Source organism: Coenobita brevimanus, chromosome 88, assembly GCF_032717465.1.
Source record: "Coenobita brevimanus isolate Jiangsu-jjx chromosome 88, ASM3271746v2, whole genome shotgun sequence".
Taxonomy (NCBI): domain Eukaryota; kingdom Metazoa; phylum Arthropoda; class Malacostraca; order Decapoda; family Coenobitidae; genus Coenobita; species Coenobita brevimanus.
The window spans coordinates 12,028,918-12,101,006 of NC_137041.1; the positions used below are offsets into that span (position 1 = coordinate 12,028,918).

Consider the following 72,089-nt stretch of genomic DNA (forward strand, 5'->3'; position numbering starts at 1 on the left):
TGTGTGTATATACATATGTGTATTTGAGTGTATTTGCATGTCTGTATGAGTGAAAGTGCATGTGTGTGTGTATGTGCATATGTGAAAATGTGAATGTGCATGTGTGTATATGTGTTTATGTGCATGTATGTATGCCAGTCCTATTATAAATCTAATCCTAAGCAGTGTCAAACAAATAAACAAACAACAAAACAAAAGCAACAACAAAATCCTAACAAAGCAACGACAATCACCCTAACTCAGCCAAACAAACAAACAAACAAACACATCTATCAGCTCTAAATTTATCTATCGTACCATAGGTGTGGAGAATCTTTAATTGCCTCAGCAATTACACAGGTGAGATAAACACAGGTAAAGAAAAACAGTAAATTGGATTTACTGAAGGACATTATCAACAAAAGATGATGGACGACAAAAATTCCTCTCTGGGTACACACACACACACACACACACACACACACACAGTCAGTAATGCTTATAACAAGACGTATCCTGTTTCTCCAGGAATTTGACATCCATGCCCAGGGAGATAAGGGTGTTTTTTGCCTCCCCGATGACGTGGTAGGGGGGGTGGGGGCTCCGGGTCAGAATCCTCACTCTTCCTGTTGAGATGAGGTTAGGTTAGGTCAGATTGAGTTGGTTTGGGTAGACTGAGTTTGATTTAGTTAAGTTTGGGTCTTACTTCTCTCCTGCCCTAACAACCCTTCTCTGCTCTCTCCTACCCTAGTCTACCTTAGCCTACCCTACCCTAGCCTACCCCTATCCTGCCTTACACTGACCTACTCATCCCTAGCTTTCCATCCCCTACCCTATCCTACCATATCCAATCTTCTCCTTCCCTATCCTTCCCTTACACACACATTTCCCTTCAAGCATTACCCTACCCTACCCTGCCATTTCTTCTTCTTTCCTCCCTTCCCTTACCGTTCTCTTCCCATTCCTTCCTCTCTCACATCCTCTCCCTATTTCCCCTTCTCTTCCCTCTCATAGCTTACTATACCCAACTCATTATACGCGTTTCACTCTAACTTGGCCCAGATTTTCGTCCTTCATCTGAATTCACATAGCTCCGTGACGGAAGACGCCAGTGCTATGACTAAACATCGTATGGCACTTCTTCATGACAAGCTTAGCCTTTAAGTGTAACTCCATTGCAACAACTCAGCATTCAAGACGGAGTGAAGTGAATATTAGTCACAGTAATCGAATAGCACCCACGTCAATAACTATAAAAAATAAACAATAAAGCAAGAAAAACGAATAAACTCACTAGTATGTCCGGTGAGATTGGGGACACAGGCATACAAGACTGTCCACGAGTCGTAATCGGTGGCTAGTACTTGATAGTGGTTCTCAGAGTCAGGCACTCCGGGAATGGTGTAAGTAAGGAAGTTGGGGGCAGAGTAGGGCCTCTTAGCAGTCACGTCTGCGGTACGGACTATGGGGCGGTTCAGGCTGGGAGGATGAGGGCTTGGAGTTATCTTTTTGCTTTACACGCACACGCACGCAAACACACACACACACACACACACACACACACACACACACACACACACACACACACACACACACACACACACACACACACACACACACACACACACACACACACACACACACACACACACACACATGAATAAAAAGGAGAAAGTATGGTTCATATATTATTTGGGAGGAATTATATCTTTGTTTTTCTTTCACACACACACACACACACACACACACACACACACACACACACACACACACACATTTACCTACTTACACACACCTACTTACAAAATGTCCCAAAAATCGAGCCTGATAGATATATTGCCCGTCTTGTAGTCCTTGATGTAATTGGCACTCCAGCACCGTCCCACCTCTTGGTACCCGACGAAATACCTCTCCTGCTCGAACCATCTCCCCAGGAACTGAAGAAGACGTAGGTAGGTAAGTACTGAAGAAAGCCAAAACGTAGGTAGGTACTGCCATCATCATCATCATCACTCACCCTCTCCCAGTCGAAGTCCTTGATAATGGGTGTTATAGGACAGTCGCCCCTGAAGTACACTTGCCCCTTCACTCCCATAATCATCATCATCACCATAATCATCATCGTCGTCGTCGTAGTCCCGCCCATCTTGACAAATCTGCACCTGGTGGGAGAAGAAACCAGGACCATGAAACCAATCTCAGAATACATCGCAATGAAAAAGACGTTACGAAGCCTCTTAGTCTTACGGTAATTCGGTCCGAAGGTTATAAAAAGGTAACACAGTGAAGGTTACACAGAGGAATTTGTCGACTTAGTGTGTGGTTACAGGTGGTTTGTATGTGTGTGTGTGTGTGTGTGTGTGTGCGCGTGAGAGACAGAGAGAGAGAGAGAGAGAGAGGGGGGAGGACTGGACCATATGTTCAGTAACGGAAAAATTTGCGTTACTTCTTTCCACGCTGCCTATCCACGTAACAATACCACACCTATCCATATCACACTCCACCCCATCCACATCCACCCCACTACCCCTACACCGAAACACCCATCCACATACACACCACCACCCTTACACAAACACACCCATCCACACCGCACTCAACCCCATCCACACCCACCCCTCCCCCACCATCAGCCCATCGGTGAAGGTGTGCTCAGGTGAATCATTAATTGGCTTCCAGAAAAAGGGTTGTAAATGTCAGGTAAAGTAGTAGTAGTAGCCGTAGTAGTAGTAGTAGTAGCAGAAATCGTAGTCGTAATCGTAGTAGTAGTAGTAGTAGTAGTAGCAGGAGTAGCATTAGTAGTGGTGGTAGTAGTAGTAGTAGTAATATGAGTGTTGAGGGACTTTCGTTTAACCGGCCAGTTAAACCATCCAGTCATATCAGTGCCCCCACGTGAAGGCCTCCCTCTCTAGCCTTGGGTGCGAGTATGATGATGATGATGATGATAACGAAGATGGCCATGATGATGATGATAATGATGATGACGATGATGATGATAATGGAAATAAGTTAGAACATAAGAATATAAGAAGAGAGGATAACCGCAGTAGGCCGGTTGGCCCATGCTAGGCAGCTCCTAGAAGAATAACTGAACTACTAGAATGAGATAAGGATAGCAAAGATGAAGGCTCTCCCCCGCCCTCCAAACCCTCCAGCCGAGACCGGCAGGAAAAAGTCAGAACACCAAGCCGTATAGAAAAACTGGCGTGGACATTTTACAGGAAAGTGTGAAAGGAGAATAGAGACTATCATAGTGTAACCTGAAAAGAAATTTTTTTTAAAGTAGTATTGGTTATAAGATTTTCTTTATTCTATATCCACCCCTTATTTGTCATATGCTTATCTAGCCTATGCTTGAAACTCTCAATGGAAGAGGCAGCAACTACTTTACTAGGTAGCTTATTCCATTCGTCTACTACTCTATTACCAAACCAATTTCTACCGATTTCCTTTTTGAAACGGAATTTTTCTAGTTTGAAACCATTATTTCTAGTTCTATCCTGTATGCTCACTTTAAGTACCTTGCTAATATCTCCCTTATTTATACCCTTCATCCACTTAAAGACCTCAATTAAGTCTCCCCTTACTCTACGCCTCTCTAGCGAATGCAGACTTAGTCTTTTCAATCTGTCTTCATATGACAGGTTCCGGACGTCATGTATCATTTTAGTCATTCTTCTCTGCACATTTTCTAACGAATTAATATCCATTCTATAGTAAGGACACCAAAATTGTACTCCGTAGTCTAAATGTGGCCTTACTAATGCTAGATAAAGTTTCAGTATTACTTTAGATGATCTATTGCTCACGCTTTTCGAAATAAATCCTAGGACCCTATTTGCTTTATTTCTCGCATTAATACACTGTTGCCTTGGTTTAAGGTCGTTACTAAACATAACTCCTAGATCTCTCTCGCATTCCGATTTGCTAATTTCTTTGTTATCTAAGCTGTATTTAGTATCTCCAATGGTCTTGCCTACGCTAAGTACTTTACATTTTTCAGCGTTAAATTCCATTTTCCAAGTTTTAGACCATTTGGACAATGTATCGAGGTCTTTTTGTAAGTTATGGCAATCGTCAGTCGAGTTAATGACACTGAGAGAGATGAGAAAGTGAATGAAAGAGAAGGGAAGTGGATGAAAGTGATTGAAAGTGAAGGAAAGTGAAAGAAAGTGAATTAAAATAAAGTGATATGGATGAAAGTGAAGGAAAGTGAAGGGAAGTGGATGAAAGTGAAGGAAAGTGAATGAAAGTGAAGGAAAGTGAATGAAAGTGAAGGAAAGTGAATGAAAGTGAATGAAAGTGAATGAAAGTCAATGAAAGTGAAGGAAAGTGAAAGAAAGTGAATTAAAATAAAGTGATATGGATGAAAGTGAAGGAAAGTGAATGAAAGTGAAGGAAAGTGAAGGAAAGTGAATGAAAGTGAAGGAAAGTGAAGGAAAGTGAAGGAAAGTGAAGGTAAGTGAATGAAAGTGAATGAAAGTGAATGAAAGTCAATGAAAGTGATGGAAAGTGAATGAAAATGAAGGAAAGTGGATGAAAGTGAGTAAGATGCTCCTGACGCGTATTCCAGAAGGCTTAAGGAGAGGGTGATATGCATGACAGTGATTATGACGATGAAAGTGTTGAATATAATGGTGATGAGGGGAAAGTGACGTTGCTATTGAATCGGTGACATCTGCTGGAATAAACAAGAACAACAACAATAACAACAACAACAACAACAACAACAAGAGAGAAACGTGGAAAAGGAACCTTGAGGAGTATATGGATGGAAGTCGTTGAGAGAGAGAGAGAGAGAGAGAGAGAGAGAGAGAGAGAGAGAGAGAGAGAGAGTTAGAGTTAGCCAATAAATACCTAATCTGACAAAATTTCGGGATCAGTGATTGGCTCTAGGTGGGATAATCAACTAGAAACGTACAGGTAATCCAGAAAAAACACCTGTCTCACCTGGACCACGTGTAATCAACGAACACCTCTCTCTCTCTCTCTCTCTCTCTCTCTCTCACACACACACACACACACACGCACCTTCTCATTATAACTGTCACCCACTGTTTCACTTTCCCTCGCCACATACACACACACACACACGCACACACTCCTTTCTCTCTCTCTCTCTCTCTCTCTCTCTCTCTCTCTCTCTCTCTCTCTCTCTCTCTCTCTCTCTCACGACACCCACCCAAGCATACAACATAAACGCCACGCTAAGCTACAGTAATTATCTCCTCTGTAAATCCTTTCGTTTTTTTTCTTACTTTTTCCTGCCGGCAATCTTTTTAACTCTACTTTTATCTGTAAATCTTATATATTTTTTTCTGAGTCGTTGGTGGTCACTTTTTATGGTTAATTCTATCGATTTATCCATATCAGTTTCCTCTATCTATCTGACTACCTATTTATCTATCAACAGTATATCTTTATCTATCTATCTATCTATGTATCTATATATTTATCTATTTATCTATCTATCTATCTATCTGCCTATCTATCTATCTATCTATCTATATATCTATATATCTATATCTATATCTATATATATATATATATATATATATATATATATATATATATATATATGAGTACTGAAAGTATAATCACCGCGCCTCTCCTCCATTCACTACAGCACCTTCTTCTGTGGGTCCCTAATACAGGTAAAGTACAGTACATACACCGCGTAGGGAACGGCACCCCCCTTGTATGTACACAGGACCACGCCAGGGTAAGACTGGGGATCTCCTCACGCCTAAATGCAGGGGAGGGTGAGGCCTGGCTATGATAGGTGATAGAACAAGCGATGATAGAAGGGCGATAAGCGATAGTACAAAAAAAAAATTATATTAGTAAAGTAAAGAGTTTTCCAGTTAGTAATAAAACAAATAACAGTAAATGCCAAGGTAAAGGCATAACTACAAGTAATAATCTGAAAGTGTACTACACAAACAGCCGGAGTTTACGTAGTAAAATGGATGAACTGAGAGCTTTAACCCGCCCCGTCCCGACGACGTATGGGTACGTCACCACGATTTGCATTTGCCAGTCCCGGCGACGTACCAGTACGTCGTGCAATTGCAAGGTACCTAATTTGCACAATTGTCAATTTTCGCACGTGATTTTTCGTATGTATACACGGGACACCTTCCTCTATTCCTGTACAAGATACCAAGCAGGGACAATGCCTTACACTGCATAACCTCCCCCCTCCCCCCCTCATGCCATTGTCTTGGCAAAGGACCTGTTACCAGTGACCTGGCTAGTAAAGTTATTCAGGGCCACAGTGATTCCCCAATCGATGACAATGTGGAGGACAATGTTTACATAGCATTAGAAGAAGAAACAGCCAGAAATAATGATCAGGTAGTGTGGCAAAAATAGGTCAGGTATGGTGATTAGTTAGTGAGTGAAACAATGCTTATAATGCCTTTATTACTGCTTGAAAACCAATATACTGTCATACTACATATACATTCGTACCAAGTAAATAAATAAATACCGTTTATGAGTGGATAAAATAGTTACCCTCCCATAGAACTCGTTTTCTTTGCTGCCAGCATGTTAGAAAACCCACTCAGGTAAGGAGGAACTCCTACCTGGATTGGGCACTTTAAACCTCAGGTGAGCGATTTCTCTATGAATTTTCGATGTTTCTCACCAAAAGCGAAGGTTTTAGCCAAAAAAAAAAAAATCGAAAATACCTCGGGACTGGGGGATGTCGGAGGTTTGGAAAACCTCGGGACGTGACGGGTTAATTTGTACAGAGAAAAATAGACATTGCCGTTATTAGTGAAACTTGGATGAATACAGACACTCGAGAATTTTTAGCAGAATATCAGATAAAAGGCTATAATATTTTTGTGTCAAACCGTCAGGGAAGAAAGGGGGGAGGGGTAGCTATTTATGTAAAGGATTCATTAAACTGTTACAATAAAGCAGACATTAAAGTAAATAGGGACACAGAAAGTGTCTGGGTTGAAATTAGTAACAATAGGGAGAAATTAGTCTTAGGAGCAATTTACAGATCTCCTAAATTAAGTAAAGCTGATAGTAAATACCTCTGGGAGGAAATTAGGAAAGCATCACAGTCCACCTTATTAATAATTGTAGGGGACCTTAATCTGCCAAGGATAGATTGGACAAATCAGACAGGAGATGCAGAGTCAGAGGAATTTCTAGAGATAGTACAGGATAATTTCCTTTATCAGTATATCAGGGAGCCCACCAGAGGTAATAATATAGTAGATTTGGTTTTAGCTACTAAAGAAAATATCATTAGTGATATAGAGGTTGGTGGACGACTTGGTAATAGCGATCATGAAGAAATTAAGTTCAAATTTATTTGGGATGACTGTTCCACTGAAAATACCTCCACCGTTCTTAATTTTCGTCAAGGAGATTTCGATGGCTTAAGAGCTTATTTTCGAACGGTATTCCACAGGGAGATTAGCTATTTCAAGGAATGCCAGGTCAGTGGGGATCCCCAGGTCATAGGTCAGGCGCAGGAAGCACGTGGGGATGTCCGTCAGGTGTCTGTGAGGGGGGAGGTGGTAGATAGGAATGAAGTCCAGGTGACGGAAATTAACTCAGCTCTAGTACCAAACAGACGTTCAACCAGTGAGAAGTATAACGAGTTAATAAATATAATACACGGAGGCCAAGATAGATATATTCCTTTAAAGCCGTTTAGAACGAATAATTCAGAACCAAGATGGTTAAACAACAGATTAAAATCTCTCATAGGCCAAAGGAAAGGAATATATAGAAAAATAAAACGTGGAGACGAACACTTTACGTAACCGTTACACGATTTTAAATAGAGAAGTAAAGAGGAAGATAAGAAAAGCAAAGAGAAGTTATGAAATTAAGGTTGCTAGTAAATCAAAAGAAAACCCCAAGGGTTTTTATCAAATGTACCGTACGAAAAATAAAGATAGGATTGGACCACTCAGAACAGAATCAGGTGACATTACCAGTGAAGATAAAGAAATGTGCTCCATCCTAAATAATTATTTCATATCAGTATTCACCAAGGAAAATCTAAGCCTGGTCCCTCAAGCAGCAAATATTGACGATGTGAATACGGAAAATATTCTTAGTAAAATAACCATTAGTAAGGAGGACGTATTGAAAGAAATTAATAAGTTAAAACCTCAAAAATCGCCAGGTCCGGACGATATATGTGCAAAAATTATAAAAGAAACCAAAGAAGAATTATGTCAGCCACTTTTAACGTTATTTAATGACTCTTTAAGTTCAGGAGAAGTTCCAGAGGCGTGGAAAACCGAAAACGTAGTGCCCATCTTTAAAAAGGGTGATAAATCAGCTGCGTCGAATTATCGTCCGATAAGTCTAACGTCAATAGTAGGAAAAATGTTAGAGTCAATTTTGGCAAATAAGATTAGAGAATGCTTAGAAAGATTTAATCTTATAAACGAAAGTCAGCACGGATTCAGGCAAGGACGATCCTGCCTCACAAATTTGTTGTCATTCTACTCGGAGGTCTATGAGGCAGTAGATAGCGATAAAAGTTACGATGTTATTTATCTGGACTTTAGTAAAGCTTTTGATAGGGTCCCACACGAAAGGTTAGTTAGAAAGGTTCGAGCACACGGTATAAACGGCGATATCTTAAAATGGATACAATCCTGGCTGAAAGGACGAAAGCAGAGAGTATTAATAAATGAAACTAAGTCGGACTGGGGATTGGTAACTAGCGTTGTACCACAGGGTTCAACGCTCGGTCCCTTATTATTTATCATATATATAAATGATCTAGACTTAGGAGTCAATAGCAGTATCAGCAAATTTGCCGACGATACAAAAATAGGGCGTATCATTAACTCGACTGACGATTGCCATAACCTACAAAAAGACCTCGATACATTGTCCAAATGGTCTAAAACTTGGCAAATGGAATTTAACGTTGAAAAATGTAAAGTACTTAACGTAGGCAAGACAATTGGAGATACTAAATAAAGCTTAGATAACAAAGAAATGAGCAAATCGGAATGCGAGAGAGATCTAGGAGTTATGATTAGTAACGACCTTAAACCAAGGCAACAGTGTATTAATGCGAGAAATAAATCAAATAGGGTCCTAGGATTTATTTCGAGAAGCGTGAGCAATAAATCATCTAGAGTAATACTGAAACTTTATCTAACATTAGTAAGGCCACATTTAAACTACGCAGTACAATTTTGATATCCTTACTATAGAATGGATATTAGTTCGTTAGAAAATGTACAGAGAAGAATGACTAAAATGATACATGACATCCGGAACCTGTCATATGAAGACAGACTGAAAAAACTAAGTCTGCATTCGCTAAAGGGCGTAGAGTAAGGGGAGACTTAATTGAGGTGTGTAAGTGGATGAATGGTATAAATAAGGGAGATATTAGCACGGTACTTAAAGTGAGCATACAGGATAGAACTAGAAATAATGGTTTCAAACTAGAAAAATTCCGTTTCAGAAAGGAAATCGGTAGAAATTGGTTTGGTAATAGAGTAGTAGACGAATGGAAGGTACTACCTAGTAGAGTAGTTGCTGCCTCTTCCATTGAGAGTTTCAAGCATAGGCTAGATAAGCATATGACAAATAAGGGGTGGATATAGAATAAAGAAAATCTTATAACCAATACTAATTAAAAAATTTTTCTTTTCAGGTTACACTATGATAGTCTCTATTCTCCTTTCACACTTTCCTGAAAAATGTCCACGCGAGTTTTTCTATACGGCGTGGTGTTCTTTCTGACTCTTTCCTACCGGCTTCGGCTGGAGGGTTTGGAGGGCGGGGGAGAGCCTTCTTCTTTGCTATCCTTATCTCATTCTAGTAGTTCAGTTACTATTCTAGGAGCTGCCTAGCATGGGCCAACCGGCCTACTGCAGTTATCCTCTCTTCTTATGTTCTTATGTTCTCACGAAGTGCCACCACGCGTAGGACCCTCGCCTTGCCATTATCGAAAGTGTAATATCTGAAGTGACATCATTTCACCTGTACGAAATAGCGCCACTCTCGCCGATTTCCCGCGCGGTAGTTTCGCTGATGTCGGTAAAGATGATATTGTTTCGGTATATGTAATACGTTTGTACAGAGGGAGCCACGGTGACGAGGTGGTGCAGTGTCTTGCTCGCGAACTGCATGCACAAACGGGAGCAACGGATCATTTAATATTCTACCTCTTCTTCTTCTCATCTTCCTATCTGTCTCTCTATAGCCAGATGCCTTAGTCCCGTAAGGGGTGGCCACAAATAAATCGCCTCCATGTAGCCCTGTCACCTGCCATTTCGCTGGCATCCCCCGAGCTTACACCCCTTCTCCCCCTTATACCTCTCCAATTCATCAGTCGATCTCATCCTCGGTCTCCCCCTCCCTCTTCCTGCTGGCTAATAGTCTTAGGCTGAGAGGCTTGGCATGTTTCTCTGACCAGAGATACGAAAGTTCGCCTCTGGACGCTGCTGTTCCGGGTATGTTTGCAGTTTGTTCGTTATTGTTTTGATGTTGTCAGCACCTGTTCCAGCACACGTGTGGACATGCCCTAATATCTCACTTCTGCTTCTCACTTTCTTTTGCTGGCTAATATTCTTAAGTTGAGAGAAACTTCTTATCATCTGTTATATATACTTAAGTTCACCTAATATTTCACCTCTCATATTTTCATCTTTTACCAACTGATAAATACCTACCTCTCTCTATCTATCTGTCCATCTATCTATCTATCTATTTATCTATTTATTTATCAATGTCACTCTGTCCTTCACCATCAGGCTGCACTCTCTCCAACTCACCCCGCCTTCCTCACTCCTTGTCTCCATCTCATCCTCTGTCTCCCCCTCCCCCTCCATCTCGAACATATTATATGAACTATAAAAATTTTTCTCTCTCTCTCTCTAGGCCAGTACCTTCACATGAAAATCCCTGAAGAGCGTGAAGAAGGGTGTGTTGTCGCTCTAATGAGGTCAGTCTGCTCAGACGTGCCAGAGACCTGTGGTAGTGTTGTGCTAGTGTGTTTTAGCGATCTGTGTTAGTGTGTTGTAGTGATCAGCGATAGTGCTGTGCTAGTAATCCGTGAAAGTGTTGTGCTAGAGTGTTGTGGTGACCCGTAGTGACCAGTGATAGTGCTGTGCTACCTTGTGTGAACTAGTGCGTAATGGCTTCCTCGGCAGAGAGCTGTGTCCCCACTGAAGGTATTGAAAAGGACTACCTTGAATTAAAGGAGGAAATTCTCGAACTGAAGCGGGAGATACAAATTCTCAGGCAGGAGAAGGCACAAATGAGGGAATTGTTGGAGGAGATGTTGGAGGAGAAAGAGAAACAGGCCGAGGGTTGGACACTAGTTAACAAGGGTGCAACGAAGTTCACTCTTAAGAAGCAAACGGAAGTTAAGACCACTAATGCCTTCGACGCACTACGGGACGAATGTGAAGGGAAGGCATAGAGGGAAGTAGAGGAGAAGGAAGGAGAGAGAACTTCCAGTACAGGTAAGTATAATCAGAACAAGAAAGGTAAGATAAATGTTGTTGTTGTTGGAGACTCCCAGGTGAGATATCTGAACAGGGCCATGTATACTCCACTTGCTAAACATGTTTGTCTTCCAGGGACCAGGGTGGCTAATGTGATAGAAAAAATATCAAATATCGTAAAGGATAGTGGTGACAAACCCACTGTGTGCCTCAGTGTAGGAGGCAATGATATTAGTAGCCGTAAGAGTGAGGTACTGTGGCAAAGGTACAAGTTGATGTTAGAAAAGGTTAGGGAGAGGGGAGGAACCCCTGTAGTGCTTGGTATTTTACCCAGGTGGCGGGTTAGAAGAGAGTGGTTGAGCAGGGCAATAGAGTTTAATTGCCGCCTTGAAAGGTATTGCAAAGATAATGCAATACCTTTCATAGACAGCTGGGACCGCTTTTATGGACGGAGTGCCTTGAATAGTTGGGATGGGACTCATCTTAGCAAGCAGGGAGTTACTGTTTTAGCTGGAATGATAGCTAGGGAGTTGAAGGGATTTTTTCGAGGTTGAGAAGTAGGCGTACAGGAAGTTGCAGCAACACTCAGAAATCATTATTACCATGTTTGGATAGATGCATCAATACCTGCAAAATTAAGAACAAAAGTTCAACCAATAGTGTAGATACATCCACTCAGGCACCTCAAATTGAGCAGGCGATGATAGATGATAGAACAAGCGTTGATAGAAGGGCGATAAGCGATACTACAAAAAATTGTTATATTAGTAAAGTAAAGAGTTTCCCAGTTAGTAATAAAATAAATAACAGTAAATGCCAAGATAAAGGCATAACTACTAGTAATAATGTGAAAGTGTACTACACAAACAGCCGGAGTTTACGTAATAAAATGGATGAACTGAGGGCTTTAATTTGTACAGAGAAAATAGACATTCCCGTTATTAGTGAAACTTGGATGAATACAGACACTCGAGAATTTTTAGCAGAATATCAGATAAAAGGCTATAATATTTTTGTGTCAAACCGTCAGGGAAGAAAGGGGGGAGGGGTAGCTATTTATGTAAAGGATTCATTAAACTGTTACAATAAAGCAGACATTAAAGTAAATAGGGACACAGAAAGTGTCTGGGTTGAAATTAGTAACAATAGGGAGAAATTAGTCTTAGGAGCAATTTACAGATCTCCTAAATTAAGTAGAGCTGATAGTAAGTACCTCTGGGAGGAAATTAGGAAAGCATCACAGTCCAGCTTCGTAATAATTGTAGGGGACCTTAATCTGCCAGTGATAGATTGGACAAATCAGACAGGACATGCAGAGTCAGAGGAATTTCTAGAGGTAGTACAGGATAATTTCCTTTATCAGTATATCAGGGAGCCCACCATAGGTAATAATATACTAGATTTGGTTTTAGTTGATAAAGAAAATACCATTAGCGATATAGAGGTTGGTGGACGACTTGGTAATAGTGATCATGAAGAAATTAAGTTCAAATTTATTTGGGATGTCTGTTCCACTGAAAATACCTCCACTGTTCCTAATTTTCATCTAGAAGATTTCGATGGCTTAAGAGCTTATTTTCGAACGGTATTCCACAGGGAGATTAGCTATTTGAGGGAATGCCAGGTCAGTGGGGAACCCCAGGTCATAGGTCAGGCGCAGGAAACACGGGGGGATGTCCGTCAGGTGCCTGTGAGGGGGGAGGTGGTAGATAGGAATGTAGTCCAGGTGAAGAAAATGAACTCAGCTCCAGTACCAAACAGACGTTCGACCAGTGAGAAGTATAACGAGTTAATAAATATAATACACGGAGGCCAAGATAGATATATCCCTTCAAAACCGTTTAGAACGAATAATTCAGAACCAAGATGGTTAAACAACAGATTAAAATCTCTTATAGGCCAAAGGAAAGGAATATACAGAAAAATAAAACATGGAGAGGAACACTTACGTAACCGTTACACGATTTTAAATAGAGAAGTAAAGAGGAAGATAAGAAAAGCAAAGAGAAATTATGAAATTAAGGTTGCTAGTGAATCAAAAGAAAACCCCAAGGGTTTTTATCAAATGTACCGTACGAAAAATAAAGATAGGATTGGACCACTCAGAACAGAATCAGGTGACATTACCAGTGAAGATAAAGAAATGTGCTCCATCCTAAATAATTATTTCATATCAGTATTCACCAAGGAAAATCTAAGCCTGGTCCCTCAAGCAGCAAATATTGACGATGAGAATAAGCAAAATATTCTTAGTAAAATAACCATTAGTAAGGAAGACGTATTGAAAGAAATTAATAAGTTAAAACCTCAAAAATGGCCAGGTCCGGACGATATAGATGCAAAAATTATAAAAGAAACAAAAGAAGAATTATGTCAGCCACTTTTAACGTTATTTAATGACTCTTTAAGTTCAGGGGAAGTTCCAGAGGCGTGGAAAACCGAGAACGTAGTGCCCATCTTAAAAAAGGGTGATAAATCAGCTGCGTCGAATTATCGTTCGATAAGTCTAACGTCAATAGTAGGAAAAATGTTAGAGTCAGTTTTGGCAAATAAGATTAGAGAACACTTAGAAACATTTAATCTTATAAACGAAAGTCAGCACGGATTCAGGCAAGGACGATCCTGCCTCACAAATTTATTGTCATTTTACTCGGAGGTCTATGAGGCAGTAGGTAGCGATAAAGGTTACGATGTTATTTAACTGGACTTTAGTAAAGCTTTTGATAGGGTCCCACACGAAAGGTTAGTTAGAAAGGTTCGAGCACACGGTATAAACGGCGATATCTTAAAATGGATAGAATCCTGGCTGAAAGGACGAAAGCAGAGAGTATTAATAAATGAAACTAAGTCGGACTGGGGATTAGTAACTAGCGGTGTACAACAGGGTTCAGTACTCGGTCCCTTATTATTTATCATATATATAAATGATCTAGACTTAGGAGTCAATAGCAGCATCAGCAAATTTGCCGACGATACAAAAATAGGGCGTATCATTAACTCGAGTGACGATTGCCATAACCTACAAAAATACCTCGATACATTGTCCAAATGGTCTAAAACTTGGCAAATGGAATTTAACGTTGAAAAATGTAAAGTACTTAACGTAGGCAAGACCATTGGAGATACTAAATACAGCTTAGATAACAAAGAAATGAGCAAATCGGAATGCGAGAGAGATCTAGGAGTTATGATTAGTAACGACCTTAAACCAAGGCAACAGTGTATTAATGCGAGAAATAAAGCAAATAGGGTCCTAGGATTTATTTCGAGAAGCGTGAGCAATAGATCATCTAAAGTAATACTGAAACTTTATCTAGCATTAGTAAGGCCACATTTAGACTACGCAGTACAATTTTGATGTCCTTACTATAGAATGGATATTAGTTCGTTAGAAAATGTACAGAGAAGAATGACTAAAATGATACATGACATCCGGAACCTGTCATATGAAGACAGACTGAAAAGACTAAGTCTGCATTCGCTAAAGAGGCGTAGAGTAAGGGGAGACTTAACTGAGGTGTGTAAGTGGATGAATGGTATAAATAAGGGAGATATTAGCAAGGTACTTAAAGTGAGCATACAGGATAGAACTAGAAATAATGGTTTCAAACTAGAAAAATTCCGTTTCAGAAAGGAAATCGGTAGAAATTGGTTTGGTAATAGAGTAGTAGACGAATGGAAGGTACTACCTAGTAGAGTAGTTGCTGCCTCTTCCATTGAGAGTTTCAAGCATAGGCTAGATAAGCATATGACAAATAAGGGGTGGATATAGAATAAAGAAAATCTTATAACCATTACTAATTAAAAAAATTTTCTTTTCAGGTTACACTATGATAGTCTCTATTCTCCTTTCACACTTTCGTGTAAAATGTCCACGCCAGTTTTTCTATACGGCGTGGTGTTCTTTCTGACTCTTTCCTGCCGGCTTCGGCTGGAGGGTTTGGAGGGCGAGGGAGAGCCTTCTTCTTTGCTATCCTTATCTCATTCTAGTAGTTCAGTTACTATTCTAGGAGCTGCCTAGCATGGGCCAACCGGCCTACTGCAGTTATCCTCTCTTCTTATGTTCTTATGTTCTCACGCAGTGCCACCACGCGTAAAACCCTCGCCTTGCCATTATCGAAAGTGTAATATCTGAAGTGACATCATTTCACCTGTACGAAATAGCGCCACTCTCGCCGATTTCCCGCGCGGTAGTTTCGCTGATGATGTCGGTAAAGATGATATTGTTTCGGTATATGTAATACGTTTGTACAGAGGGAGCCACGGTGACGAGGTGGTGCAGTGTCTTGCTCGCGAACTGCATGCACAAACGGGAGCAACGGATCATTTAATATTCTACCTCTTCTTCTTCTCATCTTCCTATCTGTCTCTCTATAGCCAGATGCCTTAGTCCCGTAAGGGGTGGCCACAAATAAATCGCCTCCATGTAGCCCTGTCACCTGCCATTTCGCTGGCATCCCCCGAGCTTACACCCCTTCTCTCCCTTATACCTCTCCAATTCATCAGTCGATCTCATCCTCGGTCTCCCCCTCCCTCTTCCTGCTGGCTAATAGTCTTAGGCTGAGAGAGGCTTGGCATGTTTCTCTGACCAGAGATACGAAAGTTCGCCTCTGGACGCTGCTGTTCCGGGTATGTTTGCAGTTTGTTCGTTATTGTTTTGATGTTGTCAGCACCTGTTCCAGCACACGTGTGGACATGCCCTAATATCTCACTTCTGCTTCTCACTTTCCTTTGCTGGCTAATATTCTTAAGTTGAGAGAAACTTCTTATCATCTGTTATATATACTTAAGTTCACCTAATATTTCACCTCTCATATTTTCCACTTTTACCCACCGATAAATACCTACCTCTCTCTATCTATCTGTCCATCTATCTATCTATCTATCTATCTATCTATTTATCAATGTCACTCTGTCCTTCACCATCAGGCTGCACTCTCTCCAACTCACCCCGCCTTCCTCACTCCTTGTCTCCATCTCATCCTCTGTCTCCCCCTCCCCCTCCATCTCGAACATATAATATGAACTATAAAAATTTCACTCTCTCTCTCTCTCTCTCTCTCTCTCTCTCTCTCTCTAGGCCAGTACGTTCAGATGAAAATCCCTGAAGAGCGTGAAGAAGGGTGTGTTGTCGGTCTAGTGAGGTCAGTCTGCTCAGACGTGCCAGAGACCTGTGGTAGTGTTGTGCTAGTGTGTTTTAGCGATCTGTGTTAGTGTGTTGTAGTGATCAGCGATAGTGCTGTGCTAGTAATCCGTGAAAGTGTTGTGCTAGAGTGTTGTGGTGACCCGTAGTGACCCGTGATAGTGCTGTGCTACCTTGTGTGAACTAGTGCGTAATGGCTTCCTCGGCAGAGAGCTGTGTCCCCACTGAAGGTATTGAAAAGGACTACCTTGAATTAAAGGAGGAGCTTCTCGAACTGAAGCGGGAGATACAAATTCTCAGGCAGGAGAAGGCACAAATGAGGGAATTGTTGGAGGAGATGTTGGAGGAGAAAGAGAAACAGGCCGAGGGTTGGACACTAGTTAACAAGGGTGCAACGAAGTTCACTCTTAAGAAGCAAACGGAAGTTAAGACCACTAATGCCTTCGACGCACTACGGGACGAATGTGAAGGGAAGGCATAGAGGGAAGTAGAGGAGAAGGAAGGAGAGAGAACTTCCAGTACAGGTAAGTATAATCAGAACAAGAAAGGTAAGATAAATGTTGTTGTTGTTGGAGACTCCCAGGTGAGATATCTGAACAGGGCCATGTATACTCCACTTGCTAAACATGTTTGTCTTCCAGGGACCAGGGTGGCTAATGTGATAGAAAAAATATCAAATATCGTAAAGGATAGTGGTGACAAACCCACTGTGTGCCTCAGTGTAGGAGGCAATGATATTAGTAGCCGTAAGAGTGAGGTACTGTGGCAAAGGTACAAGTTGATGTTAGAAAAGGTTAGGGAGAGGGGAGGAACCCCTGTAGTGCTTGGTATTTTACCCAGGTGGCGGGTTGGAAGAGAGTGGTTGAGCAGGGCAATAGAGTTTAATTGCCGCCTTGAAAGGTATTGCAAAGATAATGCAATACCTTTCATAGACAGCTGGGACCGGTTTTATGGACGGAGTGCCTTGTATAGTTGGGATGGGACTCATCTTAGCAAGCAGGGAGTTACTGTTTTAGCTGGAATGATAGATAGGGAGTTGAAGGGATTTTTTCGAGGTTGAGAAGTAGGTGTACAGGAAGTTGCAGCAACACTCAGAAATCATTATTACCATGTTTGGATAGATGCATCAATACCTGCAAAATTAAGAACAAAAGTTCAACCAATAGTGTAGATACATCCACTCAGGCACCTCAAATTGAGCAGGCGATGATAGATGATAGAACAAGCGTTGATAGAAGGGCGATAAGCGATACTACAAAAAATTGTTATATTAGTAAAGTAAAGAGTTTCCCAGTTAGTAATAAAATAAATAACAGTAAATGCCAAGATAAAGGCATAACTACTAGTAATAATGTGAAAGTGTACTACACAAACAGCCGGAGTTTACGTAATAAAATGGATGAACTGAGGGCTTTAATTTGTACAGAGAAAATAGACATTCCCGTTATTAGTGAAACTTGGATGAATACAGACACTCGAGAATTTTTAGCAGAATATCAGATAAAAGGCTATAATATTTTTGTGTCAAACCGTCAGGGAAGAAAGGGGGGAGGGGTAGCTATTTATGTAAAGGATTCATTAAACTGTTACAATAAAGCAGACATTAAAGTAAATAGGGACACAGAAAGTGTCTGGGTTGAAATTAGTAACAATAGGGAGAAATTAGTCTTAGGAGCAATTTACAGATCTCCTAAATTAAGTAGAGCTGATAGTAAGTACCTCTGGGAGGAAATTAGGAAAGCATCACAGTCCAGCTTCGTAATAATTGTAGGGGACCTTAATCTGCCAGGGATAGATTGGACAAATCAGACAGGACATGCAGAGTCAGAGGAATTTCTAGAGGTAGTACAGGATAATTTCCTTTATCAGTATATCACGGAGCCCACTAGAGGTAATAATATACTAGATTTGGTTTTAGTTGATAAAGAAAATACCATTAGCGATATAGAGGTTGGTGGACGACTTGGTAATAGTGATCATGAAGAAATTAAGTTCAAATTTATTTGGGATGTCTGTTCCACTGAAAATACCTCCACTGTTCCTAATTTTCGTCTAGAAGATTTCGATGGCTTAAGAGCTTATTTTCGAACGGTATTCCACAGGGAGATTAGCTATTTGAGGGAATGCCAGGTCAGTGGGGAACCCCAGGTCATAGGTCAGGCGCAGGAAACACGGGGGGATGTCCGTCAGGTGCCTGTGAGGGGGGAGGTGGTAGATAGGAATGTAGTCCAGGTGAAGGAAATGAACTCAACTCCAGTACCAAACAGACGTTCGACCAGTGAGAAGTATAACGAGTTAATAAATATAATACACGAAGGCCAAGATAGATATATCCCTTCAAAACCGTTTAGAACGAATAATTCAGAACCAAGATGGTTAAACAACAGATTAAAATCTCTCATAGGCCAAAGGAACGGAATATATAGAAAAATAAAACGTGGAGAGGAACACTTACGTAACCGTTATACGATTTTAAATAGAGAAGTAAAGAGGAAGATAAGAAAAGCAAAGAGAAATTATGAAATTAAGGTTGCTAGTGAATCAAAAGAAAACCCCAAGGGTTTTTATCAAATGTACCGTACGAAAAATAAAGATAGGATTGGACCACTCAGAACAGAATCAGGTGACATTACCAGTGAAGATAAAGAAATGTGCTCCATCCTAAATAATTATTTCATATCAGTATTCACCAAGGAAAATCTAAGCCTGGTCCCTCAAGCAGCAAATATTGACGATGAGAATAAGCAAAATATTCTTAGTAAAATAACCATTAGTAAGGAAGACGTATTGAAAGAAATTAATAAGTTAAAACCTCAAAAATGGCCAGGTCCGGACGATATATATGCAAATATTATAAAAGAAACCAAAGAAGAATTATGTCAGCCACTTTTAACGTTATTTAATGACTCTAAGTTCAGGAGAAGTTCCAGAGGCGTGGAAAACAGAGAATGTAGTGCCCATCTTTAAAAAGGGTGATAAATCAGCTGCGTCGAATTATCGTTCGATAAGTCTAACGTCAATAGTAGGAAAAATGTTAGAGTCAGTTTTGGCAAATAAGATTAGAGAACACTTAGAAACATTTAATCTTATAAACGAAAGTCAGCACGGATTCAGGCAAGGACGATCCTGCCTCACAAATTTATTGTCATTTTACTCGGAGGTCTATGAGGCAGTAGATAGCGATAAAGGTTACGATGTTATTTATCTGGACTTTAGTAAAGCTTTTAATAGGGTCCCACACGAAAGGTTAGTTAGAAAGGTTCGAGCACACGGTATAAACGGCGATATCTTAAAATGGATACAATCCTGGCTGAAAGGACGAAAGCAGAGAGTATTAATAAATGAAACTAAGTCGGACTGGGGATTAGTAACTAGCGGTGTACCACAGGGTTCAGTACTCGGTCCCTTATTATTTATCATATATATAAATGATCTAGACTTAGGAGTCAATAGCAGCATCAGCAAATTTGCCGACGATACAAAAATAGGGCGTATCATTAACTCGAGTGACGATTGCCATAACCTACAAAAATACCTCGATACATTGTCCAAATGGTCTAAAACTTGGCAAATGGAATTTAACGTTGAAAAATGTAAAGTACTTAACGTAGGCAAGACCATTGGAGATACTAAATACAGCTTAGATAAGAAAGAAATGAGCAAATCGGAATGCGAGAGAGATCTAGGAGTTATGATTAGTAACGACCTTAAACCAAGGCAACAGTGTATTAATGCGAGAAATAAAGCAAATAGGGTCCTAGGATTTATTTCGAGAAGCGTGAGCAATAGATCATCTAAAGTAATACTGAAACTTTATCTAGCATTAGTAAGGCCACATTTAGACTACGCAGTACAATTTTGATGTCCTTACTATAGAATGGATATTAGTTCGTTAGAAAATGTACAGAGAAGAATGACTAAAATGATACATGACATCCGGAACCTGTCATATGAAGACAGACTGAAAAGACTAAGTCTGCATTCGCTAAAGAGGCGTAGAGTAAGGGGAGACTTAACTGAGGTGTGTAAGTGGATGAATGGTATAAATAAGGGAGATATTAGCAAGGTACTTAAAGTGAGCATACAGGATAGAACTAGAAATAATGGTTTCAAACTAGAAAAATTCCGTTTCAGAAAGGAAATCGGTAGAAATTGGTTTGGTAATAGAGTAGTAGACGAATGGAAGGTACTACCTAGTAGAGTAGTTGCTGCCTCTTCCATTGAGAGTTTCAAGCATAGGCTAGATAAGCATATGACAAATAAGGGGTGGATATAGAATAAAGAAAATCTTATAACCATTACTAATTAAAAAAATTTTCTTTTCAGGTTACACTATGATAGTCTCTATTCTCCTTTCACACTTTCCTGTAAAATGTCCACGCGAGTTTTTCTATACGGCGTGGTGTTCTTTCTGACTCTTTCCTGCCGGCTTCGGCTGGAGGGTTTGGAGGGCGGGGGAGAGCCTTCTTCTTTGCTATCCTTATCTCATTCTAGTAGTTCAGTTACTATTCTAGGAGCTGCCTAGCATGGGCCAACCGGCCTACTGCAGTTATCCTCTCTTCTTATGTTCTTATGTTCTCACGCAGTGCCACCACGCGTAGGACCCTCGCCTTGCCATTATCGAAAGTGTAATATCTGAAGTGACATCATCTCACCTGTACGAAATAGCTCCACTCTCGCCGATTTCCCGCGCGGTAGTTTCGCTGATGTCGGTAAAGATGATATTGTTCCGGTATATGTAATACGTTTGTACAGAGGGAGCCACGGTGACGAGGTGGTGCAGTGTCTTGCTCGCGAACTGCATGCACAAACGGGAGCAACGGATCATTTAATATTCTACCTCTTCTTCTTCTCATCTTCCTATCTGTCTCTCTATAGCCAGACGCCTTAGTCCCGTAAGGGGTGGCCACAAATAAATCGCCTTCATGTAGCCCTGTCACCTGCCATTTCGCTGGCATCCCCCGAGCTTACACCCCTTCTCTCCCTTATACCTCTCCACTTCATCAGTCGATCTCATCCTCGGTCTCCCCCTCCCTCTTCCTCCTGGCTAATAGTCTTAGGCTGAGAGAGGCTTGGCATGTTTCTCTGACCAGAGATACGAAAGTTCGCCTCTGGACGCTGCTGTTCCGGGTATGTCTGCAGTTTGTTCGTTATTGTTTTGATGTTGTCAGCACCTGTTCCAGCACACGTGTGGACATGCCCTAATATCTCACTTCTGCTTCTCACTTTCCTTTGCTGGCTAATATTCTTAAGTTGAGAGAAACTTCTTATCATCTGTTATATATACTTAAGTTCACCTAATATTTCACCTCTCATATTTTCCACTTTTACCCACCGATAAATACCTACCTCTCTCTATCTATCTGTCCATCTATCTATCTATCTATCTATCTATCTATTTATCAATGTCACTCTGTCCTTCACCATCAGGCTGCACTCTCTCCAACTCACCCCGCCTTCCTCACTCCTTGTCTCCATCTCATCCTCTGTCTCCCCCTCCCCCTCCATCTCGAACATATAATATGAACTATAAAAATTTCACTCTCTCTCTCTCTCTCTCTCTCTCTCTCTCTCTCTAGGCCAGTAACTTCAGATGAAAATCCCTGAAGAGCGTGAAGAAGGGTGTGTTGTCGCTCTAGTGAGGTCAGTCTGCTCAGACGTGCCAGAGACCTGTGGTAGTGTTGTGCTAGTGTGTTTTAGCGATCTGTGTTAGTGTGTTGTAGTGATCAGCGATAGTGCTGTGCTAGTAATCCGTGAAAGTGTTGTGCTAGAGTGTTGTGGTGACCCGTAGTGACCCGTGATAGTGCTGTGCTACCTTGTGTGAACTAGTGCGTAATGGCTTCCTCGGCAGAGAGCTGTGTCCCCACTGAAGGTATTGAAAAGGACTACCTTGAATTAAAGGAGGAGCTTCTCGAACTGAAGCGGGAGATACAAATTCTCAGGCAGGAGAAGGCACAAATGAGGGAATTGTTGGAGGAGATGTTGGAGGAGAAAGAGAAACAGGCCGAGGGTTGGACACTAGTTAACAAGGGTGCAACGAAGTTCACTCTTAAGAAGCAAACGGAAGTTAAGACCACTAATGCCTTCGACGCACTACGGGACGAATGTGAAGGGAAGGCATAGAGGGAAGTAGAGGAGAAGGAAGGAGAGAGAACTTCCAGTACAGGTAAGTATAATCAGAACAAGAAAGGTAAGATAAATGTTGTTGTTGTTGGAGACTCCCAGGTGAGATATCTGAACAGGGCCATGTATACTCCACTTGCTAAACATGTTTGTCTTCCAGGGACCAGGGTGGCTAATGTGATAGAAAAAATATCAAATATCGTAAAGGATAGTGGTGACAAACCCACTGTGTGCCTCAGTGTAGGAGGCAATGATATTAGTAGCCGTAAGAGTGAGGTACTGTGGCAAAGGTACAAGTTGATGTTAGAAAAGGTTAGGGAGAGGGGAGGAACCCCTGTAGTGCTTGGTATTTTACCCAGGTGGCGGGTTGGAAGAGAGTGGTTGAGCAGGGCAATAGAGTTTAATTGCCGCCTTGAAAGGTATTGCAAAGATAATGCAATACCTTTCATAGACAGCTGGGACCGGTTTTATGGACGGAGTGCCTTGTATAGTTGGGATGGGACTCATCTTAGCAAGCAGGGAGTTACTGTTTTAGCTGGAATGATAGATAGGGAGTTGAAGGGATTTTTTCGAGGTTGAGAAGTAGGTGTACAGGAAGTTGCAGCAACACTCAGAAATCATTATTACCATGTTTGGATAGATGCATCAATACCTGCAAAATTAAGAACAAAAGTTCAACCAATAGTGTAGATACATCCACTCAGGCACCTCAAATTGAGCAGGCGATGATAGATGATAGAACAAGCGTTGATAGAAGGGCGATAAGCGATACTACAAAAAATTGTTATATTAGTAAAGTAAAGAGTTTCCCAGTTAGTAATAAAATAAATAACAGTAAATGCCAAGATAAAGGCATAACTACTAGTAATAATGTGAAAGTGTACTACACAAACAGCCGGAGTTTACGTAATAAAATGGATGAACTGAGGGCTTTAATTTGTACAGAGAAAATAGACATTCCCGTTATTAGTGAAACTTGGATGAATACAGACACTCGAGAATTTTTAGCAGAATATCAGATAAAAGGCTATAATATTTTTGTGTCAAACCGTCAGGGAAGAAAGGGGGAGGGTAGCTATTTATGTAAAGGATTCATTAAACTGTTACAATAAAGCAGACATTAAAGTAAATAGGGACACAGAAAGTGTCTGGGTTGAAATTAGTAACAATAGGGAGAAATTAGTCTTAGGAGCAATTTACAGATCTCCTAAATTAAGTAGAGCTGATAGTAAGTACCTCTGGGAGGAAATTAGGAAAGCATCACAGTCCAGCTTCGTAATAATTGTAGGGGACCTTAATCTGCCAGGGATAGATTGGACAAATCAGACAGGACATGCAGAGTCAGAGGAATTTCTAGAGGTAGTACAGGATAATTTCCTTTATCAGTATATCACGGAGCCCACTAGAGGTAATAATATACTAGATTTGGTTTTAGTTGATAAAGAAAATACCATTAGCGATATAGAGGTTGGTGGACGACTTGGTAATAGTGATCATGAAGAAATTAAGTTCAAATTTATTTGGGATGTCTGTTCCACTGAAAATACCTCCACTGTTCCTAATTTTCGTCTAGAAGATTTCGATGGCTTAAGAGCTTATTTTCGAACGGTATTCCACAGGGAGATTAGCTATTTGAGGGAATGCCAGGTCAGTGGGGAACCCCAGGTCATAGGTCAGGCGCAGGAAACACGGGGGATGTCCGTCAGGTGCCTGTGAGGGGGGAGGTGGTAGATAGGAATGTAGTCCAGGTGAAGGAAATGAACTCAACTCCAGTACCAAACAGACGTTCGACCAGTGAGAAGTATAACGAGTTAATAAATATAATACACGAAGGCCAAGATAGATATATCCCTTCAAAACCGTTTAGAACGAATAATTCAGAACCAAGATGGTTAAACAACAGATTAAAATCTCTCATAGGCCAAAGGAACGGAATATATAGAAAAATAAAACGTGGAGAGGAACACTTACGTAACCGTTATACGATTTTAAATAGAGAAGTAAAGAGGAAGATAAGAAAAGCAAAGAGAAATTATGAAATTAAGGTTGCTAGTGAATCAAAAGAAAACCCCAAGGGTTTTTATCAAATGTACCGTACGAAAAATAAAGATAGGATTGGACCACTCAGAACAGAATCAGGTGACATTACCAGTGAAGATAAAGAAATGTGCTCCATCCTAAATAATTATTTCATATCAGTATTCACCAAGGAAAATCTAAGCCTGGTCCCTCAAGCAGCAAATATTGACGATGAGAATAAGCAAAATATTCTTAGTAAAATAACCATTAGTAAGGAAGACGTATTGAAAGAAATTAATAAGTTAAAACCTCAAAAATGGCCAGGTCCGGACGATATACATGCAAAAATTATCAAAGAAACCAAAGAAGAATTATGTCAGCCACTTTTAACGTTATTTAATGACTCTTTAAGTTCAGGAGAAGTTCCAGAGACGTGGAAAACAGAGAATGTAGTGCCCATCTTTAAAAAGGGTGATAAATCAGCTGCGTCGAATTATCGTTCGATAAGTCTAACGTCAATAGTAGGAAAAATGTTAGAGTCAGTTTTGGCAAATAAGATTAGAGAACACTTAGAAACATTTAATCTTATAAACGAAAGTCAGCACGGATTCAGGCAAGGACGATCCTGCCTCACAAATTTATTGTCATTTTACTCGGAGGTCTATGAGGCAGTAGATAGCGATAAAGGTTACGATGTTATTTATCTGGACTTTAGTAAAGCTTTTAATAGGGTCCCACACGAAAGGTTAGTTAGAAAGGTTCGAGCACACGGTATAAACGGCGATATCTTAAAATGGATACAATCCTGGCTGAAAGGACGAAAGCAGAGAGTATTAATAAATGAAACTAAGTCGGACTGGGGATTAGTAACTAGCGGTGTACCACAGGGTTCAGTACTCGGTCCCTTATTATTTATCATATATATAAATGATCTAGACTTAGGAGTCAATAGCAGCATCAGCAAATTTGCCGACGATACAAAAATAGGGCGTATCATTAACTCGACTGACGATTGCCATAACCTACAAAAAGACCTCGATACATTGTCCAAATGGTCTAAAACTTGGCAAATGGAATTTAACGTTGAAAAATGTAAAGTACTTAACGTAGGCAAGACCATTGGAGATACTAAATACAGCTTAGATAAGAAAGAAATGAGCAAATCGGAATGCGAGAGAGATCTAGGAGTTATGATTAGTAACGACCTTAAACCAAGGCAACAGTGTATTAATGCGAGAAATAAAGCAAATAGGGTCCTAGGATTTATTTCGAGAAGCGTGAGCAATAGATCATCTAAAGTAATACTGAAACTTTATCTAGCATTAGTAAGGCCACATTTAGACTACGCAGTACAATTTTGATGTCCTTACTATAGAATGGATATTAGTTCGTTAGAAAATGTACAGAGAAGAATGACTAAAATGATACATGACATCCGGAACCTGTCATATGAAGACAGACTGAAAAGACTAAGTCTGCATTCGCTAAAGAGGCGTAGAGTAAGGGGAGACTTAACTGAGGTGTGTAAGTGGATGAATGGTATAAATAAGGGAGATATTAGCAAGGTACTTAAAGTGAGCATACAGGATAGAACTAGAAATAATGGTTTCAAACTAGAAAAATTCCGTTTCAGAAAGGAAATCGGTAGAAATTGGTTTGGTAATAGAGTAGTAGACGAATGGAAGGTACTACCTAGTAGAGTAGTTGCTGCCTCTTCCATTGAGAGTTTCAAGCATAGGCTAGATAAGCATATGACAAATAAGGGGTGGATATAGAATAAAGAAAATCTTATAACCATTACTAATTAAAAAAATTTTCTTTTCAGGTTACACTATGATAGTCTCTATTCTCCTTTCACACTTTCCTGTAAAATGTCCACGCGAGTTTTTCTATACGGCGTGGTGTTCTTTCTGACTCTTTCCTGCCGGCTTCGGCTGGAGGGTTTGGAGGGCGGGGAGAGCCTTCTTCTTTGCTATCCTTATCTCATTCTAGTAGTTCAGTTACTATTCTAGGAGCTGCCTAGCATGGGCCAACCGGCCTACTGCAGTTATCCTCTCTTCTTATGTTCTTATGTTCTCACGCAGTGCCACCACGCGTAGGACCCTCGCCTTGCCATTATCGAAAGTGTAATATCTGAAGTGACATCATTTCACCTGTACGAAATAGCTCCACACTCGCCGATTTCCCGCGCGGTAGTTTCGCTGATGTCGGTAAAGATGATATTGTTCCGGTATATGTAATACGTTTGTACAGAGGGAGCCACGGTGACGAGGTGGTGCAGTGTCTTGCTCGCGAACTGCATGCACAAACAGGAGCAACGGATCATTTAATATTCTACCTCTTCTTCTTCTCATCTTCCTATCTGTCTCTCTATAGCCAGACGCCTTAGTCCCGTAAGGGGTGGCCACAAATAAATCGCCTTCATGTAGCCCTGTCACCTGCCATTTCGCTGGCCTACCCCGAGCTTACACCCCTTCTCTCCCTTATACCTCTCCACTTCATCAGTCGATCTCATCCTCGGTCTCCCCCTCCCTCTTCCTGCTGGCTAATAGTCTTAGGCTGAGAGAGGCTTGGCATGTTTCTCTGACCAGAGATACGAAAGTTCGCCTCTGGACGCTGCTGTTCCGGGTATGTTTGCAGTTTGTTCGTTATTGTTTTGATGTTGTCAGCACCTGTTCCAGCACACGTGTGGACATGCCCTAATATCTCACTTCTGCTTCTCACTTTCCTTTGCTGGCTAATATTCTTAAGTTGAGAGAAACTCTTATCATCTGTTATATATACTTAAGTTCACCTAATATTTCACCTCTCATATTTTCCACTTTTACCCACCGATAAATACCTACCTCTCTCTATCTATCTGTCCATCTATCTATCTATCTATCTATCTATCTATTTATCAATGTCACTCTGTCCTTCACCATCAGGCTGCACTCTCTCCAACTCACCCCGCCTTCCTCACTCCTTGTCTCCATCTCATCCTCTGTCTCCCCCTCCCCCTCCATCTCGAACATATAATATGAACTATAAAAATTTCACTCTCTCTCTCTCTCTCTCTCTCTCTCTCTCTCTCTAGGCCAGTAACTTCAGATGAAAATCCCTGAAGAGCGTGAAGAAGGGTGTGTTGTCGCTCTAGTGAGGTCAGTCTGCTCAGACGTGCCAGAGACCTGTGGTAGTGTTGTGCTAGTGTGTTTTAGCGATCTGTGTTAGTGTGTTGTAGTGATCAGCGATAGTGCTGTGCTAGTAATCCGTGAAAGTGTTGTGCTAGAGTGTTGTGGTGACCCGTAGTGACCCGTGATAGTGCTGTGCTACCTTGTGTGAACTAGTGCGTAATGGCTTCCTCGGCAGAGAGCTGTGTCCCCACTGAAGGTATTGAAAAGGACTACCTTGAATTAAAGGAGGAGCTTCTCGAACTGAAGCGGGAGATACAAATTCTCAGGCAGGAGAAGGCACAAATGAGGGAATTGTTGGAGGAGATGTTGGAGGAGAAAGAGAAACAGGCCGAGGGTTGGACACTAGTTAACAAGGGTGCAACGAAGTTCACTCTTAAGAAGCAAACGGAAGTTAAGACCACTAATGCCTTTGACGCACTACGGGACGAATGTGAAGGGAAGGCATAGAGGGAAGTAGAGGAGAAGGAAGGAGAGAGAACTTCCAGTACAGGTAAGTATAATCAGAACAAGAAAGGTAAGATAAATGTTGTTGTTGTTGGAGACTCCCAGGTGAGATATCTGAACAGGGCCATGTATACTCCAATTGCTAAACATGTGTGTCTTCCAGGGGCCAGGGTGGCTAATGTGATAGAAAAAATATCAAATATCGTAAAGGATAGTGGTGACAAACCCACTGTGTGCCTCAGTGTAGGAGGCAATGATATTAGTAGCCGTAAGAGTGAGGTACTGTGGCAAAGGTACAAGTTGATGTTAGAAAAGGTTAGGGAGAGGGGAGGAACCCCTGTAGTGCTTGGTATTTTACCCAGGTGGCGGGTTGGAAGAGAGTGGTTGAGCAGGGCAATAGAGTTTAATTGCCGCCTTGAAAGGTATTGCAAAGATAATGCAATACCTTTCATAGACAGCTGGGACCGGTTTTATGGACGGAGTGGCTTGTATAGTTGGGATGGGACTCATCTTAGCAAGCAGGGAGTTACTGTTTTAGCTGGAATGATAGATAGGGAGTTGAAGGGATTTTTTCGAGGTTGAGAAGTAGGTGTACAGGAAGTTGCAGCAACACTCAGAAATCATTATTACCATGTTTGGATAGATGCATCAATACCTGCAAAATTAAGAACAAAAGTTCAACCAATAGTGTAGATACATCCACTCAGGCACCTCAAATTGAGCAGGCGATGATAGATGATAGAACAAGCGTTGATAGAAGGGCGATAAGCGATACTACAAAAAATTGTTATATTAGTAAAGTAAAGAGTTTCCCAGTTAGTAATAAAATAAATAACAGTAAATGCCAAGATAAAGGCATAACTACTAGTAATAATGTGAAAGTGTACTACACAAACAGCCGGAGTTTACGTAATAAAATGGATGAACTGAGGGCTTTAATTTGTACAGAGAAAATAGACATTCCCGTTATTAGTGAAACTTGGATGAATACAGACACTCGAGAATTTTTAGCAGAATATCAGATAAAAGGCTATAATATTTTTGTGTCAAACCGTCAGGGAAGAAAGGGGGGAGGGGTAGCTATTTATGTAAAGGATTCATTAAACTGTTACAATAAAGCAGACATTAAAGTAAATAGGGACACAGAAAGTGTCTGGGTTGAAATTAGTAACAATAGGGAGAAATTAGTCTTAGGAGCAATTTACAGATCTCCTAAATTAAGTAGAGCTGATAGTAAGTACCTCTGGGAGGAAATTAGGAAAGCATCACAGTCCAGCTTCGTAATAATTGTAGGGGACCTTAATCTGCCAGGGATAGATTGGACAAATCAGACAGGACATGCAGAGTCAGAGGAATTTCTAGAGGTAGTACAGGATAATTTCCTTTATCAGTATATCACGGAGCCCACTAGAGGTAATAATATACTAGATTTGGTTTTAGTTGATAAAGAAAATACCATTAGCGATATAGAGGTTGGTGGACGACTTGGTAATAGTGATCATGAAGAAATTAAGTTCAAATTTATTTGGGATGTCTGTTCCACTGAAAATACCTCCACTGTTCCTAATTTTCGTCTAGAAGATTTCGATGGCTTAAGAGCTTATTTTCGAACGGTATTCCACAGGGAGATTAGCTATTTGAGGGAATGCCAGGTCAGTGGGGAACCCCAGGTCATAGGTCAGGCGCAGGAAACACGGGGGGATGTCCGTCAGGTGCCTGTGAGGGGGGAGGTGGTAGATAGGAATGTAGTCCAGGTGAAGGAAATGAACTCAACTCCAGTACCAAACAGACGTTCGACCAGTGAGAAGTATAACGAGTTAATAAATATAATACACGAAGGCCAAGATAGATATATCCCTTCAAAACCGTTTAGAACGAATAATTCAGAACCAAGATGGTTAAACAACAGATTAAAATCTCTCATAGGCCAAAGGAACGGAATATATAGAAAAATAAAACGTGGAGAGGAACACTTACGTAACCGTTATACGATTTTAAATAGAGAAGTAAAGAGGAAGATAAGAAAAGCAAAGAGAAATTATGAAATTAAGGTTGCTAGTGAATCAAAAGAAAACCCCAAGGGTTTTTATCAAATGTACCGTACGAAAAATAAAGATAGGATTGGACCACTCAGAACAGAATCAGGTGACATTACCAGTGAAGATAAAGAAATGTGCTCCATCCTAAATAATTATTTCATATCAGTATTCACCAAGGAAAATCTAAGCCTGGTCCCTCAAGCAGCAAATATTGACGATGAGAATAAGCAAAATATTCTTAGTAAAATAACCATTAGTAAGGAAGACGTATTGAAAGAAATTAATAAGTTAAAACCTCAAAAATGGCCAGGTCCGGACGATATACATGCAAAAATTATCAAAGAAACCAAAGAAGAATTATGTCAGCCACTTTTAACGTTATTTAATGACTCTAAGTTCAGGAGAAGTTCCAGAGGCGTGGAAAACAGAGAATGTAGTGCCCATCTTTAAAAAGGGTGATAAATCAGCTGCGTCGAATTATCGTTCGATAAGTCTAACGTCAATAGTAGGAAAAATGTTAGAGTCAGTTTTGGCAAATAAGATTAGAGAACACTTAGAAACATTTAATCTTATAAACGAAAGTCAGCACGGATTCAGGCAAGGACGATCCTGCCTCACAAATTTATTGTCATTTTACTCGGAGGTCTATGAGGCAGTAGATAGCGATAAAGGTTACGATGTTATTTATCTGGACTTTAGTAAAGCTTTTAATAGGGTCCCACACGAAAGGTTAGTTAGAAAGGTTCGAGCACACGGTATAAACGGCGATATCTTAAAATGGATACAATCCTGGCTGAAAGGACGAAAGCAGAGAGTATTAATAAATGAAACTAAGTCGGACTGGGGATTAGTAACTAGCGGTGTACCACAGGGTTCAGTACTCGGTCCCTTATTATTTATCATATATATAAATGATCTAGACTTAGGAGTCAATAGCAGCATCAGCAAATTTGCCGACGATACAAAAATAGGGCGTATCATTAACTCGAGTGACGATTGCCATAACCTACAAAAATACCTCGATACATTGTCCAAATGGTCTAAAACTTGGCAAATGGAATTTAACGTTGAAAAATGTAAAGTACTTAACGTAGGCAAGACCATTGGAGATACTAAATACAGCTTAGATAAGAAAGAAATGAGCAAATCGGAATGCGAGAGAGATCTAGGAGTTATGATTAGTAACGACCTTAAACCAAGGCAACAGTGTATTAATGCGAGAAATAAAGCAAATAGGGTCCTAGGATTTATTTCGAGAAGCGTGAGCACAATAGATCATCTAAAGTAATACTGAAACTTTATCTAGCATTAGTAAGGCCACATTTAGACTACGCAGTACAATTTTGATGTCCTTACTATAGAATGGATATTAGTTCGTTAGAAAATGTACAGAGAAGAATGACTAAAATGATACATGACATCCGGAACCTGTCATATGAAGACAGACTGAAAAGACTAAGTCTGCATTCGCTAAAGAGGCGTAGAGTAAGGGGAGACTTAACTGAGGTGTGTAAGTGGATGAATGGTATAAATAAGGGAGATATTAGCAAGGTACTTAAAGTGAGCATACAGGATAGAACTAGAAATAATGGTTTCAAACTAGAAAAATTCCGTTTCAGAAAGGAAATCGGTAGAAATTGGTTTGGTAATAGAGTAGTAGACGAATGGAAGGTACTACCTAGTAGAGTAGTTGCTGCCTCTTCCATTGAGAGTTTCAAGCATAGGCTAGATAAGCATATGACAAATAAGGGGTGGATATAGAATAAAGAAAATCTTATAACCATTACTAATTAAAAAATTTTCTTTTCAGGTTACACTATGATAGTCTCTATTCTCCTTTCACACTTTCCTGTAAAATGTCCACGCGAGTTTTTCTATACGGCGTGGTGTTCTTTCTGACTCTTTCCTGCCGGCTTCGGCTGGAGGGTTTGGAGGGCGGGGGAGAGCCTTCTTCTTTGCTATCCTTATCTCATTCTAGTAGTTCAGTTACTATTCTAGGAGCTGCCTAGCATGGGCCAACCGGCCTACTGCAGTTATCCTCTCTTCTTATGTTCTTATGTTCTCACGCAGTGCCACCACGCGTAGGACCCTCGCCTTGCCATTATCGAAAGTGTAATATCTGAAGTGACATCATCTCACCTGTACGAAATAGCTCCACACTCGCCGATTTCCCGCGCGGTAGTTTCGCTGATGTCGGTAAAGATGATATTGTTCCGGTATATGTAATACGTTTGTACAGAGGGAGCCACGGTGACGAGGTGGTGCAGTGTCTTGCTCGCGAACTGCATGCACAAACAGGAGCAACGGATCATTTAATATTCTACCTCTTCTTCTTCTCATCTTCCTATCTGTCTCTCTATAGCCAGACGCCTTAGTCCCGTAAGGGGTGGCCACAAATAAATCGCCTTCATGTAGCCCTGTCACCTGCCATTTCGCTGGCCTACCCCGAGCTTACACCCCTTCTCTCCCTTATACCTCTCCACTTCATCAGTCGATCTCATCCTCGGTCTCCCCTCCCTCTTCCTGCTGGCTAATAGTCTTAGGCTGAGAGAGGCTTGGCATGTTTCTCTGACCAGAGATACGAAAGTTCGCCTCTGGACGCTGCTGTTCCGGGTATGTTTGCAGTTTGTTCGTTATTGTTTTGATGTTGTCAGCACCTGTTCCAGCACACGTGTGGACATGCCCTAATATCTCACTTCTGCTTCTCACTTTCCTTTGCTGGCTAATATTCTTAAGTTGAGAGAAACTCTTATCATCTGTTATATATACTTAAGTTCACCTAATATTTCACCTCTCATATTTTCCACTTTTACCCACCGATAAATACCTACCTCTCTCTATCTATCTGTCCATCTATCTATCTATCTATCTATCTATCTATTTATCAATGTCACTCTGTCCTTCACCATCAGGCTGCACTCTCTCCAACTCACCCCGCCTTCCTCACTCCTTGTCTCCATCTCATCCTCTGTCTCCCCCTCCCCCTCCATCTCGAACATATAATATGAACTATAAAAATTTCACTCTCTCTCTCTCTCTCTCTCTCTCTCTCTAGGCCAGTAACTTCAGATGAAAATCCCTGAAGAGCGTGAAGAAGGGTGTGTTGTCGCTCTAGTGAGGTCAGTCTGCTCAGACGTGCCAGAGACCTGTGGTAGTGTTGTGCTAGTGTGTTTTAGCGATCTGTGTTAGTGTGTTGTAGTGATCAGCGATAGTGCTGTGCTAGTAATCCGTGAAAGTGTTGTGCTAGAGTGTTGTGGTGACCCGTAGTGACCCGTGATAGTGCTGTGCTACCTTGTGTGAACTAGTGCGTAATGGCTTCCTCGGCAGAGAGCTGTGTCCCCACTGAAGGTATTGAAAAGGACTACCTTGAATTAAAGGAGGAGCTTCTCGAACTGAAGCGGGAGATACAAATTCTCAGGCAGGAGAAGGCACAAATGAGGGAATTGTTGGAGGAGATGTTGGAGGAGAAAGAGAAACAGGCCGAGGGTTGGACACTAGTTAACAAGGGTGCAACGAAGTTCACTCTTAAGAAGCAAACGGAAGTTAAGACCACTAATGCCTTTGACGCACTACGGGACGAATGTGAAGGGAAGGCATAGAGGGAAGTAGAGGAGAAGGAAGGAGAGAGAACTTCCAGTACAGGTAAGTATAATCAGAACAAGAAAGGTAAGATAAATGTTGTTGTTGTTGGAGACTCCCAGGTGAGATATCTGAACAGGGCCATGTATACTCCACTTGCTAAACATGTTTCCAGGGACCAGGGTGGCTAATGTGATAGAAAAAATATCAAATATCGTAAAGGATAGTGGTGACAAACCCACTGTGTGCCTCAGTGTAGGAGGCAATGATATTAGTAGCCGTAAGAGTGAGGTACTGTGGCAAAGGTACAAGTTGATGTTAGAAAAGGTTAGGGAGAGGGGAGGAACCCCTGTAGTGCTTGGTATTTTACCCAGGTGGCGGGTTGGAAGAGAGTGGTTGAGCAGGGCAATAGAGTTTAATTGCCGCCTTGAAAGGTATTGCAAAGATAATGCAATACCTTTCATAGACAGCTGGGACCGGTTTTATGGACGGAGTGGCTTGTATAGTTGGGATGGGACTCATCTTAGCAAGCAGGGAGTTACTGTTTTAGCTGGAATGATAGATAGGGAGTTGAAGGGATTTTTTCGAGGTTGAGAAGTAGGTGTACAGGAAGTTGCAGCAACACTCAGAAATCATTATTACCATGTTTGGATAGATGCATCAATACCTGCAAAATTAAGAACAAAAGTTCAACCAATAGTGTAGATACATCCACTCAGGCACCTCAAATTGAGCAGGCGATGATAGATGATAGAACAAGCGTTGATAGAAGGGCGATAAGCGATACTACAAAAAATTGTTATATTAGTAAAGTAAAGAGTTTCCCAGTTAGTAATAAAATAAATAACAGTAAATGCCAAGATAAAGGCATAACTACTAGTAATAATGTGAAAGTGTACTACACAAACAGCCGGAGTTTACGTAATAAAATGGATGAACTGAGGGCTTTAATTTGTACAGAGAAAATAGACATTCCCGTTATTAGTGAAACTTGGATGAATACAGACACTCGAGAATTTTTAGCAGAATATCAGATAAAAGGCTATAATATTTTTGCGTCAAACCGTCAGGGAAGAAAGGGGGGAGGGGTAGCTATTTATGTAAAGGATTCATTAAACTGTTACAATAAAGCAGACATTAAAGTAAATAGGGACACAGAAAGTGTCTGGGTTGAAATTAGTAACAATAGGGAGAAATAAGTCTTAGGAGCAATTTACAGATCTCCTAAATTAAGTAGAGCTGATAGTAAGTACCTCTGGGAGGAAATTAGGAAAGCATCACAGTCCAGCTTCGTAATAATTGTAGGGGACCTTAATCTGCCAGGGATAGATTGGACAAATCAGACAGGACATGCAGAATCAGAGGAATTTCTAGAGGTAGTACAGGATAATTTCCTTTATCAGTATATCACGGAGCCCACCAGAGGTAATAATATACTAGATTTGGTTTTAGTTGATAAAGAAAATACCATTAGCGATATAGAGGTTGGTGGACGACTTGGTAATAGCGATCATGAAGAAATTAAGTTCAAATTTATTTGGGATGTCTGTTCCACTGAAAATACCTCCACTGTTCCTAATTTTCGTCTAGAAGATTTCGATGGCTCAAGAGCTTATTTTCGAACGGTATTCCACAGGGAGATTAGCTATTTGAGGGAATGCCAGGTCAGTGGGGAACCCCAGGTCATAGGTCAGGCGCAGGAAACACGGGGGGATGTCCGTCAGGTGCCTGTGAGGGGGGAGGTGGTAGATAGGAATGTAGTCCAGGTGAAGGAAATGAACTCAACTCCAGTACCAAACAGACGTTCGACCAGTGAGAAGTATAACGAGTTAATAAATATAATACACGGAGGCCAAGATAGATATATCCCTTCGAAATCGTTTAGAACGAATAATTCAAAACCAAGATGGTTAAACAACAGATTAAAATCTCTCATAGGCCAAAGGAAAGGAATATACAGAAAAATAAAACGTGGAGAGGAACACTTACGTAACCGTTACACGATTTTAAATAGAGAAGTAAAGAGGAAGATAAGAAAAGCAAAGAGAAATTATGAAATTAAGGTTGCTAGTGAATCAAAAGAAAACCCCAAGGGTTTTTATGAAATGTACCGTACGAAAAATAAAGATAGGATTGGACCACTCAGAACAGAATCAGGTGACATTACCAGTGAAGATAAAGAAATGTGCTCCATCCTAAATAATTATTTCATATCAGTATTCACCAAGGAAAATCTAAGCCTGGTTCCTCAAGCAGCAAATATTGACGATGAGAATAGGGAAAATATTCTTAGTAAAATAACCATTAGTAAGGAGGACGTATTGAAAGAAATTAATAAGTTAAAATCTCAAAAATGCCCAGGTCCGGACGATATATATGCAAAAATTATCAAAGAAACCAAAGAAAAATTATGTCAGCCACTTTTAACATTATTTAATGACTCTTTAAGTTCAGGAGAAGTTCCAGAGGCGTGGAAAACCGAAAACGTAGTGCCCATCTTTAAAAAGGGTGATAAATCAGCTGCGTCGAATTATCGTCCGATAAGTCTAACGTCAATAGTAGGAAAAATGTTAGAGTCAGTTTTGGCAAATAAGATTAGAGAATACTTAGAAAGATTTAATCTTATAAACGAAAGTCAGCACGGATTCAGGCAAGGACGATCCTGCCTCACAAATTTGTTGTCATTCTACTCGGAGGTCTATGAGGCAGTAGATAGCGATAAAGGTTACGATGTTATTTATCTGGACTTTAGTAAAGCTTTTGATAGGGTCCCACACGAAAGGTTAGTTAGAAAGGTTCGAGCACACGGTATAAACGGCGATATCTTAAAAAGGAAACAATCCTGGCTGAAAGGACGAAAGCAGAGAGTATTAATAAACGAAACTAAGTCGGACTGGGGATTAGTAACTAGCGGTGTACCACAGGGTTCAGTACTCGGTCCCTTATTATTTATCATATATATAAATGATCTAGACTTAGGAGTCAATAGCAGCATCAGCAATTTTGCCGACGATACAAAAATAGGGCGTATCATTAACTCGACTGACGATTGCCATAACCTACAAAAAGACCTCGATACATTGTCCAAATGGTCTAAAACTTGGCAAATGGAATTTAACGTTGAAAAATGTAAAGTACTTAACGTAGGCAAGACCATTGGAGATACTAAATACAGCTTATATAACAAAGAAATGAGCAAATCGGAATGCGAGAGAGATCTAGGAGTTATGATTAGTAACGACCTTAAACCAAGGCAACAGTGTATTAATGCGAGAAATAAATCAAATAGGGTCCTAGGATTTATTTCGAGAAGCGTGAGCAATAGATCATCTAAAGTAATACTGAAACTTTATCTAGCATTAGTAAGGCCACATTTAGACTACGCAGTACAATTTTGATGTCCTTACTATAGAATGGATATTAGTTCGTTAGAAAATGTACAGAGAAGAATGACTAAAATGATACATGACATCCGGAACCTGTCATATGAAGACAGACTGAAAAGACTAAGTCTGCATTCGCTAAAGAGGCGTAGAGTAAGGGGAGACTTAATTGAGGTGTGTAAGTGGATGAATGGTATAAATAAGGGAGATATTAGCAAGGTACTTAAAGTGAGCATACAGGATAGAACTAGAAATAATGGTTTCAAACTAGAAAAATTCCGTTTCAGAAAGGAAATCGGTAGAAATTGGTTTGGTAATAGAGTAGTAGACGAATGGAAGGTACTACCTAGTAGAGTAGTTGCTGCCTCTTCCATTGAGAGTTTCAAGCATAGGCTAGATAAGCATATGACAAATAAGGGGTGGATATAGAATAAAGAAAATCTTATAACCATTACTAATTAAAAAAATTTTCTTTTCAGGTTACACTATGATAGTCTTTATTCTCCTTTCACACTTTCCTGTAAAATGTCCACGCCAGTTTTTCTATACGGCGTGGTGTTCTTTCTGACTCTTTCCTGCCGGCTTCGGCTGGAGGGTTTGGAGGGCGGGGGAGAGCCTTCTTCTTTGCTATCCTTATCTCATTCTAGTAGTTCAGTTACTATTCTAGGAGCTGCCTAGCATGGGCCAACCGGCCTACTGCAGTTATCCTCTCTTCTTATGTTCTTATGTTCTCACGCAGTGCCACCACGCGTAGGACCCTCGCCTTGCCATTATCGAAAGTGTAATATCTGAAGTGACATCATTTCACCTGTACGAAATAGCGCCACTCTCGCCGATTTCCCGCGCGGTAGTTTCGCTGATGTCGGTAAAGATGATATTGTTCCGGTATATGTAATACGTTTGTACAGAGGGAGCCACGGTGACGAGGTGGTGCAGTGTCTTGCTCGCGAACTGCATGCACAAACGGGAGCAACGGATCATTTAATATTCTACCTCTTCTTCTCTTCTCTCTATCTGTCTCTCTATAGCCAGACGCCTTAGTCCCGTAAGGGGTGGCCACAAATAAATCGCCTCCATGTCGCCCTGTCACCTGCCATTTCGCTGGCATCCCCCGAGCTTACACCCCTTCTCTCCCTTATACCTCTCCACTTCATCAGTCGATCTCATCCTCGGTCTCCCTCTCCCTCTTCCTGCTGGCTAATAGTCTTAGGCTGAGAGAGGCTTGGCATGTTTCTCTGACCAGAGATACGAAAGTTCTCCTCTGGACGCTGCTGTTCCGGGTATGTTTGCAGTTTGTTCGTTATTGTTTTGATGTTGTCAGCACCTGTTAAAGCACACGTGTGGACATGCCCTAATATCTCACTTCTGCTTCTCACTTTCCTTTGCCGGCTAATATTCATAAGATGAGAGAAACTTCTTATCATCTGTTATATATACTTAAGTTCACCTAATATTTCACCTCTCATATTTTCCACTTTTACCCACCGATAAATACCTACCTCTCTCTATCTATCTGTCCATCTATCTATCTATCTATCTATCTATTTATCAATGTCACTCTGTCCTTCACCATCAGGCTGCACTCTCTCCAACTCACCCCGCCTCCCTCACTCCTTGTCTCCATCTCATCCTCTGTCTCCCCCTCCCCCTCCATCTCGAACATATAATATGTACTATAAAAATTTCACTCTCTCTATCTCTCTCTCTCTCTCTCTAGGCCAGTACCTTCAGATGAAAATCCCTGAAGAGCGTGAAGAAGGGTGTGTTGTCGGTCTAGTGAGGTCAGTCTGCTCAGACGCGCCAGAGACCTGTGGTAGTGTTGTGCTAGTGTGTTTTAGTGATCTGTGTTAGTGTGTTGTAGTGATCAGCGATAGTGCTGTGCTAGTAATCCGTGAAAGTGTTGTGCTAGAGTGTTGTGGTGACCCGTAGTGACCCGTGATAGTGCTGTGCTACCTTGTGTGAACTAGTGCGTAATGGCTTCCTCGGCAGAGAGCTGTGTCCCCACTGAAGGTATTGAAAAGGACTACCTTGAATTAAAGGAGGAACTTCTCGAACTGAAGCGGGAGATACAAATTCTCAGGCAGGAGAAGGCACAAATGAGGGAATTGTTGGAGGAGATGTTGGAGGAGAAAGAGAAACAGGCCGAGGGTTGAACACTAGTTAACAAGGGTGCAACGAAGTTCACTCTTAAGAAGCAAACGGAAGTTAAGACCACTAATGCCTTCGACGCACTACGGGACGAATGTGAAGGGAAGGCATAGATTGAAGTAGAGGAGAAGGAAGGAGAGAGAACTTCCAGTACAGGTAAGTATAATCAGAACAAGAAAGGTAAGATAAATGTTGTTGTTGTTGGAGACTCCCAGGTGAGATATCTGAACAGGGCCATGTATACTCCACTTGCTAAACATGTGTGTCTTCCAGGGGCCAGGGTGGCTAATGTGATAGAAAAAATATCAAATATCGTAAAGGATAGTGGTGACAAACCCACTGTGTGCCTCAGTGTAGGAGGCAATGATATTAGTAGTCGTAAGAGTGAGGTACTGTGGCAAAGGTACAAGTTGATGTTAGAAAATGTTAGGGAGAGGGGAGGAACCCCTGTAGTGCTTGGTATTTTACCCAGGTGGCGGGTTGGAAGAGAGTGGTTGAGCAGGGCAATAGAGTTTAATTGCCGCCTTGAAAGGTATAGCAAAGATAATGCAATAAGTTTCATAGACAGCTGGGACCGGTTTTATGGACGGAGTGCCTTGTATAGTTGGGATGGGACTCATCTTAGCAAGCAGGGAGTTACTGTTTTAGCTGGAACATAGATAGGGAGTTGGAGGGATTTTTTCGAGGTTGAGAAGTAGGTGTACAGGAAGTTGCAGCAACACTCAGAAATCATTATTACCATGTTTGGATAGATGCATCGATACTTGCAAAATTAAGAACAAAAGTTCAACCAATAGTGTAGATACATCCACTCAGGCACCTCAAATTGAGCAGGCGATGATAGATGATAGAACAAGCGTTGATAGAAGGGCGATAAGCGATACTACAAAAAATTGTTATATTAGTAAAGTAAAGAGGTTCCCAGTTAGTAATAAAATAAATAACAGTAAATGCCAAGATAAAGGCATAACTACTAGTAATAATGTGAAAGTGTACTACACAAACAGCCGGAGTTTACGTAATAAAATGGATGAACTGAGGGCTTTAATTTGTACAGAGAAAATAGAAATTCCCGTTATTAGTGAAACTTGGATGAATACAGACACTCGAGAATTTTTAGCAGAATATCAGATAAAAGGCTATAATATTTTTGCGTCAAACCGTCAGGGAAGAAAGGGGGGAGGGGTAGCTATTTATGTAAAGGATTCATTAAACTGTTACAATAAAGCAGACATTAAAGTAAATAGGGACACAGAAAGTGTCTGGGTTGAAATTAGTAACAATAGGGAGAAATTAGTCTTAGGAGCAATTTACAGATCTTCTAAATTAAGTAGAGCTGATAGTAAATACCTCTGGGAGGAAATTAGGAAAGCATCACAGTCCAGCTTCATAATAATTGTAGGGGACCTTAATCTGCCAAGGATAGATTGGACAAATCAGACAGGACATGCAGAGTCAGAGGAATTTCTAGAGGTAGTACAGGATAATTTCCTTTATCAGTATATCAGGGAGCCCACCAGAGGTAATAATATACTAGATTTGGTTTTAGCTAATAAAGAAAATACCATTAGCGATATAGAGGTTGGTGGACGACTTGGTAATAGCGATCATGAAGAAATTAAGTTCAAATTTATTTGGGATGTCTGTTCCACTGAAAATACCTCCACCGTTCCTAATTTTCGTCTAGGAGATTTCGATGGCTTAAGAGCATATTTTCGAACTGTATTCCACAGGGAGATTAGCTATTTGAGGGAATGCCAGGTCAGTGGGGAACCCCAGGTCATAGGTCAGGCGCAGGAAACACGGGGGGATGTCCGTCAGGTGCCTGTGAGGGGGGAGGTGGTAGATAGGAATGTAGTCCAGGTGAAGGAAATGAACTCAGCTCCAGTACCAAACAGACGTTCGACCAGTGAGAAGTATAACGAGTTAATAAATATAATACACGGAGGCCAAGATAGATATATCCCTTCAAAACCGTTTAGAACGAATAATTCAGAACCAAGATGGTTAAACAACAGATTAAAAGCTCTCATAGGCCAAAGGAAAGGAATATATAGAAAAATAAAACGTGGAGAGGAACACTTACGTGACCGATACACGATTTTAAATAGAGAAGTAAAGAGGGAGATAAGAAAAGCAAAGAGAAGTTATGAAATTAAGGTTGCTAGTGAATCAGAAGAAAACCCCAAGGGTTTTTATCAAATGTACCGTACGAAAAATAAAGATAGGATTGGACCACTGAGAACAGAATCAGGTGACATTACCAGTGAAGATAAAGAAATGTGCTCCATCCAAAATAATTATTTCATATCAGTATTCACCAAGGAAAATCTAAGCCTGGTCCCTCAAGCAGAAATATTGACGCTGAGAATACGGAAAATATTCTTAGTAAAATAACCATTAGTAAGGAGGACGTATTGAAAGAAATTAATAAGTTAAAACCTCAAAAATGGCCAGGTCCGGACGATATATATGCAAAAATTATAAAAGAAACCAAAGATGAATTATGTCAGCCACTTTTAACGTTTTTTAATGACTCTTTAAGTTCAGGAGAAGTTCCAGAGGCGTGGAAAACCGAAAACGTAGTGCCCATCTTTAAAAGGGGTGATAAATCAGCTGCGTCGAATTATCGTCCGATAAGTCTAACGTCAATAGTAGGAAAAATGTTAGTCAATTTTGGCAAATAAGATTAGAGAACACTTTGCATGATTTAATCTTATAAACGAAAGTCAACACGATTCAGGCAAGGACGATCCTGCCTCACAATCTTGTTGTCATTCTACTCGGAGGTCTATGAGGCAGTAGATAGTAATAAAGCTTACGATGTTATTTATCTGGACTTTAGTAAAGCTTTTGATAGGGTCCCACACGAAAGGTTTGTTAGAAAGGTTCGAGCACACGGTATAGACGGCGATATCTTAAAATGGATAGAATCCTGGCTGAAAGGACGAAAGCAGAGAGTATTAATAAATGGAACTAAGTCAGAATGGGGAGTAGTAACTAGCGGAGTACCACAGGGTTCAGTACTCGGTCCCTTATTTTTTATCATATATATAAATGATCTAGACTTAGGAGTCAATAGCAGCATCAGCAAATTTGTCGACGATACAAAAACAGGGCGTATCATTAACTCGACTGACGATTGCCATAACTTACAAAAAGACCTCGATACATTGTCCAAATGGTCTAAAACTTGGCAAATGGAATTTAACGTTGAAAAATGTAAAGTACTTAACGTAGGCAAGACAATTGGAGATACTAAATACAGCTTAGATAACAAAGAAATTAGCAAATCGGAATGCGAGAGAGATCTAGGAGTTATGATTAGTAACGACCTTAAACCAAGGCAACAGTGTATTAATGCGAGAAATAAAGCAAATAGGGTCCTAAGATTTATTTCGAGAAGCGTGAGTAATAGATCATCTAAAGTAATACTGAAACTTTATCTAGCATTAGTAAGGCCACATTTAGACTACGCAGTACAATTTTGGTGTCCTTACTATAGAATGGATATCAATTCGTTAGAAAATGTACAGAGAAGTGTGACTAAATTGATACATGACGTCCGGAACCTGTCATATGAAGACAGACTGAAAAGACGAAGTCTGCATTCGGTAGAGAGGCGTAGAGTAAGGGGAGACTTAATTGAGGTGTTTAAGTGGATGAAGGGTATATATAAGGGAAAAATTAGCAAGGTACTTAAAGTGAGCATACAGGATTGAACTAGAAATAATGGTTTCAAACTAGAAAAATTCCGTTTCAGAAAGGAAATGGGTAGAAATTTGTTTGGTAATAGAGTAGTAGACGAATAGAATAAGCTACCTAGTAAAGTAGTTGCTGCCTCTTCCATTGAGAGTTTCAAGCATAGGCTAGATAAGCATATGACAAATAAGGGGTGGATATAGAATAAAGAAAATCTTATAACCAATACTAATTCAAAAAAATTTTCTTTTCAGGTTACACTATGATAGTTTCTATTCTCCTTTCACACTTTCCTGTAAAATGTCCACTCCAGTTTTTCTATACGGCGTGGTGTTCTTTCTGACTTTTTCCTACCGGCTTCGGCTGGAGGGTTTGGAGGGCGGGGGAGAGCCTTCTTATTTGCTATCCTTATCTCATTCTAGTAGTTCAGTTACTCTTCTAGGAGCTGCCTAGCATGGGCCAACTGGCCTACTGCAGTTATTCTCTCTTCTTATGTTCTTATGTTCCACTACTGACACCCACTAACTACACCTCAGTGGTGCCCAGGGTTGCCGGGTCAGAAACTGCCAACCCGCCGAGTTCCTCTCACCAAACACGCCAAAATATCAGCCGTCTTACCCGACCAAACACCGCCTTGTCAGTAATCAAAGACTAATAATATTAGGTTTATAATATTAGGTTTATTGGAGGGCTGGGGAGAGCCTTCTTATTTGCTATCCTTATCTCATTCTAGTAGTTCAGTTACTCTTCTAGGAGCTGCCTAGCATGGGCCAACTGGCCTACTGCAGTTATCATCTCTTCTTATGTTCTTATGTTCCACTACTGACACCCACTAACTACACCTCAGTGGTGCCCAGGGTTGCCGGGTCAGAAACTGCCAACCCGCCGAGTTCCTCTCACCAAACACGCCAAAATATCAGCCGTCTTACCCGACCAAACACCGCCTTGTCAGTAATCAAAGACTAATAATATTAGGTTTATAGGTGAGCAACAAATGACGTGAAAAATAGTTATATCTTATACAGACTTCATACATTAGCCTCACATTAGTTATGTATTAAATTTGCAAAATGCACTTGTTTCTTCACCTGGGACAGACAATCCATTATCGCAATCCATTTTCTTTTTCACAGCTTTTATTGTATTTTCTGTTATACTTTGCATATTTACCCACTGTCTTCCCAGTTCCACTATCCAGCAAACCTTCCTTCACTGCTCCATGACTAAAATTGAAATGTTGCCTTTCTTACTTTATCACCACGGCATACATGGACGCCAGGCCCCGTGACCTGTGTTTGAGTGTGGATTAGGGGAGCCATATCCCGAGGGAGGGCTGGGCCGAGTGCTAGTGGTTTCGTTAGTTCCACGCACCACCACCTGCCCTCGATCTTGAGCTCTCCGGTCACCCTTGTTTATGCTAAGACACAAGAGTTACAGTAAAGTTAATTTAGCAAATACCCTCTCGAACTGAAGCCGAAGAAAACCCGTCAGTTAAGATATTAACTCGCTAAAAAAAACACTCAACCGCCAATGTTAAATTTAACCTGGCAGCCTCAATTTAATACCGCCCAATTTGGCGGAAAATCCACCAAGCTGGCAACTCTGGTGCTGCCAGATCGGTGGGTGCTGTTGGCGCCTAATCCATCCCGAAAACGCGCCCAAGAGGTGCAGACAGAAAAGCGACCCACACACACACACACACCTCTCCCCCATCAGTCTTGGGAGTGGTGAGAGCCAGTTATTGTCATTCATCTCTATTATTAATCCGTAGAGGTGTGTGTGTGTGTGTGTGTGTGTGTGTGTGTGTGTGTGTGTGTTGGTAGTATTAGTATTAGTAGTAGGTGGCGGTCGGAAAGTCGGACCAAAGAGGAGCGGGGTCAGGTGAGAGAGGGTCAGACGGCCGCGCCTGTTTAACATTTACAAGGAGGTCGCAGTTTCTCTTCGGGGAGGGCTAGGGGGATAACTGCATGAGTGGAGACAATGGACTTTAATCTGTATTAAAGACAGAGAGAGAGAGAGAGAGAGAGAGAGAGAGAGAGAGAAGGATAATACAGAAGGTATGGAGTGGCAGATGAGGTAAAGGGAGAGCTTTGCGTCGTCAGTAATTAGTGGAGCAGGGCTGGGTTGGGCAGGCTAGGTACAGGGTGTGAGGGCTTCAGACAAAGAGGCAGATGTAGGGAAGGAACAGGGTGCTCTTTATGACTCTGGTGCTAACAGTACTGCACATCAGTGATGGACATAGCACTGTAGTAGCAACATGTAGGGATGGATAAAAGTTCGTTCGAAAACGCACAAAGAAGAATGACAGAATTGATACATGATATTCGGAACTTTTCATATGAAGACAGACTAAGAAGACTATATTTGCTCTCTCTCTCTCTCTCTCTCTCTCTCTCTCTCTCTCTCCTTGGGGGATGTGTGTCACCCTGGGGAATTTTGTTTCTTTATGAGTTACTGTTATAAACTTATGCTTTCATTTCTTATTTATTATATCTATATATAAAAATATATATTATTGGGGGCTGGGTGAGTTGCCATCCTGTCTGAGTCCAGGACACAAAGGAAAGTGAACCAAGTCCCTCTGGCCGGGTTAGACTGGGTCGGTGTGATTGTTGCCGCTCAGGAGGGTTTAATATATTATTTTTTTTAAAATAAGAAACTGGCATATTTATACTTATGTTCTTGCACATTATCATATAATCATTACTGTGACATTATTACTCACACCACAAATACGGTAACAGCCAATAAAAGTCACTAATTTTTTTTAGCAACAGTAAAATATGCCACATGTCTGTATTACCGTATAAATATTTTATGCATAATAAGTTTACCATTCTTTCATATATTATAATACACACGTTAACATTGTACTCGTATGTGTTTATCTTATTTGTGCTGCCTTTTACATATATAACAACCGCTTCGCATAGCGGGTTTGGGAAACTTAGCAGAACTGTACAGAGGGTCGCGCCACACCCTAGCCGCCAGTTTAGATTTGTCAGACCATAGAAAGGCGTAGCCTTGAGCCTTCAGGACTTAGGATTAAAACAAAAGGCTAGCACACACACACACACACACACACACACACATACACACACACACACACACACACACACACACACACACACACACACACACACACACACACACACACACACACACTTGGGGTCATGGAAAGGCAGGTCTGGTAGAGACGCTAATTAGCTGGGACTTCACAATGCGTTTGGGGAGTGGCAGGATAAGAATTACTGAGTCATCCGAGTATTAGTACATCAGGCATACGTTGTCTTATTTTTTTTTATTTTTTATTTTTTTATGAACATCGTATCCGTAACAAAAAATCTGCCAATAGGCTCTCAGTCATTTCAAAAATCGCCCAAAAAAGGGCAACGCGCAGCCGTTCACATTTAAGCGCAAATCATCTTCCAAAGTCGCCCAATCTGTCGTGAAACGCTCGCTCCTGGCAACCCTGGAGGGGGGGGGGTATATAAAGGTTAGGGGTAAATGAGATAAAGGTATTTTTCACTATCGTCACTCCAGACACATTTAGTTTTTGCATGTGTTATTTTTGTGACCTTTCAGTCCAGTCTTCTATTTTACATTTTATTCATGATGCTGCCACATCATTCTATTCATCTGACACTGAGTCATAGCAGCCTCAGTGTTATTCATCTGGCACTGAGTCATAGCAGCCTCAGTGTTATTCATCTGGCACTGTGTCATAGCAGCCTCATTGTTATTCATCTGGCACTGAGTCATAGCAGCCTCAATGTTATTCATCTGACACTGAGTCATAGCAGCCTCAGTGTTATTCATCTGGCACTGAGTCATAGCAGCCTCAATGTTATTCATCTGACACTGAGTCATAGCAGCCTCATTGTTATTCATCTGGCACTGTGTCATAGCAGCCTCAGTGTTATTCATCTGTCACTGTAATAGCAGCCTCAGTGTTATTCATCTGGCACTGTGTCATAGCAGCCTCAGTGTTATTTATCTGGCACTGTGTCATAGCAGCCTCAGTGTTATTCATCTGGCACTGTGTCATAGCAGCTTCAGTGTTATTCATCTGGCACTTACTCATAGCAGCCTCAGTGTTATTCATCTGGCACTAAGTCATAGCAGCCTCAGTGTTATTCATCTGGCACTGTGTCATAGCAGCCTCAGTGTTATTTATCTGGCACTGTGTCATAGCAGCCTCAGTGTTATTCATCTGGCACTGTGTCATAGCAGCCTCAGTGTTATTCATCTGGCACTTACTCATAGCAGCCTCAGTGTTATTCATCTGGCACTAAGTCATAGCAGCCTCAGTGTTATTCATCTGGCACTGTGTCATAGCAGCCTCAGTGTTATTCATCTGGCACTTACTCATAGCAGCCTCAGTGTTATTTATCTGGCACTGAGTCATAGCAGCCTCAGTGTTATTTATCTGGCACTGTGTCATAGCAGCCTCAGTGTTATTCATCTGGCACTGTGTCATAGCAGCCTCAGTGTTATTCATCTGCCACTGTGTCATAGCAGCCTTTGTGTTATTCATCTGAGACTGGGATTTTTCATTGAGTGGTTGGCTGTGCATGTCATGATGATAATAATGATGATGATGATGATGAACAGCTATGAATAGATTTAATAATAATAATAATAATAATAATAATAATAATAATAATGATAATAATAATAATAATAATAATAATAATAATAATAATAATAATAAGAATGATGATGATCATGATGATGATAATGATGATGATGATGATAATAATAATAATAATAATAACAATAATAATAATAATAATAATAATAATAATAATAATAACCGGGGAGATGTAGGAAGGAAAAAAAGATGGGGGCTATCTTTAACTTGGGGTGTCAGAGCAGGTTTGATTAAATGCAAATGACGTTCTTAGAGAGAGAGAGAGAGAGAGAGAGAGAGAGAGTGAGATTTTGTGCAGAGAGAAAGGAATCAAAAGCTGCAACACCAGAAAGTGGTTCCCCGAAGAAAACACCAAAAGATAGTCATATTCAAGATGTGTTCATTTTGAGAAACTGAACACATCGCGATTATAAGACAGATTGATAACGCTTGCAGTACGGCCTGATGATCCCTGGGGATGCCTTAGAACATCAGCATATAAAGGCAGAGGGACACACAGAATGAGGAAGACAGGTACAGAGTTGACCATTTGCGTACTTATATGATTGAGATTATCGGCTAACTCTTGCATCAGAGAACCGGAAAGAAGTGGGTCGATATATCACTGACAGATGGGTTCTATGCGCCAGCTGTAATGGAGGGGGGATGCAGCCAGACAGTTCAGAAGAGCAGTGACCACTGACGAAGCAATAGAACGGATATGAAAGCATAACACAATGACATAGCGAAAGCGGTTGAAGGGAGACAGTGAGAGGAGGCGAGTTAATGTGACCCTGTTCAGAAGAGCAGTACTATACATGGGGAGACCTCCATACATAAGAACATAAGAAGAGAGGATAACTGCAGTAGGCCGGTTGGCCCATGCAAGGCAGCTCCTAGAAGAGCAACTGAACTACCAGAATGCTAAGTGAACTCCAGACAGGGGCGAATAGAATACCTGAACAAAGTCAGTAACTGCGGCTGGTTAAACAACGCACAGAGTCGGCTAGCGCCCCTTTTCTCTTAGAAGTAGATTTGGCAAGAAAGCTAATGTGATCTTTACATGATGGTTCCAAAGAGAATGAAATCCCAAGGACTGATAGAGGAAGAACTGAGCTGTATATTCTTGATTATTAGCAGATACTCCTGTGGAAGATTTTTGGTTGGTTGATATATGTAGGAAATGAGTTTCTGATGCATTAAAAACAAAGGAGTTTCTTTTGCCCCACTCAGATATATAAGCCACGTCAGAAACTAGGTGTGCCATAGCCTCATCCCACGACTGGTGAAGCAAGTGTTGAGATGGATGCTGTGAGAGGCAAATGAAAAGATGAAGGGTGGAGTCATTAGCATAGGAGTGGATAGGGCTACATGTGAAGCGTAGCAGATCACTAATGAACAGAAGGCTGGCAGAACAGAACCCTGAGGAACACGACAACTGATAGCTCTTGAAGAACAGTGGCCGTCTACAACAGCAGGTAAAGAACGAACAGAAAGAAAGCTGCAGATAAAAGCCCAAACAGAAGTATAGAAACCGTAAAGGGAGCAGCTTGGATACTTAAACTGCTTTTTCTGTCTCAGGCCAACTGTCTTCCTATCTATCAGTTAGTCTATCTGTCCACTTGTCTCGACTTATCACTTACGATTTCCTTCCCTCTCTCTCTCTCTCTCTCTCTCTCTCTCTCTCTCTCTCTCTCTCTCTCTCTCTCTCTCTCTCTCTCTCTCTCTGTCTCTCTCTCTCTCTCTGTCTCTGTCTCTGTCTGTCTGTCTGTCTGTCTCTCTCTCTCTCTCTCTCTCTCTCTCTCTCTCAGTAATAGCCTGTTAGTCCAGTCCCCCGGTTGTGATAAAGTTAGTAAGGTTAAATTACACGGGAGAGAGAGAGAGAGAGAGAGAGAGAGAGAGAGAGAGAGAGAGAGAGAGAGAGAGAGACAGACAGACCGACAGACAGACAGACAGACAGAGACAGAGACAGACAGACAGACAGACAGACTGACAGAGACAGAGAAAGACAGACAGACAGACAGACAGATAGACAGACAGATAGATATATAGAAAGTGGCAGATAGATAAATAACCTTCATTGCTGTAACTAAGGCAGTATGAATGTAGAAAAAAAAATAAATATGACATCATCGTACTGAAGGGCTAGGTTATTGTAGCTCAGGTCACGGAGGGAATACGTGACATAGTATTGGCTATCTGTCTAGCTCAGGTCACGCAGGGAATACATGACATAGTATTGGCTATCTGTCTAAATATCTGTAACTTTCTGTCTATATATGTCTACAATATGGCTACTTATATCCACTTCGTAACACACAGAAATACGTACATACATTCTCTCTCTCTCTCTCTCTCTCTCTCTCTCGTGTTATTACTTCCGTTATGATTTCCTTTGCTCCATATTCCTCTCTCTCTCTCTCTCTCTCTCTCTCTCTCTCTCTCTCTCTCTCTCTCTCTCTCACATACCTTTCATAGCAGATGTTTCTATCAATCTTCATACTCATATCTTTACAGTAACTATTTGTCTATCTGTGTGTATCAATGTATCTATCTATCTTCCCGTCTGTCTGCCTGTCTGTCTGTCTGTCCTTATCATCACCGTGATACTCACCATCACCATTATCTTCATCATCACCACTCTAATCAAGATCGTCATCATTATTATACACACCACCACTATCATCATCAGCATCATCACAGTCATCGTCACCATCACAGTCATCATCATTACCACCACCACGGTCATTATCATCACCACCACGATCATCATCACCATCATCACCACCACAACCATCGTCGTCATCATCACTATCATCGCCACCACCACAGTTATCATCATCAACAACTCTATCACAACCACCACCACAATTATCATTATTATCGTCACCTTCACCACCAACCTCATTATCATCATCATCACTAGCACCACCACCATCACAATCATCATATCATCATCATCATCATCACTAGCACCACCACCACCAAAATCATCATCATCATCATCATCATCATCATCAATCTATTCCTTATAACTATAGACGATTTTGTTCAGTGGGAGTGAGCTAAACCTAAGTTAGAATGTTAATATTGATGTCATTAACCTTTTTATGGTTAGGAGAAGTCTAGTATTATTTCTCAGCTAATGCCAGACGATTTTATTCAGCTGAGATTGGGTCATAGGAGCCTCAGAGTCAAAAAATATATAATAGTAAAGAAAAGTATGAATGAAAATGTATATATACTTTAGGGATGTGAAAATGTCTGGAAGCGAGAGTTGTGGTACAGAAAACATGATATTCCTCTTAGCGAGACACACACACACACACACACACACACACACACACACACACACACACACACACACACACACACACACACACACACACACACTGAAGTAATATGACCTTTATGAGTAAAGTTTTGACCTAAATTTTCCACACTATATTTCGTGGATGTTCTCTGACACAATATATTTAATCTATCTATCTATATACCTAGGCTGCTTCCCCCAAGGAAAGGGAGGTAGCCGAGACAGGACGACACACTCCCCATTTACTCATCCATTCAAACACATTCATTCGCATCTTAGCCCCAAAGGGGAGAACGGACAGATCCTCACCGCACCACACCGCAAAAATTAAAAATAAATCAAATATTTTTATACCGGGCAAAAGGTGAAAATCTGACACCTTCACTTCTTGCATTAGAGGAAGTATATGGAGAGAATGGAGGATGAGAGACTGACTAGGAGAGTGTGTGTGAATGACGTGAAGGTGAAAGGGGAAGTGATAGACCTAGCATGAGGTGGAGGAAGAAGGGGAAGGGGAAGACCGAGGATGTGGCGAAGGTATGGGGAGGAGACGGTATGTGAGTGGGGGTGGTGTGAGTTGGAAAGTGGGGGGAGGTGGAGACCGAGGATGAGTGGGAGACGCATATGAGAAAGAGTGGATTGAGTTGGAGGGAGAGCAGCCAAATGGCGAAAGACAGATGAAACTTGAGATGACTGGTTTGTGGCCAGCTCTTATATAGGCTTTATTACCCCCTTCAGTGATGGGCTTAAATATATATATATATATATATATATATATATAGGCTTTATTACCCCCTTCAGTGATGGGCTTAAATATATATATATATATATAGGCTTTATTACCCCCTTCAGTAGAGACGCTCTGGTCGCTGGAAATATATTCAAAGGCAGCTAACAAAACATACAGTACATTCAGAATACCTACAGAAATACAGAATACATATAGGATACATACAGAAATACATCAACAAGAATATACCATAGCAAACCCGTTCCTGGCAGTCATTTTAGTGCTGACATAATCACAACAGAATATTTAGTCAATGATGTCACATAGTTAATTTGGAGTTAATCGGGTGAAAATTGGGTAATTTTTTACAAGTGCACAGGGACGTCCTTTTTGGTGAAACCAAGGTATTTCTGATGGTTTTTGATGTGTTTTGAACGAATCTGACCTTCATTTCTGCCGCATATCAGAAAATTTCAAGATATCCCCCACCCCCCTTCCCCCCACAAGAATGGGGGAGATGTTGGAACCCGGGGTTTTTGGGTGGTGGAAATCACATAATGTATTGATAGAAATGAAGGTCAGAATAAATCACAACACATCAAAAACCATCAGAAATACCTTGGTTTCACCAGCCGGGCCGCCGCGCGCCGGGCCGTCTGGCCTACTCCCCAACACCTCGCACCAACAATTGCCTGCCCGCTGTCCCCAGCAAACCATAATCTCCTAAGCTAAACTAAGCTAAGCCAAGCTAAATTAAATTAACCTAACCTAAACCTAACCTAACCTGAACTAACCAAACCAAAACTAACCTAACCTAACCTAACCTAAACAAACCAAAAATAACCTAACCTAACCTACCAAGCCAAAGGTGAGACCACATCAACAGAAAAACTAACCTTAATATTCCTCCTCAGTGGGGACTGGGGCTCCCGAGATGTGGACAGCTCTAGCGTTGGACTGTGGAAGATACAAACGAGCAGCCTCGAAGAAGAAATGGTGGAGAAAACTCGTTTTAAACTAGCGAATGAACAAGTACCTGGAGAAATACTGTTCAAAATATCCTGGCCTGATTCCAGGAAGCTTGCTCCACTCCTTCAAATCCCTCCACAGTCTCTCGATAGTCTGCGTGTGGTTTGATGGATCCACCTTATCCACAAACTCCATGGAGTGATTCACCACCTTATGGGAGTAACCGAGATCCTGCATTGAGCCGTATGCAGACCAACCGTCGGTGTTGATCGAGCCTGTGCGAATATACTTCTCTATAAGTGGGATTAACGTTTCCTTGTCCCTCCTAGGAGAAATGGCTCCACCAGAGGTACAATGAAAAGTTTTTTGGAGACTCTCTCAATCTCAACCAACACCCACACTTGACTCAACGGTCGACCCTTTTCAAATTTTCTTTTTATGAAAAATGTCTCGTCCACCTCGACAACAATGCCATGGCCACCAATGGGAGACTGATTTCTTAACCAGAACAATGAAACTGCGCTGCAGAATCTCCTCCAATCCACACTCGACCTGGATGGTTTTTCGAGATTTTCAATAACGGTTTCGTGATCAAAATGTTTCTGCAGCCAGTATGACACGAATAACACAATCTTCCACGGTGCGAGATGTGTACCTTCCAGGAATGTGCACTTGTAGTCCGAAAAGGAGAATGCACAGCGCTTCCTTTTCTTGCTTTTGGGAACTTTATACTCCCTAGAACAGTACCAAATATGTTGATCACTCCGATAATTGCATGGATTGTGATAAGTAGGGCACTCAACAGATGACGGTAACACTCCGTGCTGTCTAAGGAATTTCAAAGACGCAGTATCTATCTATCTATTGCCAGACGCCTCAATCCCGTTTGGGGTGGCCACAAACAAATCGCCTCCAAGTCGCCCTGTCCCCCGCCATTTCACTCCCCTGCTCCCAACTCAACCCCCCTCTCTCATATACCTCTCCACCCCATCTCTCCATCTCATCCTCGGCCTCCCCCTCCCTCTTTCCCCCTCCACCTCACTCACATACACTCTCTTCGTCAGTCTTTCACCCTCCATCCTCTCCACATGGCCAAACCACCTCAGTGTGTTCCTCATAACGCTTCCTATCACATCCACATCAACACCACAACGCTCCTTTATATCCTCATTCGTCAGCCTGTCTCTCCATGTGACTCCACAGGCTCCTCTTAAATAACTCATTTCCACGGCTCTCACTCTTGACTTGTGTCCTTCCAACAACGTCCAAGCTTCACTTCCGTACGTTAGAGTTGGTATCACAATACTGTCATGCAGTAACTTTTTCACTTCCATGCTCACTTCCCTGTTTCTTATCACTGCTTTCAAAGAACCAGCAACCTTTCTTCCCTGCTGTACCCTTTCAAGCACTTCACCCTCCAAACCTCCATCCTTGCTCATCACACTACCCAAGTACTTAAACGTACTCACATTTTCCAATTCCTCACCATCCAACCTCGCTGTACATTCACTGACTTCACCTCTCTCAAAGACCATCACTTTACTCTTCCCTACATTCACCTTTAGATTCCGTTTCTTACACACTCTCTCAAACTCATCCACCAAGCCTTGCAGCTCCCCTTCGTCTTCACTCAACAACACGGTATCATCTGCAAACAACAGTACAGGGAGTTTCCAAACACTATCCTCTCTCACCAGGGCCACTCCAACATCCACTACCCTACCTTGTACCTCTTTTATTATCCCATCCATGTACAAATTGAACAACCATGGAGACATGACACATCCCTGTTTCAACCCAACTTTTAAAGAGAAAAATTCACTTAGTTCACCATCCACACGCACTGCAGCCTTCTCACCATCGTACATACTCTTCACAGGATTCAACAACTTCCCATCTATTCCATATATTCTTAACACTTTCGATTTTATAAAATGAGCTAATAGCAACGCACTGCTTAAGCTTGCAGTCCTCACACCCACCCGCCATGACTGACCCGTGCGGTTCTGAAATTCAAATTTGCCCGCCGGTTGTATCAGTTTGAACTTCACGCATGAGCAGATAGCGCCTGACAACAGTAGACACACGCTTTAGCCCCACCCATAAGTCATGTGAACCGTGACGTGATGGTAGACACACGCGAGACAGGACCACAAAGCATTAGACACGCGCCAACATGGGTCTAACGTATCGCCAGACTTATGTCGAAGGTAATTTTTCGGAAAATTTTCACAAATCAATTTTCGCGTTAATAGTCATTTGCGGAAGTTGTTTCTGGGGTTCCGAATGTTCCCAATGGTGAGATCTACATATGTGTAAGAATAAAATAGAGATTCCAAAGCCCTGTGCACTTGTAAAATAATACGGTTTTATGTCCATTTGAAATTTTAGGCCCGATCCACCTGACATTGACCCCCCTACCGCTAACTGGGGGGTGACCCCCTGATGTAATGAGGCGTGTTATAGGATGCAGATTTGAAAGATGCACCTTTTGGTTTTGGTTTCATGTCGATATGACGAATTAAAATGAAGTCATGGTGAAAAACGCGATTTTTATTTTTTTTTTAATTTTTTGGGGCCTACAGCCTGTGCTTTGGCCCAATTTGGTCCAAAATTTCATCAGATATCTGAGGGTCATAGCCCATCATCCCTGCAATATTAGTCAAAATCGCACCAGTAGTTCTCGCGTAAAGTTGTTAACAGACAGACAAACAAACAGACAGACAGACAAACCGAGAGAAAACAATACCCGTAATACAGCACAGCACTGAACCCATTACAACTCCCAGGTCTATATTCTCGTCGGTTAAGCTTCCTAGCACCTCTTCCTTTGCGATTTATTGTTGGATACGGCTGGGTAATAACAATATGTATGTTATTTATGATGGCAATGGTGGTATGGGAATGATTTAATTGACACAGACGAGGAAAGGAAGCAGTAATACGCAAAATAAATCGCCTGGGAAGACTTGTTAGGGAGCTTTCTTAACCAGCACCTGAGGCTTCTATGACTCACTCTCAGCTCAGTATAATCGTCTGAGACCAGATGAAGGAGAATCCCAGAGTTGACCCGACGATGAATGTGTTAATGGCGACCGAGAATAATAAAGTCTATACAAATATAATAATAATAATAAAAATCATCATAATTATCATAAAAATAGAAAATAAAGGACGTAAATTCATGGAGGGAAAAATAAAAGAGGGGATGTTAACAGGTTCTGAAAAATAGAGAAAAAGTATATTCAGTATGCTCCATTGTGTGAGAGAATCAGCTGGCTGTGACGAGAGAGAGAGAGAGAGAGAGAGAGAGAGAGAGAGAGAGAGAGAGAGAGAGAGAGAGAGAGAGAGAGAGACAGAGACAGACAGACAGACAGACAGACAGACAAACAGGTTTTTAAGAGAGAGAGAGAGAGAGAGAGAGAGAGAGAGAGAGAGAGAGAGAGAGAGGGAGATTATATCAGTGTTACATAGACACAGGCCACACAAACATTATTGTTCCAGTACTGATAAAAGAACGACGATATGAGAGAGAGAGAGAGAGAGATTATATCAGTGTTACATAGACACAGGCCACACAAACATTATTGTTCCAGTACTGATAAAAGAACGACGATATGAGAGAGAGAGAGAGAGAGAGAGAGAGAGAGAGAGAGAGAGAGAGAGAGAGAGTCCATAAATCCTTAAGCAAACATTTCCAGGTGTTTGAAGGAGGAGAAGGAAGAGGAGAAGGAAGAAGAAGAAGATGAAGAGGAGGAGGAGGAGGATGAGGAGGAGGAGGAGGAAGAGGAGGAAACAGAAAGATACAGGGAGGAGGGAAAGAGATAGAGATGAAAGGAAGGGACGGAAGGAGCAATGAGAAAGCAGAAGGGGGAGAGAGAAGGAACATAAGAACATAAGAACATAAGAAGAGAGGATAACTGCAGTAGGCCGGTTGGCCCATGCTAGGCAGCTCCTAGAAGGGTAACTGAACTACTAGAATGAGATAAGGATAGCAAAGAACAAGGCTCTCCCCTGCCCTCCAAACCCTCCAGCCGAAGCCGGCAGGAAAAAGTCAGAAAGAACACCACGCCGTATAGAAAAACTGGCGTGGACATTTTACAGGAAAGTGTGAAAGGAGAATAGAGACTATCATATTGTAACCTGAAAAGAAAATTTTTTTGAATTAGTATTGGTTATAATATTTTCTTTATTCTATATCCACCCCTTATTTGTCATATGCTTATCTAGCCTATGCTTGAAACTCTCAATGGAAGAGGCAGCAACTACTCTACTAGGTAGTACCTTCCATTCGTCTACTACTCTATTACCAAACCAATTTCTACCGATTTCCTTTCTGAAACGGAATTTTTCTAGTTTGAAACCATTATTTCTAGTTCTATCCTGTATGCTCACTTTAAGTACCTTGCTAATATCTCCCTTATTTATACCCTTCATCCACTTAAACACCTCAATTAAGTCTCCCCTTACTCTACGCCTCTCTACCGAATGCAGACTTAGTCTTTTCAGTCTGTCTTCATATGACAGGTTCCGGACGTCATGTATCATTTTAGTCATTCTTCTCTGTACATTTTCTAACGAATTAAGGAGGGAGAAGAAGAGAGAAAGAGAAGACATTGAGTGAGAGAGGAAGTAGAGAAGAAAAAGATGGAGTAGTAGATGAGTAGGATAATTGTGACATTACTACCCACCCCAGATATACGGTACAAGCCAATAAAAGTGACTACATTTTTTTTTTAGCAACACTGGAAAATATTTATGCCACGTTTCTGTATTGCCGTATAAATATTTTATGCATAATAAGTTTACTCTTCTTTCATATATTATAATACATACGTTAACATTGTATTAGTATGTGTTAATCTTATTTGTGCTGCCTTTTACATATATAACAGCCGTTTCACATCGCGGGTTTGGGAAACAGCATTTCTGGACAGAGGGTCGCGCCACACCCTAGCCGACAGTTTAGATTTGTCAGACCATACTACCACCACCACACACACACACACACCACAAAGCCAGTCAGGAGACAGGACGTGTGTGCTGGGCAATCCCCAGGTCCTGTCCTCCTCACTTACTGTTTTTTAATCAGCCCATATACCACTGACCGGGCTAATGTATGGCCCGGCCTGCACTATATGTGCAGGGAATCTATCAACGAACGAACGAACCACCATCACCATCATCACCATCACCACCACCACTACTACACCTACCACCATCACTACTACCACTGCAACAACTACTACCACTGCAACAACTACTACCACTGCAACAACTACTACTACTACTACTACTACTGCTACTACGCTTGTCACATACATAACTCTTCCCTCGCACTCACATTTCTCCAGCATGAGGTACGATTTGTCCTGTCCACCACTCTTCCTCCGAGTTGACCCAAAGGCATATCATTATTAACATTAAAATCATCACCATCATCATCATCAACATTATTATCATCATCATCACTATCATTAACATCATCATTATAATCACCTTGTTCTTCATCCTCCTCAAAAGAAAACCCCAAGGGTTTTTATCAAATGTACCGTACGAAAAATAAAGATAGGATAGGACCACTCAGAACAGAATCAGGTGACATTACCAGTGAAGATAAAGAAATGTGCTCCATCCTAAATAATTATTTCATATCAGTATTCACCAAAGAAAATCTAGACCTGGTCCCTCAAGCAGCAAATATTTACGATGAGAATACGGAAAATATTCTTAGTAAAATAACCATTAGTAAGGAGGACGTATTGAAAGAAATTAATAAGTTAAAACCTCAAAAATCGCCAGGTCCGGACGATATATATGCAAAAACTATAAAAGAAACCAAAGAAGAATTATGTCAGCCACTTTTAACGTTATTTAATGGCTCTTTAAGTTCAGGAGAAGTTCCAGAGGCGTGGAAGACCGCAAACGTAGTGCCCATCTTTAAAAAGGGTGATAAATCAGCTGCGTCGAATTATCGTCCGATAAGTCTAACGTCAATAGTAGGAAAAATGTTAGAGTCAGTTTTGGCAAATAAGATTAGAGAACACTTAGAAAGATTTAATCTTATAAACGAAAGTCAGCACGGATTCAGGCAAGGACGATCCTGCCTCACAAACTTGTTGTCATTTTACTCGGAGGTCTATGAGGCAGTAGATAGCGATAAAGCTTACGATGTTATTTATCTGGACTTTAGTAAAGCTTTTGATAGGGTCCCACAGGAAAGGTTAGTTAGAAAGGTTCGAGCACACGGTATAGACGGCGATATCTTAAAATGGATAGAATCCTGGCTGAAAGGACGAAAGCAGAGAGTATTAATAAATGGAACTAAGTCGGACTGGGGAGTAGTAACTAGCGGTGTACCACAGGGTTCAGTACTCGGTCCCTTATTATTTATCATATATATAAATGATCTAGACTTAGGAGTTAATAGCAGCATCAGCAAATTTGTCGACGATACAAAAATAGGGCGTATCATTAACTCGACTGACGATTGCCATAACTTACAAAAATACCTCGATACATTGTCCAAATGGTCTAAAACTTGGCAAATGGAATTTAACGTTGAAAAATGTAAAGTACTTGACGTAGGTAAGACCATTAGAGATACTAAATACAGCTTAGATAACAAAGAAATTTAGCAAATCGGAATGCGAGAGAGATCTAGGAGTTATAATTAGTAACGACCTTAAACCAAGGCAACAGTGTATTAATGCGAGAAATAAAGCAAATAGGGTCCTAGGATTTATTTCGAGAAGCGTGAGCAATAGATCAGCTAAAGTAATACTGAAACTTTATCTAGCATTAGTAAGGCCACATATAGACTACGCAGTACAATTTTGGTGTCCTTACTATAGAATGGATATTAATTCGTTAGAAAATGTACAGAGAAGAATGACAAAAATGATACATGACATCCGGAACCTGTCATATGAAGACAGACTGAAAAGACTAAGTCTGCATTCGGTAGAGAGGGGTAGAGTAAGGGGAGACTTAATTGAGGTGTTTAAGTGGATGAATGGTATAAATAAGGGAGATATTAGCAAGGTACTTAAAGTGAGCGTACAGGATAGAACTAGAAATAATGGTTTCAAGCTAGAAAAATTCCGTTTCAGTAAGGAAATCGGTAGAAATTGGTTTGGTAACAGAGTAGTAGACGAATGGAATAAGCTACCTAGTAAAGTAGTTGCCGCCTCTTCCATTGAGAGTTTCAAGCATAGGCTAGATAAGCATATGACAAATAAGGGGTGGATATAGAATAAAGAAAATCTAATAACCAATAATAATTCATAATTTTTCCTCTTCAGGTTACACTATGATAGTCTCTATTCTGCTTTCACACTTTCCTGTAAAATGTCCACGCCAGTTTTTCTATACTACGTGGTGTTCTTTCTGACTTTTTCCTGCCGGCTTCGGCTGGAGGGTTTGGAGGGCGGGGGAGAGCCTTGTTCTTTGCTATCCTTATCTCATTCTAGTAGTTCAGTTACTCTTCTAGGAGCTGCCTAGCATGGGCCAACCGGCCTACTGCAATTATCCTCTCTTCTTATGTTCTTATGTTCATCATCATCAACATGATCATCATCATCATCATCATCATCATCGTCCTCCTCCTCATCATCATCATCCCCCTTCTCGTTCTCCTCACCATCATCATCATCATCATCATCATCCTCTTCATCATCATGTTTTTCGCCTAAGGATGAGATGAAGTAGGATCAAGAAAATAATATTCGTAAGAAGATGAAAAATAACAATCCAATAAACAAATAAATAAATAAACAGGGGTAGACATTTACTTTTCAAAATTCATCCTAGTTTCTCATAAAGAACAAGTTTTCTTTAGTTTCGAATCCGTCTTCAATATTTTTGTGAATGTATTTATGTACGTATATATGTATGTATGTATGTATGTATGTATGTGTACCTACGCAGGTTTATATGTATGTATGTGTATGTACGTGCATGTATATTTATGTGTATGTGCATGTATATGTGTGTGTACGTATGTATGTGCATGTGTCCATACGTATGTATTAATATGTGTGTGTATGTATGTGTCTCTAGCATATGTGTGTGCATTTGTTTATGTGTAGTGCTATGTTTTCATGTGTATGTGCAATGTATGTGTATGTATGTAAGCACGCTGTGTCTGTCTGTGTGTATGAGTGATTGTTTATGTAAATATACACGTGTATGTGTGTTTGTGTGTATGTACTGTATGTATACTACTGTGGATGTATATGTGTTTATTTTTATGTATGTGTATGTGCATGTTTGTATGCGTGTATGTGCGTGTGTGTGTGTATGTGCATGTGTGTATTTGAGTGTATTTGAATGTCTATGTGTGTATGTGCATGTCTGTGTATGTGCATATGTGTATGTGTGAATGTGCATGTGTGTATATGTGTTTATGTGCATGTATGTATGCCAGTCCTATTATAAATCTAATCCTAAGCAGTGTCAAACAAATAAACAAACAACAAAACAAAAGCAACAACAAAATCCTAACAAAGCAACGACAATCACCCTAACTCAGCCAAACAAACAAACAAACAAACACATCTATCAGCCCTAAATTTATCTATCGTAGCTCAGGTGTGGAGAACCTTTAATTGCCTCACTAATTACACAGGTGAGACAAACACAGGTAAAGTAAAACCGGTAAAGTGGATTTATTGAAGGACAAGATCAACAGTAGAGGATGGACGGCAAAAACTCCTTTCTGGGTACACACACACACACACACACAGACACACACACACCTCTCTCTCTCTCTCTCTCTCTCTCTCTCTCTCTCTCTCTCTCTCTCTCTCTCTCTCTCTCTCACGACACCCACCCAAGCATATAACAGTAACGCCACGCTAAGCTAATTATCTCCTCTCTCAATTCTTTTTTTTTTTTCTTACTTTTTCCTGCCGGCAATGTTTTTTTTATCTTTCTTTTTATCTGTAACTCTTATATATTTTTTTCTGAGTCGTTGGTGGTCACTTATTATGGTTAATTCTATCGATGTATCCATATCAGTTTCCTCTATCTTTCTGACTACCTATTTATCTATCAACAGTATATCTTTACCTATCTATTCATTTATCTATCAATAGCATATCTCTATCTATCTATACATTTATCTATCGGTATGTATCTCTTTTATCTATTTATACAGTATATACTCTGGGAACATCTTTCTATCAATTACTCTATTTTTAAGCTATTTAACTATATACCTGCTTCTCTGTCTATCTATCTATTTATCTATCTGTCAATATATCTATTTATCTCTCTCTCTCTCTCTCTCTCTCAATATATATATATATATATATATATATATATATATATATATATATATATATATATATATATATATATATATATATATATATATATATATATATCCCATTGGAGCCCGGTGTCCGGAATATTGGACAGAACTGGGATTTATCAAGTCTTTATAAAGTAGGGAACCCCCGGGTAGTGACCTATGGGCTTCGCGACTATGAGCCGATTGGCGGAGGGCGGTAGGTTTAGTTCCCAGCCAGCGCTCTGCCTCGCCCAGCACCCCGGCGATCCAATGGGATATTTGAGAACTAAAACTATAAACACCGCGCCTCACCTCCATTCACTAAAGCATCTTCTTCTGTGGGTCCCTCCTACAGGTAAAGTAGAGTACATACACCGCGTAGGGAACGGCACCCCCCTTGTAAGTACACAGGGCCACGCCAGGGTAAGACTAGGGATCTCCTCACGCCGAAATGCAGAGGAGAGTGACGCATAGCTCCATCTCACGCAGTGCCACCACGCGTAGGACCCTCGCCTTGCCATTATCGAAAGTGTCATACCTGAAGTGACGTAATCTCACCTGTACGAAATAGCGCCACTCTCTTCGATTTCCCGCGCGGTAGTTTCGCTGATGTCGGTAAAGATGATATTGTTCCGGTATATGTAATACGTTTGTACACAGGGAGCCACGGTGACGAGGTGGTGCCGTGTCTTGCTCGCGAATTGCATGCACAAACGGGAGCAATGGATCATTTAATATTCTACCTCATCATCTTCTCTTCTTCCTATCTGTCTGTCTATAGCCAGATGCCTTAATCCCGTAAGAGGTGACCACAAATAAATCGCCTCCATGTCGCCCTGTCCCCTGCTATTTCGCTGCCATCCCCAGAACTTACACCCCTTCTCTCCCTTATACCTCTCCACTTCATCAGTCGATATCATTCTCGGTCTCCCCCTCCCTCTTCCTGCTGGCTAATATTCTTAGGCTGAGAGAGGCTTATCATGTTTCTCTGGCCAGAGATACGAAAGTTCGCCTCTGGACGCTGCTGTTCCGGGAATGTTTGCAGCTTGTTCGTTATTGTTTTGATGTTGCCAGCACTTGTTGCAGCACACGTGTGGACAAGCCCTAATATCTCACCTCTGCTTCTCACTCTCCTTTGCTGGATAATATTCTTAAGCTGAGAGAGACTTCTTATCATCTGTTATAAATACTTAAGTTCACCGAATATTTCACCTCATATTTTCCACTTTTACCCACGGAAAAATACCTACCTCTATCTATCTGTCCATCTATCTATCTATCTATCAATGTCACTCTATAATTCACCATCAGGCTGCACTCTCTCCAATTCACCCCACCTCCCTAACTGCTTCTCTCCATCTCATCTTCTGTCTCCCCCTCCCCCTCCATCTCGAACATATAACATGTACTATTAAATTTTTTTTTTCTTTCTCTCTAGGCCAGTACCTTTAGATGAAAATCCCTGAAGAGCGTGAAGAAGAGTGTATTGTCTCCACCACTGACACCCACTAACTACACGTCAGTGCTGCCCAGAGGTGCCAGGTCAGAAACTGCCAACCCGCCGAGTTCCTCTCCCAAACCCGCCAAAATGTCAGCCTTCTCACCAGCCCAGAAACCGCCTTGTCAGTAATCACAGACTAATAAAATTAGGTTTACAGGTGAGCAACAAATGACGTGAAAAATAGTTATATCTCATAGAAACTTTATACATTAGCGTCACATTAGTCATATATTAAATTTGCAAAATGCACTTGTTTCATCACCTGGGACAGAAAATCCATTATCGCAATCCATTTTCTTTTTCCCAGCTTTTATTGTATTTTCTGTTATACTTTGCATATTTACCCATTGTCTTCCCAGTTCCACTCTCCACCAAACCTCCCTTCACTGCTCTCTGACTGAAATCTTGCCTCTCATATTTTACCACCACGGCATACATGGCCGCCAGGCCCCGTGACCTGTGTTTGAGTGTGGATTAGGGGAGTCATATCCCGAGGGAGGGCTGGGCCGGGTGCTAATGGTTTCGTCAGTTCCACGCACCACCACCTGCCCTCGATCTTGATCTCTCCGGTCACCCTTGTTTTTGCTGAGAGACAAGAGTTACGGTAAGCTTAATTTAGCATATACCCTCTCGAACTGAAGCCGATGAAAACCCGCCAGTTAAGATATTACCTCGCCCAAAAAACCGCCTAACCGCCAATGTTAAATTTAACCTGGCAGCCTCAATTTAATACCGCCCAATTTTGCAGAAAATCCGCCAACCTGGCAGCTCTGGTGCTGCCAGGTCGGTGGGTGCTGTTGGCGCCCAATCCTTCAGGAAAATGAGCCCAAAAAGGGCAGACAGCAAAGTCACACACACACACACACACACACACACACACACACACACACACACACACACACACATCACTCCTCCATCAGTCGGGTGTGGTGAGAGCCAGCTATTCTCATTCATCTATTATTAACCCGTAGAGGTGTGTATGTGTGTGTGTGCGTGTGCGTGTGTGTGTGTGTGTGTGTGTGTGTGTTGTTTTTTTTATAGCAACCTTAATTTCATAACTTCTCTTTGCTTTTCTTATCTCCCTCTTTACTTCTCTATTTAAAATCGTGTACCGGTTACGTAAGTGTTCCTCTCCACGTTTTATTTTTCTATATAATCCTTTCCTTTGGCCAATGAGAGATTTTAATCTATTGTTTAAGCATCTTGGTTGTGAATTATTCGTTCTAAAAGGTTTTGAAGGGATATATGTATCTTGGCCTCCGTGTATAATATTAATTAACTCATTATACTTCTCACTGATCGAACTTCTGCTTGGTACTGGAACTGAGTTAATTCCCGGCACCTGGACTACACTCCCATCTACCACCTCCCCCCTCACAGACACCTGACGGACATTCCCACGTGTTTCCTGCCCTTCACCTATGACCTGGAGTTCCCCACTGACCTGGCATTCCCTCAAATAGCTAATCTCCCTGTGGAATACCGTTCGAAAATAAGCTCTTAAGCCATCGAAATCATGACTACTACAACGACTACTACCACTACTACTACTTCTACTACTACTACTACTACTACAACTACTACTACTACTACTCCTGCTGCTACTACTACTATTACTACTACTACTACGACTACTACTACGATTACTACTACTACTACTACTACTACTACTACGGCTACTACTACTATTTAACCTGTTAATTACAACCCTTTTTCCGGAAGCCAGTTAATGATTCACCTGAGCACACCTTCACCGATAGGAGGATGGTGGGGGAGTGGTGGGTGTGGATGGGATGGAGTGAGGTGTGGATGGCTGTGTGGGTGTAAGGGTTGTGGGGTGGATGTGCTTGGGTGTGTGGCTCTAGGGGTGGTGGGGTGGATGTGGATGGGTGTCTGGGTGTAAGGGTGGTGGGGTGGATGTGGATGGGTGTCTGGGTGTAAGGGTGGTGGGGTGGATGTGGATGGGGTGGAGTGTCGTATGGATAGGTGTGGTGTGGTTACGTGGACAGGCAGCGTGGAAAGAAGTAACGCAATTTGTTCGGTTACTGAACATATGGTCCAGTCCCCCCCCCTCTCTCTCTCTTTCTGACGCACACCCCCCCCTCACACACACACATACACACGCAAATCACCTGTTACCACACACTACCACAGTCGACAAATTCCTCTATGTAACCTTCCCTATGTTACCTTTTTATATCCTTCGGACCGAGTTACAGCAAGAATAAGAGGCTTCGAAACGCCATTTTCATTGCGATTTATTCAGAGACTGGTTTAATGGTCCTGGGTTCTTCTCCCACCAGGTGTGGTGTTGTCAAGATGGGCGCGACGAGGACGACGACGACGACGACGACGATGATGATGATGATGATGATGATGATGGGAGTGAAGGGGCACGTGTACTTCAGGGGCGACTGTCCTATAACACCCATTATCAAGGACTTCGACTGGGAGAGGGTGAGTAATGATGATGATGATGATGATGGCAGTACCTACCTACGTCTTTGATTTCATCAGTACTTACCTACCTACGTCTTCTTCAGTACTTGGGGAGATGGTTCGAGCAGGAGAGGTATTTAGTTGGGTACCAAGAGGTGGGACGGTGTTGGAGTTACACTTACATCAAGGACTATAAGACAGGCAATATATCTTACTGGGCCGATTTTGGGGACATTTTGTAAGTAGGTGTGTGTGTGTGTGTGTGTGTGTGTGTGTGTGTGTGTGAGAGAGAAGCAAAAACAAAGATATAATTCCTCCCAAATAATATATGAACCAAACTTTCTCATTTTTATTCGTGTGTGTGTGTGTGTGTGTGTGTGTGTGTGTGTGTGTGTGTGTGTGTGTGTGTGTGTGTGTGTGTGTGTGTGTGTGTGTGTGTGTCTATGTGTGTGTGTTTGCGTGTGTTTGCGTGTAAAGCAAAAAGATAACACCAAGCCCTCATCGTCCCAGCCTGAACCGCCCCACAGTCCTTACGGTAGACGTGACTACTAAGAGGCCCTACTCTGCCCCCAACTTCCTGACTTACACCCGCTCAGATAACGACCCTAACGGAAACGACCACCACCACAACGACCCTCCACCACCACCACCACAACGACCCTCCACCACCACCACCACCACCACCACCACACTCCACCACACCACAGGCCTCCTCCACCACCACCACACCATCCACCACCACCGACGGCCGGATGGATGAGGGATCCTTCTTAGAGTCCTTCTTAGAGTCCGATGTGGATCAACGTATGAGCGACCCGGAGGACGAGTGTGATGATAACAGTGATGATAGTGATGATGGTGAGTGATGGTGTTGATGATGATGATGATGGCACGGAGGACGAGGAGTATGACGATGATGATGATAGTGATGGTGAGTGGTGATGGCGATGATCGTGAGTGATGATAGTGATGATGGTGAGTGATGGTGATGATGGTGAGTGATGATGGTAACTGATCATGATGGTTATGATGATTGTGATGGTGGTGATGATGATAGTGATGACGGTGAGTGATGATGGTGATGTTGTTATCATGATGGTGATGATGGTGAATGATGATGGTAAGTGATGATGGTGAGTGATGATAGTGATGATGGTGGGTGATGATGATGATGATAGTGATGATAGTGGGTGATGACTAATGATGGTGAATTTGGATATGGTGATGGTGATAGTGATGACCGTGATATGATGATGATCATGAAGATGATGGTTAGAGGAGCTATGACTATGATGATGATGATGATGATAGGTGGGAATATGATGGTGCTGATGATGATGATGATGAAAGGTGGGGATATGATGGTGATTATGACGATGGTGAGTGGGGATATGATGATGATGATGATGATGAGTAGGGATCGGTGATAACGATGATAATAACGATGGTGATGATAATGATAATAATGACGATGACGATAATATGTAGAGATCAGATGACGATGATAGTGATGATGATAATAGTGAGTAGGGATTACGTGATGATGATGATAATGGTGATGATGATGTGTAAGAATTACAGTAGATGATGATGATGATGATGATGATGGTGATGACGATGATGAGTAAGGATTAGATGATGATGGTGATGATGATGATGATGATGATGATAACGATGATGTGCAAGGATTAGATGATGGTGATGATGATGTTAACAATACGCCATGGAGTTCACGGGATTAATACTGAAGCATGTATGAGAGCTTCAGTAATGTAGCTCTATTGTTAGGGAGTTAAGCTGATTGTTGCTGTATTGAGCTAACGAGAGAGAGAGAGAGAGAGAGAGAGAGAGAGAGAGAGAGAGAGAGAGAGAGAGAGAGAGAGAGAGAGAGAGAATATGATGCTATGAGGTGTGGTATGGTAGTATGTGATTATGTGCTTATGAGGAGGGGGGGGGTAATATCCACATCTAATGTCACTAACCATCATCCACTCAGATGAAGCGCTGACTTGCAACGTTTGTGACAGGCCGTTTGAGACTCCCAGACTCCTGGCTTCATATCAGACGAGGAGACGGCACTATGGGTATGTGTGTGTGTGTGTGTGTGTGAGAGAGAGAGAGAGAGAGAGAGAGAGAGAGAGAGAGAGAGAGAGAGAGAGAGAGAGAGAGAGAGAGAAAGAGAACACTGTAGAAACTGGCTAAAGAGTAGTATCGTAACAGTACAGTACATCTCAGTATTGGTAGTATCAGAGCAGTATATTTAGCTGTTGCCAGAAGTATACAAGAACATACAATTCTCAGTATTTTTCAAGAATTCCAATATTGTCAACGGACTGTCCACTTTCTTTGTAATTTTTGTCTGTTTTCGTATCCTATTTAAGTTTCTAATTGTCTTTCCGCTATTTTTAAGAAATCAATTAACGAGCATTGTGTGAGCTCTATATACGATTTTAAAAAGCATCTCAAACTATTTCAGGCAGGTAAGTCTGAAAATACGTCAAATGATCAATGCAGCTCGTGCCGTCCCATCCAATTAAGCTGTTATTGGATGTGCACGTGAGAACAATACTGAGAGGAAAATGTTTGAAGCACGATGCATATGGCAACGTCATGAAAATCAAATTGTCAACGTTGGGTAGTCATGGTGCATTTTGTAGAAGCCATCATGCATGGTGTTAGATTGTTTTGCAGAAAGTGTGTACTGATAAACTTTTGCTCTAGCCTACCTACACAGTGCTCACAAAAGGATTACAGTACACCTGTAGTTCGCTTCTCTTAATATTAACAGTCGTATTCCGAGTGGCTTAGGAGGCGTCCTAGAACATTTTTTCATGGCTTTTTCTTGTGTATTAAACACTTGCTTCTCCTCGTACAAGCTCCATAGATGAAAGTCAGTGGATGTCCTGGAAGCACAAGTGATCTAGGATTCTGTCTCCTCTTGTGTCAGAAGAGAGCTCTGCCTTAAGTAATACATCAAGCCTCTCTGACTCTCCAGAGGTAAGCTCTAGCCTGTATCATTGTATCAGTAGAAAGTTCTGCCGTCACTAATACACCAGGCTTTTGTGACTATGCAGAAGTAAGATATAGGTTAATCATCTAGATGCCCTGTCGAACCAGTCTTTTGTGTACTGAGCTCGGGCAGACTCTACCTCTCTTAAAGTCATTTGGCTGTGCCGCTCCATATATTCCCCTCGCTCTTATCTAGGAGACTTTACATGAGAAAGCAGCAGCCTGAGCCTCTTACTAAGCACAGCCTCGCCCACTGAAACACAGGCTCCTGTTGAACCAACCACCAGCCCTCTCATATTTTTCTCGATATCTGCTGAGTCCTCCAGGGAGCCATCTTTGCCAGTAGTTGGTACAGTCGCCGTGCTGCCCCCTGGGCTGAGTGGTTTGATGCCCAAGATGCTGTTTCTTAGTTTGAGTGGCCCCCTCCTGAACTGGGTGATTACAAACTCAGGATGCTGATGCCAGGACTGAGTTCATTGTCCATATAAGCACAGAATCTCCCCGTGGTCATACTCCTGCGTCAGGCAGCACCAGAATTATGCATTTGTACTCACCACAAGACCTAGAGCCAGAAGCAGAGGACCTACCTGTATGACGAGAAGCAGAGGGACGGCCTCATTCCCTTGCAGTGAGCCATGGGGGATCACAAGAACTATGCAGAATACACTTATTATACATATTAACTTTTGTTCGCTTTTATTCTACCTGGATTAAGAGGTTGAAAACATCTATCCATTCTCTGACTCTTAATCTGAATGTAGGACTTGTTTAATGTCTAGTAAACCTCTCTCTCTCTCTCTCTCTCTCTCTCTCTCTCTCTCTCTCTCTCTCTCTCTCTCTCTCTCAGCCAATCTTTCACCCACAGGTGCTCAACGTGTGAAGACGTGTTCCCAACCCGAATGTCTCTCGAGGCCCACAAGGAAGAGACGAACCACAGGAGCGACGACGACTTATTTTATGATGACGACGATTTGGACGATATGTACGACGACGAGGTGGATGAAGAGGAGCGGGAGAACCTGCTGTAATTCCTTGGTGGATCTTAGCAGTGGACATGATTGTGATTTTGTGAGTTGTAGATATGTTTTGCAGTTTCTGATAAACATTCTGATGCTGTGGTATTTATTTTGAAAGTTCAAGTGTACATAAACGACGATGAGGTGAAAGAAAAGAAGTGAGGAAAGCCGCTCTGATTACTTTGTGGATCTTAGCAGTGAATATGATGATTTTGTGGCTTGTAGATTTGTTTTCCAGCTTCTGACAAACATTCTGAAGCTGTGGTATTTATTCTGAAAGTTCAATTGTGCATAAACGATGATGAGGTGAGGGAAAAGGAGCGGGAAAAGCCGCTCTAATTACGCTGTGGATCTTAAGAGTGGATGTGATATTTCTGTGCACTGTAGAATTATATTACGGTGATTTGGACAACATAAACGACATTGAGGTGAACGAGAAGGACCGGGAAAACCTGCTGTAAACACTTTGTGGATTACTGAAATAAATATATTCTGTGGCCTGTAGAGTTATTTTGAGCTTTTGATAGTTGCTTTGAGGCTTTGTTGGTTTGTCAGAGGTTCAGTACAGTTTCACTTTCATAGACTGATTGAATAATATTAAAATCTGGCGGCGCAACTGCCAGGGTCATATGCCGCTAATTTCATAGATCTATGTCTAGATAAACAGATCGACAGATAGATAGGTAGATAGACTGATAGATAGACAGACAGACAGACAATGATAGATTCATGTTTCAAAAGTTATTTTGGAGATTATTTTTTTTTAGCCTATTCAAAACTAATTATTCAGCATTTCAACATTATTTTTCTATCTATCTATCTATCTACAGTCCGACGCCCTAATCCCGCTAAGGGTGGCCGCAGACAAAACGCCTCCAAGTCGCTCTGTCACCCACCATTTGACTATCCTCCCCCCATCTCACTCCCCCCTCCCTCATATACCTCTCAACTCCATCCCTCCACCTCATCCTCGGTCTACCCCTCCCTCTCCCTCCCTCCACCTCACCTACATACACCCTCTTAGTCAGTCTTTCATTCTCCATTCTCTCCACATATTCAGACCGCCTCATTGTATTTCTTCTAATCTTCTCAACCACATCCACATCCACCTCACAACGTTCCTTCACTTCTTCATTCGTCAACCTGTCCCTCCATGTCGCTCCACATGCGCCACTCAAGTAGCTCATTTCCACTGCTCTCACTCTTGACTTGTTCCCCTCTTTTTTTTTTTTTTAACTTCGGTATTTATTGTAATGCTTTGATGATCATTTCAAGAGTGTCAAAACCTGCTTTAGAACTTGAAACGATATTTTGGAGATAATAAAGTAATATCGGAATTGTGAAAATTGTTTGATAATATTCATAGCCATTTTGGAGCTTTGATAGTCAAATAGGAGAGTTAGAAGTCATTCAGAAAAGTTCAATAAATATTTTAGAGATTCACTGGTCAGTCCGGAACTTCAGAGGTCATTTCAAACTATACTGGTAATTTAGGAGTTTTGATACATGTTTCAGAGCTTTGATAGTCATTTAGAAGCCTTTGGCACATGTTTCAGTGCTTCTATGGTCTTTTTAGAGCTGTGATACATGTTTTATATCTTTCAAAATCATTTCTAGAACACTGACGTTTATTTCAGGGCTCTAATGGTCAGTTTAAAGCTTTCATTGGTGTTTCAGAATTTGAATAGTCATTTCGAAGGTTTGGTTCATGTTTCAGAGGCCTAATGGTCATTTTGGACTTCGATACATGTTGCAGAGCTCTCAGAGACACTTTAAGCTTTGGCATGTTTCGGAGCTTTGATAGCCACTTGAAGCACCGGAACATGTTGAAGAGTTCTGAGGATCTTTTTAGAGATTTTACATTAATTTTATTTTAAGTTTTGATGGTCGGTTTGGAGCTTCTATGCGTGTTTCAGAGCTTGAGCAGCCATTTTGGAGTTTTGATACATGTTTCTGTTTTGATGGTCATTTTGGAGTCCTCATACATGGTTCA

At 41.3% G+C, this 72,089-nt stretch overlaps 1 protein-coding gene across 1 annotated transcript; it reads right to left on the reverse strand.

Moving 5' to 3' along the window:
* Positions 1 to 468: 468 nt before the first annotated feature.
* On the reverse strand, positions 469 to 2,098 carry LOC145411208 (apolipoprotein D-like). The gene is made up of 4 exons (XM_080281272.1): positions 1,997 to 2,098; positions 1,783 to 1,916; positions 1,274 to 1,458; positions 469 to 605 (listed from the first exon to the last, which is right to left on the reverse strand). Exons 1-4 carry the CDS (start codon positions 2,096 to 2,098, stop codon positions 469 to 471), a joined length of 558 nt encoding a protein of 185 aa, XP_080137398.1.
* Positions 2,099 to 72,089: the final 69,991 nt, after the last annotated feature.

Coding starts and splice junctions, on each gene's coding strand:
- LOC145411208 (XM_080281272.1), bottom strand. CDS start 2,098: ATGATTATGGTGATGATGATGATTATGGGAGTGAAGGGGCAAGTGTAC. Junction 1,917..1,996: donor AGGACTTCGACTGGGAGAGG/GTGAGTGATGAT, acceptor CGTCTTCTTCAG/TTCCTGGGGAGATGGTTCGA. Junction 606..1,273: donor CAATCTCACCGGACATACTA/GTGAGTTTATTC, acceptor TCATCTCAACAG/GAAGAGTGAGGATTCTGACC.